The sequence below is a fragment of the Nicotiana sylvestris genome, chromosome 1 (genome assembly GCF_000393655.2).
Source record: "Nicotiana sylvestris chromosome 1, ASM39365v2, whole genome shotgun sequence".
NCBI lineage: Eukaryota > Viridiplantae > Streptophyta > Magnoliopsida > Solanales > Solanaceae > Nicotiana > Nicotiana sylvestris.
This window is the reverse complement of record NC_091057.1, coordinates 173,019,400-173,091,488: the sequence shown is the minus strand read 5'-3', so window position 1 is coordinate 173,091,488 and position 72,089 is coordinate 173,019,400. Positions and strand designations below refer to the sequence as shown.

General features: G+C 37.4%; 4 protein-coding genes across 4 annotated transcripts in view; 3 read left to right on the top strand and 1 right to left on the bottom strand.

Annotated features, from left to right (window-relative positions):
- The window catches only part of LOC104239300 (protein SHORT HYPOCOTYL IN WHITE LIGHT 1), a 5,519-nt gene extending 1,000 nt beyond the window's left edge, over positions 1-4,519 (top strand). Inside the window, exons 3-4 of the mRNA XM_009793904.2 lie at positions 3,068-3,133; positions 4,054-4,519. Of these exons, the coding sequence (XP_009792206.1) occupies positions 3,068-3,133; positions 4,054-4,203 (216 nt within the window). The 3' untranslated portion in view covers positions 4,204-4,519. The remainder of the gene's footprint in view (positions 1-3,067; positions 3,134-4,053) is intronic.
- A 33,797-nt stretch (positions 4,520-38,316) lies between these two features.
- On the top strand, positions 38,317-43,817 carry LOC104239298 (amino acid permease 6-like). Its single transcript, XM_009793902.2, has 7 exons — positions 38,317-38,458; positions 39,192-39,416; positions 41,705-41,798; positions 41,891-42,105; positions 42,323-42,468; positions 42,567-42,794; positions 43,135-43,817. Exons 1-7 carry the CDS (start codon positions 38,374-38,376, stop codon positions 43,558-43,560), a joined length of 1,419 nt encoding a protein of 472 aa, XP_009792204.1. The 5' UTR covers positions 38,317-38,373; the 3' UTR covers positions 43,561-43,817.
- Positions 43,818-44,310: 493 nt separating this feature from the next.
- LOC104239299 (uncharacterized) lies at positions 44,311-47,808 on the bottom strand. The gene is made up of 4 exons (XM_009793903.2): positions 47,441-47,808; positions 46,471-46,697; positions 45,957-46,064; positions 44,311-44,755 (listed from the first exon to the last, which is right to left on the bottom strand). Exons 1-4 carry the CDS (start codon positions 47,631-47,633, stop codon positions 44,636-44,638), a joined length of 648 nt encoding a protein of 215 aa, XP_009792205.1. The 5' UTR covers positions 47,634-47,808; the 3' UTR covers positions 44,311-44,635.
- Positions 47,809-49,493: 1,685 nt separating this feature from the next.
- LOC138877082 (uncharacterized) lies at positions 49,494-59,850 on the top strand. The gene is made up of 4 exons (XM_070156580.1): positions 49,494-50,435; positions 51,144-51,467; positions 53,704-53,861; positions 59,796-59,850. Exons 1-4 carry the CDS (start codon positions 49,494-49,496, stop codon positions 59,848-59,850), a joined length of 1,479 nt encoding a protein of 492 aa, XP_070012681.1.
- Positions 59,851-72,089: the final 12,239 nt, after the last annotated feature.

Here is a 72,089-nt window from a genome sequence, read left to right as displayed (position 1 = left end):
AGAAATGTGACATTGTGAGGGAAAAAACGAAGTAAAACAGAGATAGAGTAAGTAGCAAGATGATCACCGTCTTCAGTACAGATGTTAGGTGCTTAAAATTCCTGTGAGTCTTTTCTTTTTCCATCTCGAATGGTGATTTGATTTGAAAACATCGTCAGCGACATTATTAACTTTTTATCAGTCCACTAACACTCGGATAGTAGGAATTCATTGATTTTCTTTCTTGGATGTAATGCTTTTAATTGTCCTGTTACTTTGTCCCTTATTACGGATAGAGTTAGCTCCTCTTCTTTTTTCTGGTAACAGATTATTTTATTAGTACTAAGCATCACAAAACTAAGATAGTGCTGCAGATAGTACGATAGAAACAGAAAAGAGTCCCTGCTAGTCCTGAATGATGCCTACAAAAACCACAGTAGCTTCCCTTATCAGTTCTTTAGGGTGCCTACAAAATTTATGAGATCTTCAGCATCGCGTGATTCTTTCTTACACCAACAAAGAGCAGTGCCAGACACATTACTTTATCATACTGATTGATTTATTTTTAGTTTCAAAGTACCTTGAGTTTCTTTCTCTCCAACATGGCTAGAATTTTCTTATCTCTCGTTATAAAACCTTGATAACATAAGGATAAAACATCAGTCAATTTTACCAAATATTACCTAGTATCCTAGCAAGTTTAGCCTGCGAAGACTGATGCATCTTTAAAGGCATATTGGGAATGGCAGTGGATGAGTATTGCATGTTTATATGGATCTTAATGACTCAAAAGGTGCAAGATCTCGGGGGTTCTGCTGGATTTCACGTCACATAGAGGGCCACCGTGAATCCATTTGGATTTTTATGATCAACTGTACCTAAAATGAAACAGCCCCTTTTTACTATGATAGAGTTACAATGTTAACCCTTTCAGCTGCAATATGTGCAAATGTGAATGTCTCGCTCTCTAATGAAGTTTAGATAATATACTTTTAAGTAGAGATGATGTAAGGAAGTTTAGATAAGGAAGTTGACTTGATTATTGTTGTAGCAAATACGGTCATCCTGCACAAGCATGTTATTGGTGGAAGACTTAAGATTTTGTGTATATTCACGTTCTTTACGGATGACATGGCAAATGAAGTTACAGTGACACCATGTTCTTAGGCAGTGATGATCCTTAATTAATTTTTGTGGATAAATAGACTTCTACTTCATCCTTCCAATTTAGAATTAGCATCCCTCTTGATGTGTAACATAGCAGAAATGCTGATATGAGATTATGTTGATAATAAATTTTCCAGGAGAAATAATCTTAAAATCTGTTTGGTACGAATGTCTTCAGAAGAACCACTCTTAAATTCATCCTACATATGTCAATATCTAGTCCTCCCTTTTGTATTCATACACAGTTAATTGTATTAGGTTTCTTGTTTACATATAGAAAACATTGTTTTGCTTTAAATGTATAAGATCTCCATTAATTTACATTTTCTTAAGTTATCAAGAAGATTCTGTTTTAATGTTTTCTCAGATGTTTTTTTTTGTTCTCTTTGATTTGGAGACTCCCTGTTTCTGTATGTCATCTAAGTATCAACTCAATAGTAAATCGAACACCTGCTTTTGTAATGTATATCACATGGTTAGCTGCATTGCTCTCTCAATGGAAGACTAGCTGATCAGCTCTCAGTAGATTAGAATTGACTATCAAGAAAATAAGGGAATATTTCTCCATGAGGAATCGGAAGATTATAATAGAGAATTTTAAACTTCTCTTTCAGTGGAAATAGATGGAAGGGACTGAGCAATCCATATGTTAGCTAACATATCCTGCATTATTAATTTCCTCAGTCCCTGCGCAAGGAGTTATAAGCTCCTTATTCAATAATTCATTATGCTAGCCGAGTGTTATCAAAGGCACGCTTAGCGAGGCTCACAACATGTTGTGCGCTTCGCCTCGCTTAGCGGGCGCTTTAGTGTTGTCATCAAGGGTCTAAGACATACTTTTCCTTGCCAATGAACGTAATCCTGAAGAGGCGACACTAAATAATTGATATTTCACTATTTTCTTCGATTTCTTTGTGTATATATTTGGTATTCATGCTTATAGATATTAGTCTTGGACTACATATACATATTTGTAGTTTCTCTCCATTTGCACCTTTCTTCATTAAAGCCCACGCTTTATTTGCGCTTAAAGCCCCAACAGACCTTGGAGTTTTTTTGCGCTTTTCACCTTTGATAACACAGTTAGCTCACACTCCATGCTAGGGGTGGGTATCGGTCAGTTCGGTTCGGTTATGAATATTATCGGTTTAGCATATCGGTTATCGGTTTACAAATTTGATAAACCGATAACCGAACCGATAAGATATCGGTTATTGATCATTATCGGTTTGGTTATCGGTTTACCTGATAAGATAACTCAATCAAGAGCTAAGCAAAAAAGAAAAGACAATTCACCGGAGTTAAGCAAAAAAGAGAAGAATTCACATATAGCATACTAAAGACTTATGCTAGGAGTAACTAGTAAGGTATATGAAGAATGAAGATGAAGCAACTGAAGAGTGGGGTTGAGAAAGAATAGGAGAGAATGAACTGAAGCCCTAGCATTTGTATATACTTAAGGATAAAGTCGTAATTTTATTAATTCTTATTGGGTTATCGGTTAACCCATTAACAAAATTGGCAAACCAAGGCCCGAACCGATAACCCAATAGTAAAAAAATTCTAAATCGTTACCGAACCGTTAACTCAATAACCCGATACCGATAACCCAATAAAAAATTAACAGTTCGGATTATCGGTTTTACCCGATATATGCCCAGCCCTACTCCATGCAATTTTTAATTCTTTTTTTTAATTCCCAGCTTAAGAATTTATTAGCTTTTCATTTTAAACAGAGAATATATTAGCTTCTTATTCAATTTTCTTTTCATGGATTTTTGTTCTTATTCCAAAACTTTTTATTTTCTTGCAAACAAGTGGACCGACGTACAACGTGGGAAAATAGACCTTCTTACATAGAGCTTGATATTTTTCCACATTGGCTGGTTGTTTAGTTAGTAACATTGATTATTGGATGTAGGTGGCATTTTCTGTTAATGGAGTTATAATTTTGACATTTTTGTGGCTATCGAAGGCAGTTCTTGAGGTAATTCTTCCACTCTTTTTCTGTGCTTGTGTGCAATGTGGTACCTTACTTAGTAATGTACTTACTATTCTATAGTCTTCTAGTGAGAAACGTCCTATGGGCATGTAGGTCTTCAGTTAATACATTGAGCTCTTCTAATTTTCTTTAATTATTCAGCATTTTACTCTTTCAAGCTGAATGGATCTTCTGCTATATATATGTGTGTATGTCCGCGCGTGTCTCATTTTGGACATCTTCAGATCAAACAGATATGAGAAAAACTTAACTTATCTGTACTGTGCATAGCTGTAACACAGTCTAGAAGACTCAACTTGTTGTTTGCTTATTACAACACATAATCTTCTGCTAATTGTTGTGCCTACTGCCCGAGAGCGCTTAAACCAAATAAGAAGGATTCTTACTTCAAAATTGACATGGACTTTCATTTGATGATTCATTTGCTCACAATATTGATTTTTGGTGCATTCTCTAACAGACTACCCTAGACTACCCTCCCTGGACCCCACGGTATGGGATAATACTGGGTTTGTTGTTGTTGTTGTCTCTGACAGAGTTGAAACCATTTTGAAGCTTTAGTAGGATGTTACTTCATCTTAGGCTCTGCAGCATGAGAATATTTTCAATTATACTCTTGCTTAGACCTATGCACCATTACTAATCAAATTTTTACTTCAGCATTTTCCGCATTGTTAATTGGACTTTGTCTTTGTTAATTAATCAATTATTACAGTAAAGAAGCTAGAGCAAGGCCTAATTGAAAATGAAGCGAATTATTGACTCTCTGTGAATTGAGTTCCTTGTAATTAGAGTGAAATTAAGTGTGCCATCTTGTCTTTTTTCGCTCGTTAGTTCCCCTTGTCCCGTGGATGACTTCCTTTTTATAGTTAGTATTCTCTTACTTTGATCTTTATCATTTCCAGGTATTTTGCACCCTCGGGAGCGTAGTTTTTGCTAGTATCTTACTTATTCGAGGAGTATGGACAGGCATATCATACTTACAAAATAATCACAACCATAGGACAGACGATGATGATCGTCGTGCATGGAGCGGGGTGCAACCTGCGAGTTAAATGGCCGAATAGTAAAGCTTCAAATGAGATCCCATAGTGTTATTCCTGCTAGATGGGGATGACCCCTTGAAGATTACAGCTACTCTGATGCTATTCGGAAACAAATAGTATAGAAATTTTCCTAACCCAATAATTGGGTTAAGGCCCTTTTACATCTACTGAATTAAATCCCGCCAGGTCGAAGCTGGATCCTTTGTCTCCTAGACCTATGTGGTTGTAACTAGGATGTCAAATGTACTTCACACAAATGTAAACCGCCCAACTTATCCAACTTATGTTAGGAATACGTCTATATAATTGGTTAGATTTTGCATAAGTCAAATCTCTTTTACGGATCAATTTGGTCTACCTAAAAAAGAATTGGTAAACTATTATTGTGGAGGCAACTAGCACCAGAGAACAAATAGCAGTGTATGTTTATTGGAAAATTTATGCCACACAGGTAATATATACACTATATTTATCATTCGTAGTTATATTTTTCAAAAAATTACCATCTTTAGCAATATTTGAATTTTATAGCAAATTCACCTATAGTAATAAAACAAAAGATCAATTTTGTTTTGAACTGATAACTTAGTTGGTTAGAGCACCTGCTTACTTAGTAAGCATAGGCCTTGAGTTTGATTCTTAACAAAAGTAATTTATTTTTTGTATTTCTATATTTTGCCTTGGTTGTATTTGTTGTGCGAATGGATACAGTCGATATAGGTTGTATTATTGTATAGTCGATACAGGTTGTATTATTGTATATGCCCTTGTATTCGCCTCTCAACAACATTTTATTTTCTGTATTTTGCTTTGGTTGTATTCATTGTGCGAAGGAATATAGTTGATACATGCTGTATCATTTGTATACCGCCTTATATTTCTCCTTAGTTATATTCGTTGCACGAACGAATACAGTTAATACATGTTATATCCGTTGTGCGAACAAATACAATTGCGCGAATAAATACTGTTAATACATGCTATATTCGTTGTGCGTCTGTATACAAGTGATATAAGTTGGTAACAATTAAATGGTAATTAGGCAACTGCAGTGCTTTATGAAAGTTCCCTAAAAATTAAGTAGGACCAAAGAACTAAATCATTCTTTCTGAGTTTGGCGGTGAATGAGATTGTTAAATTTAATTATAATTGTAATAGTATTTTCCAATTAAGGGTTCGTTTGGGGTTCGGTGGATGAGGAGAATATGGTTTAGAGAAAGAAGATATTCTTTTAATAGAAATTATGTATATAATTTCTTACTTTTTAGTAACATTAATATGGACATAATAAATCAACCTAAAACAAACAAAAAAAGAGTCTTAGATACGATAATAAGCAAATTGCCTTCGAAATGAGGTTTAACTTTTAAAACTAAATTGCAGTTTCAAAAAACTCTAAAGTTTTAGCTTATGTCAAAAGTGTTCTCTGGATAAATTCTCTACAACTTGAATAAACTTGTTAACATTTACAAAACAAATAAAATAAGTATGACTTTTATGCCACATATTAAACACTAAACCCGGAACACAACGCAATCTTCTAAAGGGATGTCCATAATCTACTGAAAGTTGAATATGTATATGTATATATTAATCATATATGTATTATAATCAGAGGCGGATCTAGGATTTAAGGTGGCGGGTGCCAAAATTTCCTTCAATGTACACCTTATAATAACTACTAATATATAGTTCGTTCGGAACGCTTGTCCGGTTCATTTTTTTTTAGTTTATTTGGACAATTCAATAAGCACTTTATTTGCAAATATAAAAATTACAAAAAATTTCCAAACCTTACTTATGGAATTTCATTGGGTATATATGTTATTATTGGCGTATGAAAGTTACATCTCAGACGTTAAGAAGCAAATATAATTAACATTTTAAAAAAGGAATCACACTTTTATTATTAATAATACAAATAAAATCAATATTTTCACTAGGGAACTACATTTTTTTGTATGCTAAAAATAAATTTGCACAAGTAAAATAAAATCTTTAATAAGGGAACTCCACCGACCAGAATAAGGAAAAAAAAATATCTTCAATAGATAAAGTATACCCCATAAATAAATGCATAATTAGATAAACTGTATGATCTCAAAACTTAAAATCATAAATCTAATGCTTGCGAAATATTATAATTTATTACTAAAGAGATTTACATTGTATTTAACAATTATAAAATAACACAAATTTTCATGTTATAATAAAAAAACAAATTATAAATTAATTTTGATCTCAATCTAAATATCAAGACCCAAGTTTTTTGATTTTGAAAGAAGAAAACTAAAAGATTTGAGATTAAGAGAAATGCTTATATTATGAAATTTTAAATTTTGGAGGCTCTTTTTTGAGTGTTCTTGCTAAATATCACAAATAAAGTAATAGAATAGAGGGAAAAAATAAAAATAATAAACGACAAATACGAATCTGGGAGATAGCCAAAAAGGAAAATGACTAGGATAATAGAAATAAAAAGCACAACGAAAAAGGAAAGTCAGACAAGGTTAAAGATAAATTCGAACTTAAATTTTACACACAAGAAAAACTTTCAAAAAGGTCTACCAATCATGACACCTTTATCTAGTTTGCGAATGAGGGTGGCATGATCATATATTTAACCTAATTTAAATTTTTTTATATATAAATATATGATAATTTTACCAACCGAGCGGGTGCCATACCACCCCCACCCATAAAGGTGGATCTGCCCCTGATTATAATGTGTATAGTCAATGTATAATGTATATAAATTGCTAAAAAAAGTAAACAATGAATATGACCGGCTATTTGTGTAAAGATCCCTAGTACTAATAACAAACGAAAAGTTCATGTAGCTATAGGTATTGAGATTTCTGCTACGAAAAATTAAAAAAGAGAAACACAATCTTTAAAGTGCATGTCAGGATTTTGTGCTTCTTTTGCCCTTTTCTTTCATTTCAGATTACTTTTTAAATGGATTGTTATTACATATATAAGAATAATTCTCTTCTAATTGGAAAAATTTCCTAAACTCAATGCACATATCACGCACCATTAAGAACATAGAAACGATTAAAAAGGAAGGGGAAAAAAAAAAAAAAAGTCTTTGATCTTTAAATTCACCGACTTTTATGGTGCATTTCTAGCTGAGTTGGTGAAATAAAGCATAACCAGGACGTGCACACTTGTCGGCGGAGGATATCATTCTAATTAAAACATTGCTTGTGTTTTAAGGTATCCGCATTGACTTCCTTCTTTTGCACCATTTAAGGAGACAGTCCTAAAATAAAGGGGAATTAGGCTTTTTTTATATATATTTTATCTTCAGCAATAAAATATTGTTTCGTATGTTTTAATATAAACTATCACGTGGAGCCTTGGCGTAACTGGTAAAGTTGTTGCCGTGTGGTCACGGATTCAAGCCATGAAAATAGCCTCTTGCATAAATGCAGGGTAAGACTACGTACAATAGACCCTTGTGGTCCGACCCTTCCCCGGATCCTACGCATAGCGGGAGCTTAGTACACCGGGCTGCCCCTTTTTTTTATCATATATATAAGCAGTGTATTACTAAGCAGTTCCGTCATGTAAAAGAAGTATAAGAAATTCATAATATTAAACTAGCATATGAATATTATCCGTAACATTACTCCAAGGGGATAAATAATGTTTTTACTTATCATTCATGTGACTCCAACTTTCGGTCAATTGGTAATAAAGATATTCCACCACCCGAGAGCAGAGGCGGATTTAGAATTTTATAACATGGGTGCATCATTAAAAAGAGAAGGAAAAAAAAGTACGAAGTGGGATTTGATCCTTGCTTCTCTAAATAAATAATTCAACATTCAACCAAGTGCACCATTTAACCTCATTGGAGCATGGTGATCACGCCCAACTATGCCTTATAAAAAGGACTAAGCGGTCGTTGCAAATATAATCTGGTTTACAAGTTCGGAGTCGAATCTCACAGAGAACTAAGGCGTAACTATAGTTGTTCAATATCGCTAAGAAACACAAGTTCAAACAATTTCCTAATTATAAAGATTATAGTGTTTATTTTTATCTAATTAACTAACAAATACTAGAAAGCAGTAAAACTATCAATTAACAAGGATAAAGATTGGATACAAGATTAAAGATGTCTAGAGTTATGATTTCCCCTATTGTCGGAATCTTTTCCGCTACGTTTCCTATAAATTTGCCTAAGTTTTCTGTACCGATCATGAGTACTCTGACTGTCGTAACTCTCTCCCGAGTAATTACCACAATTTACTAAACATATTCTCTCGAACTACGCTAGCTGATAATAAGTACGGCTCACTCGGATCGCACCAAAGTTTCGTTATCCCTAATCTCACCTTTAAACCCTCCATGTTGATCCCTCATGTATGTTAGGAGTGATGTTGTTCAACAACTACCTAAATAAGCACTCTCTCCCGACTAATACACTCTAAATAGGCACAATCGATTGAGAGCTCTTCAACCAACCACAATATAAACGTAGTTGAACAATTAGAGAAAAAGCTACAACAAATCTATATTAACGTATCAAGAAAATCATCCTCCAATAGGTTCCATCAAAACCTAGATAACAAATTAGCTATTCATAATAGTATGCATAACTACAATACTAGAATTTGTAACCAATAATGAAAATAGGAAGAAGGAAATGAAAAACTCGTAGAAGAATTCTCCGCCTTGCTCCTAGTGTGTTCTTGCCTCCTTAGACCGAATCTCTCCTCTCCTTAGCCTCCTTAAGTCTAAATTATATCAAAAGTATGCCCCCCTCGTACTCAAAATAGCGTTTTTACATGTATTTATACCAAATAGGGTCAGGCCCAAACGAAACATCTTTTCCTGCGTGAAATAGGACTCTAGCTTTGTAAAATTTGCATAGGCGCGCCGCATGAGGCGACACGCCACGCGGTGTGCTTGTGGGGAAGTTCAGAGAGCTGATTCTAATAAATGGGTAAGGCTTGTAATGTGATTGCCAAAAAACCAAGATTACATGCTCAAAGGGGTTAACTACGATACATAACAATTAGGCAGGTAATATATATATATATATATGGCTCAACAAAGAAACGCCTATATCACTTCCAAGACTGAACAAAACTACTATTTCACTTTGCAAACACACGGGGTAAGTTCAAGACATCAAATGCAATGCACAAAATAACACAAAACCTTACACACACTTGGCACATAACTCACTCAAGATTGGACTCATCAAGTCACTCTAGTCAAAGCAGTTAAGCAAAGTTAAGGTCATACAATTTAGGGTACTTCTACAAGAGTCAAAAACTGAGCCTAATTGTCACAACCAAAGTACTCACTATTCTCAAGGCATAACAAAGTCAAGAGTTATTGCTTCAATTCAAAACACAATACAAGTTTTCCTATTTCTAATAAAAAATAAAAACTAGCTACACCCGGTTCAAACAAAATCCTTGGAAAGAACTACGGCACAAAGAAAAATCAAGGGGTAATTGTTACACTACCTAACAAAAGAAAATCTTTTTGTCTTTTTTCTTTCGACTTAAATCCCTCAAGAAAATTTTCTAATAGATCTATCGTCGAGAAAAGTCTATTTTTTTAAAAGCATTATTCAATTAAACTAACACAGCTAAAATAACATAGAAAGTCCAATCTTTTTTTAAAAGCATTATTCAATTAAACTAACACAGCTAAAGTAGTATAGTGGTAAGTATTCCCGCTTGTCACGCGGGTGACCCGGGTTCGATCCCCTGCAACGGCGTCAAAATTTGATCACGCCCAACTATGACTCATAAAAAGGACTAAGCGGTCATTGCAAATATAATCTGGTTTACAAGTTCGGAGTCGAATCCCACAGAGAACTAAGGCGTAGCTACAGTTGTTCAATATCACTAAGAAACACAAGTCCAAAAATTATAAAGATTATAATGTTTATTTTTATCTAATTAACTAACAACTACTAGAAAGCAGTAAAACTATCAATTAACAAGGATAAGGATTGGAGACAAGACTAAGGAGGTCTAGAGTTATGATTTTTCCTATTGTCGGAATCCTTTCCGCTACGTTTCCTATAAACTTGCCTAAGTTTTCTCTACTGATCATGAGCACTCTGACTGTCGTAACTCTCTTCCGAGTAATTACCACAATTTACTAGGCATATTCTCCCGAATTACGCTAGCTGGCATTAAGTACAGCTCACTTGGATTGCACCAAGGTTTCGTTATCCCTAATCCAACCTTTAAACCCTCCGTATTGATCTCTCATATATGTTAGGAGTGATGTTGTTCAAGAACTACCTAAATATGCGCTCTCTCCCGAGAAATACATACTAAATAGGCACAGTCGATTGAGAGCTCTTCAACCAACCACAATATAAACGTAGTTGAACAATTAGAGAAAAAGCTACAACAAATCTATATTAACGTAACAGGAAAATCATCCTCCAATAGGTTCCATCAAAACCCTACATAACAAATTAGCTATTCATAATAGTATGAATAACTACAATACTAGAATTTGTAACCAATAATGAAAATAGGAAGAAGGAAATGAAAAACTCGTAGAAGAATTCTCCAGCTTGCTCCTAGTGTGTTCTTGCCTCCTTAGGCCGAATCTCTCCTCTCCTTAGCCTCCTTAGGTCTAAATTATATCAAAAGTATGTCCCCCTCATACTCAAGATAGTGTTTTTATATGTATTTATACCAAATAGGGTCGGGCCCAAACGAAACATCTTTTCCTGCGTGAAATAGGACACTGAATTTGCATAGGCGTTGTCACACCTCCTTTTTACCTACACCTCCGGAAAGGTAGTATAAGAGAGTTTTTTTCAACTTAAAGTGACAATCGAAATGGGATCATTTATTAGATTCAGAGTCGCCACTTGGGATAATTTTATGGTGTCCCAAGTCACCGGTTTGAATCCCGAATCGAGGAAAAGATTGACTCTGTATTACAGTCCGCGAACACAGAAATTTGGGTAAGGAATTCTGTTAACCCGGGAGAAGGTGTTAGGCATTTTCGAGTTCCGTGGTTCTAGCACGGTCGCTCAACTGTTATAATTGGCCTATTATCTGATTTTTAATATATGTTTTAGTCTGTGGTTCAATTTTAACTTATTAGCCGCTTTTAATCATTCTTAAGGAAGATTGCAACGTCATTTAAAATACGACTTGTACCACGTCACATAAATGCACCCGCGGTCTCCGATATATTTTATCTAACATTGTTGAGATTTGGATTTGGGTCGCATAAATGCGCACCCGAGTTTAGGAAGGTAAATTATTAAAATAACGCGCCTAAAGCAACTCCGCGCTTTCAAGTTTGCGGGGGACATGGAAATTCAACTAAATGGCACGCCTCGAGTTCTAAGGATTAAAATATTAATTAAATGAGGGCCATGCATTTTAAGATTTTATTTGGCACGGAGCACCTCAATTCTAATTTTAAAAGGGAAATTCAGACTAAATTTTGGAGGGCCATGAGCTATGTCTTGCCTAATTCAAAACCATTCAACTAAATGAACTAAGGATATTCATGTTTAAAACTAGTTCGAAATTAAGTACCATGACTACGTCATGGGAACCGTATCCGTAGTTATAAAATTTTTAATTACGCGCCTAAAGCAAACTACAAATGTTCATGGTTTTTAAAACAAAAACTAAATTAGGATTATTGACGGTCACATAGTATGGTAAAGGAATTGCTGGAATCAAAATTTGATACGTTCATATGACCATAGCACTTAGTGCATCCAAACCAATTATATAATTTATGACAATTGAATAACATCGGATATTTAACTGGAGCCTACACATCTGGATTAAACCAAAACAAAGAGCGAGCAATTTGTATACAAATATTCTTCTCGGTAAAACTAGCCCCAAGTATCTAACAATGAACAAAGAATTGTCAAACATGAAAACTTTTATAACCTTAACCATACCTATCAAAAAGTAGAATGCTTATTTAAAAAAAAATCAACCACTGTAAAAATTCGTGGGTATAGTTCATTCCTCTAACTGTCAATTGTTTACTCAAAAATCTCAATCAAAGGAGAACACCCTTCACTCACACAACAAGAAATATTTCAGCTGCACAGTAGTAAGTGACCTTTAAATCAACTAATACCCCATCCACATGAAAGAAAACTCTACTTTTGATTCATGTTGAAACATACTCCACCTTAAAAAGTCTCCAACGAAGAATCACATGAGCTTGTTCATTATTTTGGAGTCATAACATCACAGTTATTGGTATAACATGATTTTAACAGATTATTTTGCTATTTGCAGAAGCAAAACTGTTCAGCTGGAGTTTTTTAAAAATCCCTGGACATATCAAGTTGGTTGTGGATATTCCAGAACTTATCATTTTATCACAGGCACACCTTATCTATTGCTCTTTTCTAACTGAAAAATAAGGAAGATCCAGTAGTAGAAAGGTACAACTAAAGCTATCAAGCCAAAGCACCAAATTCCATGTTTCAGCGACCATTTCGGGATCCTAATTCACAAAACTTAACCTACAAGCAACAAGAATCAGAGAGATCTAACATAGATCATGTTTAGACAGTGGGATTAAGCTTTAAATCAAAGAGCACAAGACATGGATAGAGCTAATATCATTTCAGATCATGAAGACCTCACTTAGTCTAACAATATATTACTACACAAACGCACTGGATAAAACAATCAAGCGTCATAGAATGAAAATAGAAACATTCAAGCTTTTTCATATAGCAAAGGCACTACGGATTTCGAGTTTTATGCTAGTGACATAGAATCATCAGGATGCCAAATCTAATACAAAAGATATGAGAACGAGATGAACCTGTCAAAGTTTCCAATTGATCTTTCAGACAATTACAGCAATCGAAATAAAATAAATTGGATGAATCCACAACCAAGAACTCAACCAGAACCTCTAAACAGAAACGGAAAACATCAACTTTCTAACTCGAACAGCAGCTTCAAAAGCAACGAGCTCGTTTAAATCAACTCCGCTTTGAGCAAGAACCAGAGAAGAAAAACGGAACCCCCTTTTTTTGAAATTTTCTAATTTCTGAAGAAAACTATGAACAAACAAAAAACTCGAAAATTTTTAGCATTTTTTTAATAGAGAAGAAGACGGAATAACAAATCCAAAAAATAAAAATCAAAACTCAATCCTCAATCTTTTCTCTCTGTTCTAATATAAGAAATCGATGAGCAATAAAAGAAGAAATCTTTCTCAAATCCTTTTCCCAAAAAAAAAAAATCCTCCCCTTTCAGAAGAGAAACCTCACCTTATATAGACTCCTCAGATTTTCTCGAACCTTCTCCACACACTCCTCCGAAATTCTTTTGCAATCTCTTTCTATGAACGATTTTTGGGACAGATGGAGGGCAAGGATTGATTTTCATTCATCCACGACCCCCATTTATCCAGCAAATCGATCGGGAGGCTAAACAACGCGCAAAAAATCTGAAAGGAATCTTCTATTGTCAGAAACCGTTACAAATATGGTGACGAGGAGAGAGGGGGAACGCATGGGGTGAATTTGAGCTCACTCGCTTGAAATTTGGCGAGTTGGACGCGGCTCTGACGTGAAGAAGATGATGAAAGGTCGCGTTGAGTTAGGGATTTTTATTTGGGTCTCTGTATGTATCTGTGTGTGTATTTGTGGAGAGTGGGTCGGGTTAAAGAGGGCAGACGGGTCGTGGGAGCTGGGTATTTAGAAGACTTGGGCTTGGGTAGAGGATTGGAGAGGAATTGGGCTTGATAATTAAAATGCAACAGCCCAAAATATGATTTCTCTACTTCTTTTCTTTTTAATTACAAATCTATTTTTTAATCCCTTTTTCTTTTAAAAACAAAAACAAAAATAAAGTAAAACCTAATTTAATTCCTAACCCAAGTTAATATTACCACATTGAATTTACTAACTTTAACCAATAATTACCACAATTAATCAAAAATCAATTTAAAGGAAAACTACCAAAATTCAAAATTGAAATTAAAAAGTGCAAAAAATAAACTATTTATTTTTTATTTTTTCCATCTTTATAGAATAACTAATTTGCGAATTAATCCTAAAATGTAGAATTAAATCCTAAATGCAAATGCAATATATTTTTATATTTTTCATTAATTAAACAAAGTTAACATGCGCAAACAAATGCAAACAATTAACAAAAAATGCTACAAAGATCTACAAAATTGCAAATAATGGAAAAAATTTATTTTTCTTGAATCTATGGGAGTAATTCATATAGGGAAAAAATCAGGTGCTCACAGCTGCCCCTCTTTACTCGGAAACACGAAGAGTTTTCGTGCAAAGACAAAGTGAGCATATATGAGCGATTTTTGCCCGTTTGAATACTCCGTGGGAAGCATTTTAAAAAGATTTGACCGCACCCTGCTTTTGAGGTTGCCTACATATCCTTGGCTATAAAGGAATCAGGTCAGTGTAGTTCGAGAAGTTTCGGTAGCTGGGACTACCATAAAGTTGTGATTTCACTGTTGTTGTTGCCGCTGCTACTGCGTACTGAACTCCTTATTACACCATGTCAAAATAAAAAGAAACTAGACTAAACTATGGTTTATGCATTACAAAAATTCTATCTGTATCTTCAAACTTGATCTTGTGGTTCTTGTTGCCTTGTTGACATGTATTCTCCTGGTGAAGTCCCTTTGTTGCCGACTTGAATTGTAATCTGAGATGCTTTGCCTTTTCTTCAGGTGGACGCCTGATTGCTGCACTCGAATTATAATCTGAGATGTTTTTCCTTTCTCCAGGTGGACGCCTGATTACCGACACTTAAATTGTTCCCCTTCCTTAAAACTGATGTTGTTCTCCCTTGCTCTCCAGGTGGGCGCCTGATTGCCAAAACTTGAACCGTATTCCCATGCTCTCCAGGTGGGCGCCTAATTTCCAAAACTTTAACTGTATTCCCGTGCTCTTTAGGTGGGCGCCTGATTGCGAAAACTTGAACTGTATTCCCGTGCTCTCCAGGTGGGCGCCTGATTGCTGAACTTGAACTGTATTCCCGTGCTCTTCAGGTGGGCGCTTGATTGCCAAAACTTTAACTGTATTCCCGTGCTCACCAGGTGGGCTCCTGATTGCCAAAACTTTAACTATATTCTCGTGTTCTCCAGGTGGGCGCCTGATTGCCAAAACTCGAACTGTATTCCATTGTTCTCCAGGTGGGCGCCTGATTGCCAAAACTTGAACTATATTCCCTTTTTCTCTAGGTGGGCGCCTGATTGCCAAAACTTGAACTATATTCCCTTTTTCTCTAGGTGGGCGCCTGATTACCAAAACTTGAACTATATTCCTTTGTTCTCAAGGTGGGCGCCTGATTACCAAAACTTTATCTGTATTCCCTTGCTCTCCAGGTGGGCGCCTGATTGCCAAAACTTCAATTGTATTCCCTTGCTCTCCATGTGGGTGCCTGATTGCCAGAACTTGAACTGCTCCTTTGAAACTGCTGCTTTGAACTTGATTACAACAAAACGAACAAAACAAAAGAAATTTTCCTGCCCCAGTTTGGTGCTGGGTGCATCTGTGAATGTTAATTGAATCATGTTACCAAATATCTCTATGAATTTGAAAGCTAAATCCCATTATCCAAGAGGATCCTGAAAACTCCTAGTTAAATAATGGTTTTAAAATCTAAATTATATATTCTAAAGGTGTGACTTCCGCTAAATCTTGTTATCTAAGAAGGTCTTAAAACTACATCTCATTATCCAGGAGGGTCCTGAAAATCAAAATCAAGTCTTATCTTAAGAGTGGCAATTTTTACGACTGAATTATACTACCCTACAACAGAACTTACGCTAAATCTTGTTATCTAATAGAAATCTTAAAGCTGGATCCCATTATTCATGAGGGTCCTGAAAACTCCTAATTGAATCCTATCTTAAACATGCAAACTTTGAAACCAACTTATATCCCTTGGGGTACACTTACGCTAGATCTTGTTACTTGCGATTGTTTTGAATTTTAAACTAGGTCCCATTTTCAGGAGCGTCCTGAGAATTTACTGTCAAATTTTCTGCCCCTGTTTCAATCAAAGAAAAATCTTGTCAGTTTAAAATGTGGTGGTTAGTTTGTGGCATTCTTGCTGAAGGTGGCCTCTCCACTGTCGTGCTTTGTTTTGACTAATTTCCCCGAACTGACCAAGCACCGCCTGACTTTCACCCACATGACCTTGGATGACCTGAGTATTCTATACCCAAACTGTTGTGTTGTATCTCTGACCCATTCAACTGCACCTCCGCATCTCTCACGAAATTACTAAACCATTTCACCGATGGAACTTTTGCCGACCCTTTATATCCCATTTCACATCATACTATCTCTAGCAATGCTTTGGTCGTGCTGTGCTTTTGTGCAATTTGGAAAGTTGGTAGAGAGCTTTGAAATCCTTTCTTATTCGCTTAAACAGAATTGACATTGGAAACATCTTAGAGAAATAAACCCAGAGGAAATGAAATGCAATGACCTTGAGAGTTAAGGATAAGAAAAATCTAAAACTGGAAGACTATCTGAAAGGGAAAAAGAAAAGAGATTTATCTGAGTGGAGCAGCTGGAACCAATGATCACGACATGCATTTTGGATTAATCGGCCCAGTATGTCTAACCAATCAACTTTCAATTGTCATACTTTACGCCCCGAGATCTTCAAAACCCAATTTCTTTACCAAAACCTTGTCCTTGTTCGGCTTGCGGTGCCCTGAAGGGTTTTTACCAACAAACCTCTCTCATTTGTTTATCTCTCAACTCACTGTCGCCTTAAGGTGCCCGTGAAGGTTTTCACCGATAAGACTCTCTCATTTTTTATTTCTCTTAGCTTTCGTCGCCTTATGGTGCCCGCGAGGGTTTTCACCAATAAGACTCTCTCATTTTTCATTTCCTTGTTTGGACCGGAGTGTTGCCCCTAATATGAATTACCTTTACTTGCTCGACTTGGTATCTCTCAAAGACTGATTGGAAGGTTTTTCTTTGGACCGTAATGTGGGTTTTTGGATAGGATTAGAAAGAAAAGGTATCAAAAGGCTCAAAACATTTCAAATGGGTTCAAGATTACAACTTTCAGAATCAAATTTCTTACAACAACCACAACTTATGCCCCAGTTCCTTTGCTTGGGGACTTTTGAATTTTTACTTTGATCGGACCGAACCGTGAGGCTGCCTACGTATCCTTAAAAGGAATTAGGTCGAACGTAGTTCATGTCATAAAAATTGCTTTGTTGTTGTGACTCTCTCATTCCTCTTTCTTTCTTTTTTTTTCTTCTTCCTTTTCTCTTTTTGTTGTTTTGTTGTTGTTCTTTTTTTATTCTTTTTCTCTTTTTTTCTACTTTTTCTTCTTCTTTTTTTCAATTCTCATTTTTCCTTTTCTCTCTTTTCCTTTACTTATCTTTCGCGCTTACGTTTCTACTCTTTGCTACTGATTCCAAAAGAGAGCTACGAAAGGAAATAAATAAGGCTCAAAGGGGGTAACAAAGGATAAAGTGTTTAAATAGTAGAACAAAATGTCTTCTTCATTCCAATCTTCAAAACATGCCAAGTACAAACAAACACAATTTAATCCCAAGAAATCATACATAGTATCTTTTGACTGCATTAGAATTGACAGTCATATCTACACATTTGCCTTCTATATCTGTTAAATACAAAGCACCATTGGACAACACTCTAGTTACGATGAACGACCCCTGCCAATTCGGGGCGAACTTGCCTTTGGCCTCAGCCTGATGTGGAAGGATACGTCTCAACACTTGCTGACCCACTTCAAACTTCCGTGGACGCACATTCTTATTATATTCTCTTGCCATTCTCTGTTGATACAACTGGCCATGACACACTACTGCCAATCTTTTCTCATCGATCAAACTCAATTTTTCCAGGCGGGTTTTGACTCACTCTTCATCATCAATTTTGGCTTCTACGATAATTAGAAGGGATGGGATTTCGACCTCTATGGGTATCACTGCTTCAGTACCATACACTAGCAAATAAGGAGTTGCCCCTACTGAAGTACGAACAGTAGTGCGATAACCCAGCAATGCAAAAGGCAGCTTTTCATGCCACTGTCTGGAACCCTCCACCATTTTCTGAAGTATCTTCTTTATGTTCTTGTTGGCCGACTCGACTGCCCCGTTTGCCTTAGGGTGGTAAGGGGTGGAATTGCGATGCATAATCTTGAACTGATGACATACCTCTTTCATCAAATGACTATTGAGATTAGCCCCATTGTATGTAATGATCACCTTTGGGACCCCGAATTGAAAAATGATATTCGAGTGCACAAAATCGACCACCGCCTTCTTGGTCACAGATTTAAAAGTTTTAGCCTCAACCGAGTTGGTGAAATAATCGATGGCCACCAGAATGAACCTGTGCCCGTTAGATGCTGTTGGCTCAATTGGTCCAATGACATCCATCCCCCACGCAACAAAAGGCCATGGTGCAGACATTGTGTGCAATTCAGATGGCGGAGAGTGAATTAAATCTCCGTGCACTTGACATTGATGACACTTGCGCACCAAACTAATACAATCTCGCTCCATAGTGAGCCAATAATAACCTGCTCGGAGAATCTTCTTTGCCAGCACGTACCACTAATATGGGGTCCACAGAATCCATAATGTACTTCAGTCATGATAGCCGTGGCCTGTCCAGCATCTATGCATCTCAACAACCCAAGATCTGGAGTCCTTTTGTACAAAACTCCTCCACTGAAGAAAAATCCACTTGCCAACCGCCGAATTATTCTCTTTTGATCACCTGTGGCTTGTACTGGATATACCCCCATCCTGATATACTCCTTGATATCGTGGAACCACGGCTCACCATAAAGTTCTTCTTCCACCACATTACAGTAAGCATGCTGATCATGGACCTGAATATGCAAAGGGTCAATATAAGCCTTATCTCGGTGATGTAGCATTGATGCCAGAGTAGCCAAAGCATCAGCAACCTCATTATGGATCCTTGGAATATGCTTGAACTCTACTAATCGAAACGGTTGACAGAGATCATGCAAATATTGCCGGTACGGTATGAGTTTTAAATCCAGTGTTTCCCATTCTCCTTGAATCTGGTGCACCAGAAGGTCCGAGTCCCCCAAGACCAAGACTTCTTGGATGCCCATGTCTACAGCTAACCTCAAACCCAAAATGCATGTCTCGTACTCAGCCATGTTGTTAGTACAGTAGAAACAAAGCTGAGCCGTAACAGGGTAATGGTGCCCTGTTTTAGAAATAAGTACGGCTCTTATTCCAATGCCCTTCATGTTAGCAGCTCCATCAAAGAAAAGTTTCCAACCTGACTCCTCAACTTGTTCTAACTCATCAATGTGCATCACCTCTTCATCAGCGAAGTAAGTCTTTAAAGGTTCATATTCTTTTTTTTCATCCACCGGATTCTCGGCTAAATGGTCGGCCAATGCTTGGGCTTTCATCGCAGTCTGAGTCACATAGACGATGTCAAATTCTGTGAGCAAGATCTGCAATATTTCGAGCCTCCCTGTAGGCATAGGCTTCTGAAAGATATACTTTAGCGGATCCAATCGAGAGATGAAGTAAGTAGTGTAAGATGACAAATAGTGCTTCAACTTCTGTGCTACCCAAGTTAGGGCGCAACATGTACTTTCCAGGTGAGTGTACCTAACCTCATAAGATGTGAACTTTTTGCTGAGATAATAGATGACCTGCTCCTTCCTGTTAGTGATGTCGTGTTGACCCAACACACAACCAAACGAATTATCCAAAACCGTCAAATACAGAATCAAAGGTCTCCCTAGCTCTGGTGGCACCAACACAGGTGGGATTGACAAGTACCCCTTTATCTTATCAAATGCTTCCTGACACTCATCTGTCTACTTGACCACAACATCCTTCTTCAACAGTCTGAAAATAGGCTCATAAGTTGTTGTAAGCTGAGCAATAAACCTGCTGATGTAATTCAGCCTCCCTAATAGACTCATCACCTCAGTCTTGTTCCTTGGGGTGGCAATTCTTGGATAGCTTTGATCTTTGACGGGTCTAATTCAATACCTCGATGGCTGACTATGAATCCCAACAATTTTTCAGATGGCACACCAAATGCGCATTTTGCTGGATTAAGCTTAAGATTGTACCTGCGAAGCCTTTGGAAGAACTTTCTCAAATCTCTGACATGATCAAACTGCTTTCTAGACTTTATGATTACATCATCCACATAAACCTCGATCTCCTTGTGTATCATGTCGTGGAATATGGTTGTCATTGCCCTCATGTAAGTTGCCCCCGCATTTTTCAAATCGAAAGGCATGACCCTGTAGTAGTATGTTCCCCATGGCGTGATGAATGCCGTCTTTTCTGCATCTTCCTCATCCATTAGGATCTGATGATAGCCTACATAGCAATCCACAAAAGACCCAATCTCATGTTTGGCGCAATTATCAATCAAAATGTGGATGTTTGGCAATGGGAAGTTATCCTTTGGGCTTGCCTTGTTGAGATCTCGATAATCAACACACACGGTCTTACCATCCTTCTTTGGTACATGCACGACATTGGCTAACCAAGTGGGATACCGCGTGACTCGAATGACCTTTGCCTCAAACTGCTTTGTGACCTCTTCTTTAATCTTTACACTCATATCTGTTTTAAACTTCCTTAACTTCTGCTTGACGTGAGGGAATGCCGGGTCAGTGGGTGATTTGTGAACCACCAAGTCAGTATTTAGACCCGACATGTCGTCATATGACCATGCAAAAATATCTTTGTACTCAAACAATGCTTTAATTATCTCCTCCATGAGTTGAGGTTCAAGATGGACACTTATCTTAGTTTCTCTGATATTATCTAGGTCCCCTAAATTGATTGCTTCTATATCACTCAGGTTAGGCTTGTGTTTTTCTTTAAAATGGTTTAATTCTTTACTAATCTCTTCAAAGGCCTCATCCTCATCATATTCCGATTCATCATCGCACTCTATTTCTTGAATTACTATTTCAGAATTAGATTGACATTTAAGATTGGGCCGAAGATTCCTCATGCATGTCATGTCATTGAAACCATCATAAAAAGAACTATACAAGGAAGAAAACAAAAATAAAACTATCAGGAATGAAGAAAAAGGGAAATTGCATTTCATTGAAATTGAAAGATAACAAGGTTTATACATCCAAATGAATGGAACATAGAATCTGAATTACAACCCTGGAATAATCCAGATAAACATGAAAGAAAATCAAAGCAAACTACCAAAACTCCTTCCTGGTAGGGAGAGGAGTAGCTTCCCAATTGTTAATTTTTGCAGTGGGCCCAACAAATTGCACATCCGCCTTGTTAGAACCCTCACCAGCTTCCACCATGTTCACACCATCGAATAACTTCTCAAACCTTTCAATCAACTCTTTATCGGGACCAACCACAGAACTAGGAACTATTGTTACTGGGCGTTTCTTGGTGCCAGGCCTGACAAATGATCTGGAGAGATGTGGGACAAGCTTTGGGAGGACCCATGCCCTATGTTTCAACTTTCTGGCTCTTTTCACGTCTGCAACTGTGGGCTTGAATCCCAAACCAAATGTATCCAAGTTTTTGGGGAGGGACACCGACTGTACGATACCTTGCAGAGATGTACCCAAACCCTTGCCAGGTACAAAACCATTTTTTAATATTTCAATGGCTACAATGACTGATGCGGTAGCTACCTTCAAAATTGGAACGCACTTCCCTTATGGAATTTTCTCTACCGACACCGTGTTAAAAACCTGATAAACCCAAGGCCCCTTGTCGTCTTCAAACTCAATGAGTGGTACAATGGCATCACTGTGAGCGCACAAGTTATCCTCACCGTGCATAACGATTTCCTGTCTGTCCCATTCAAACTTGACCATCTGATACAGTGTAGACGGGACTGCTTTGGCAGCATGAATCCAGGGTTGACCCAATAACAGATTGTAAGAAACAGCCACATCTAGCACCTGGAACTCCATGGTAAATTCAACTGGTCCTATTGTCAGCTCGAGCACTATGTCACCGACTGAATCTTTCCCTCCACCGTCGAAACCCCGAACACAAATACTGTTCTTGTGAATTCTTTTATCATCAACTTTCAATTTGTTCAGAGTAGAGAGAGGGCAAATGTTTACACTAGAGCCATTGTCGACCACTACCCGAGTAACCACGGAATCTTCGCATTTCACCGTAAGATAGAGGGCTCTATTGTGCTCAGTACCCTCCACGGGCAACTCATCATCAGAAAAAGTGACTTTGTTTACCTCAAATATCTTATTTGCTATCTTTTCCAAATGGTTTACTAATATTTTGTCAGGAACATGAGCCTCGTTTAGGATTTTCATCAAAGCTCGACGGTGCTCGTCTGAATGGATTAACAATGACAACAGTGAAATCTAAGCAGGTGTGTTCCTCAACTGCTCTAAATAGTCTTGCACTTTCATCTTTTTCAAAAACTCTTCTGCCTCTTCTTCGGTCACAACTTTCTTCACTAGCACTGGGTTATCTTTGGAGGTTTTAGCTTTTCTTAACTCCTCAAGGGCAAAACATCTCCCCGAGCGAGTCAATCCATGGGTTTCAAAGATTTCTTCTTTAACTTCTTTTCCCTTGTAAGTCACTGTCACCCATTCATAATTCCACAGGACAGCCTTGTTGTTGACTATCGGTAGCTGGGTTACAGGTTTGATAATGATAAGATCTGTGCGAGCACCCTCCACAATTATGACAGGCTTGTTCGCCACTCCTGGCACCACCATTTTTGCTTTTTCTTGTTTCATTGCAACATCACTTGAGGACCACTTCTTGAATACCACAGATGGTTCACTGTTTTCCCCTCTCAACCTGATCACTGACTTATCACTCGTTAACTTTTCAACCGGCCTGGCTTCACTGGACCGATTCATCATTACAGTCTACGAAGGCTTCTTAGGCTCCCCTCCCTTATGTACTATCTCGATCATATTTGTCTCATGATGGGCCGGCAATGGGTTCTGGTTGATATTGGGCGCCTCCGGAGCTTGGACTTCAATCTGATTGGTATTAATAAGTTCTTGAATAGCTATTTTCAGTTGCCAGCATTTCTCCGTGTCGTGCCCCGGGGCACCAGAACAATATTCGCAACTTACAGAATGATTAAGATTTCTCGGGGGAGGATTTGGCAGTTTTGGCTCGATCGGCCTCAGCATTTCCAATTGTCTTAGCATGTGGAACAAACTAGTATAGGACTCTCCCAATGGAGTGAAGGTTTCCTCTTCTGCAACCTCTCGTTCTTAAATGCGTGATTGGGCTGGAAACCTGATCCAGGAGGGTTTCGGTAGGCTCGTGGAGGTGGATAGGTATTTTGTGGAGCTGGGTATGTATTTTGTGGTACTAGCGCACGCCATTGTGCATGGTCAGGAGGTTGGCTATATGTTTGGGCATGATGGACAGAAAAATGGGGGTCTAGTGGTGGGTAGTAGTGTTGAGGTGGATTATATGGGGTATGGGGGTAGGTTTGGTGGTGGGGACGAGGCTGATGATAGTGGTGAGGTGAACCCCTGGGTCTAAACCAAGCTCCCGAATCAATCGTTGCTACATCCTCTTTCTTCTTCTTTCCAATTACTGCCCCAGTTCCGCTTTTAATGACCTGAGTGGTTGCCTTAATAGCCGAATAGCTCATGATTTTGTTTTTCTTGAGTCCTTCTTCTACCATACCGCCCATTTTCACCACTTCATTGAAGGACTTTCCTGTAGCTCATACCAGATGACCGTAGTAAGTAGGTTCTAAGGCCTGTAGAAAATAATCCACCATTTCACTTTCTTTCATTGGAGGGTCAACCCTTGCTGCCTGCTTTCTCCACCAAAAACCATACTCCCTGAAGCTTTCATTGTGCTTTTTCTCAATATTTGTCAAGGACAGATGATCCAGAATAATCTCGAGATTGTACTGGAAGTGACAAGCGAATACTTGGGCTAGATCATCCCATGTATACCATCTTCTGTGATCTTACCGGATGTACCACTCCAACGCCGAACCACTCAGACTTTGACTGAAATATGCCATTAGCAACTCGTCTTTCCCGCCAACTCCCCTCATTTTGCTACAAAAACCTCTCAAGTGCGCCACTGGATCACCGTGCCCATCATACAAATCAAACTTGGGCATCTTAAACCCTACCGGCAATTGCACATCTGGAAATAGACATAGATCTTTGTAAACCACACTTACCTGACCTCCTAACCCCCGCATGTCTCTGAATGACTGTTCGAGGCTTTTAATATTCCTGAACATCTCTTCCTGTTCGGGGTTTTTAGATGGCTTCTCGGTTTCCATAGGGAGATCAAAACGAGGAGCGTACGAATAGGGTTATAGAGCTTTGAAAGTGGGATTTAGGGGGTAATATTGGTTGTCATAGGCTTGGAATAAGGGTTCGCTGGAGGATCTGTGGAGTGTAGCGGGTGGGGGTGCCACGAAGATAGGAGTGGCTGGTGGAGGAGGGTATGGAACTAGTTTGGGTGGTGGAGCTTGTGGTGTTTGGGAGGTGGTGCTCTGGTACTGGTGGTAAATGGGAAAGCTCAGGGATGAATCGGTAGCAGGAGGTTCCTGAGACTGAGCCAATGGAGGGATAAAGGCAGTGTTGGCGGGATAAAATGGTGGTGGGTGCATTTTTACCCATGCTTTATACATCTCGACCATCTGTTGTTTCAACTTATACATCTCTTCTTTCAAATTGACATCCGACTCTTCCCTCTCCCTCGAAGGATCGATAACACTCGCATCAAGTTCCTGGTTAGCCATGATCGACTTGTTTTTGGACCGGGTGTTGTATGGGTGAGTTGCCAGAATGCCAAACAAACTAATCACCTGTTTGTACTGATATTGTAAACAACAAACTTGTTAGCGATCAGGGTTTAATAGATAGGCAACCGCACATTTGGGGAATGTAATGCACCTAAATAGTTAACCCTTTATATTATGTATTTGATCGACTACTTGTGTTATCCCGGCTTTCCATTTGACAACTTTTCTTTTTCCACTCTTGCCTTTCTTTGCTTGATTTCCCGTTTTTCATTATTCTCTCATTTCTCTTTCTTGTTTTGTCATTGTTTCCTTCTCACGGTTTCTTATTTTCTCTCTCTCTTTTTCTTTTTCTTTTTCTTTTCTCTCTTGTTTTTCCTCTCTCTTTCCCTTTTTTCTCTCTCTTTTCTTTTTGGTTATGATCGAATCCTATGGAGATTGCCTACGTATCATGACCCCGTATAAATCATATCTTTGCGTAGTTCTAGGGGATAAATGTAAAAATAAATAATAAAACATTTTGGGATTTTTCAAATTTTTCATAAAAATAAAATGCTTTGATTACAACGACTCAAAAACTAACAAACTAAAAAAGGAAACTAACAGACTCCAACATCAAGATGAAAATACATACTCGAAAACAAACTAACAGACTCCAACAGAAAGAAAATACAAACTCGAGTAAAAATCATGAATACATCAATGCCTCAAATGCTCCTAGGGCCCGCGGGACATCATTCGGTCTTGCCACGGGCCTACGCGCTAAATCCCCTTGGAGGTGGTAGAGATCTTTCATTATCTTCCAGACAAAGGTCATCGCAGTGGCAAAGAACATGGATCTAGTCATGTCCTCACAACCACTGCACTTTATCGCGATGTAATCGGCGATCCTTCTGACTCTCTCTCTTATGACACCCTTTTCCTGCAACAAACGCCCAATCTGCTAGGCCCTGGCTCCCAAAGTTTGTTCGGCTACATGATTCTGTTCTTGAAGTTGTTGCAAATCTATTTCAAACTGTGCCATCGCTGTATAACAGTGTTCTCTTTCAGCCTTAAAGTCTTTCGCCTGCTTGATCATTTGGTTCTCAATGGTGATGACCCTTTTCTTCAACCCTGCAACCTCATTGTCGTATTTCTCTTTTAACTATTTAACCAGGCGCGCTCGTTCTTCCACATTCTTAGCCAATTTTGTTCGAGCTCTGGCTAGTTCACCCTCTGCTTTTTTCAAATCAAAACCATACTCATCCACCTTCTGCCTAAGGTTCTTTATAAGCTTTTCATCCTTTGCACTTCTGGTGGGCTTTTCAGCTGCTGCTTTCACTTCTCGAATCTGGGCTCGAAGAGCGTCATTTTCTTTGGCTAACTTTCTCTTCTCGCCCTCATCTGCGGCGGCCTGCAAACCATTCTCAAACTGAAGATCCCTGACTTGCTTTTCAAGCTTTCCTATTGTGGCCCTGTACTCATTCTCCTTGGCCAACCAAGCCCACTATTCTCGCGTCACCTCAACGAATTCCTGAATGTGAGGCTTTTTGGCTGGACTTTCAGGTTCGGCCCTTACAGTGTTCTTCTTTCTATGCCAGGCAAGATAGGCGGGTGAGACCTCACCTCTAGATAGGTCACGTACTCGAGTGTGCGCTGTCAAATACTGGTACTCGTTCCAAATAGAACGAATTGTTTCTTCATGAAATTGGTCGTCGGGGCTAACCTCGACCACATAAACACTAAGATATTCATCTAGTTACGTCACCTGGAACCTTCCCAACTGTCTCATCACCCAGTATGGAGTGTAGGGTTGAATGCCTCGAAGACCCATTAGGAGGAAGTAAGGACCGGTGGCGGGCATATACACAATTTCTACAACAGGAAGCCAATCCAGTATCCACTCTATTTGCCCCGCAGTGGCGGAAAGGAGGCGGGATACCCAATATCCAAACCCTTCTGGTAACTTGAACCCTGAAATCCTTGTGTAAAACTCTTCAATGCAACTTTTCTCTGTGGACCCATAACTCATATACTGAGAGTGGTGACACAAGTGTTCAATCATCCACATTTGTAGTAGCAAATTGCATCCCTCGAAGAAATCTGCCCCAGCTTTACAAGCTGTGAGAGCTCGGTATATCTCAGACACTATCATAGGGGCAAGAGTGCTCTTGGCGTTGGTAATCAAGACTTTAACGACTCCAGCCACCCGCAGATCGATATTCCCATCTTTCCGGGGGAATATCACGAGGCCTAAGAAAGCTACCATGAAGGCAAAACGCCTATGCTCATCCCATTTTGCTCGGTTCACTTTGCTACAAACCCCACTTTCCGGGTTGTTAAATCCTCCTACATACCCGTACCTCTGGTATATAAAACGTAGAGTGGAAAAATCGTCCGCCAACTCAGAGTACGGGATTCCCTTGCTTATTTTTAGCAAATCCATGAATTTGTGAGAGTTAAAGGCTCTTGGAGCTATAAGATACTTATGCCTCAGACCTTCAGTACTTCCCATATAACCTGCTATCTATTCTAAGGTGGGTATGAGTTCAAAATCCGAGAACTGCAAGACGTTGTGAGCTGGATCCCAAAACGTAACCAACGCCTTTATGATGTCTCCTCTAGGCATGATCTTCAACAACCCGGTGAGACCTCCCAAGTGTAGATTGACCTTATCTTGCTCTGATTTACCCAGATCTTCCCACCACATATGCAACTCCAAAGGGATCTTGTTCATGACTGTTATTGGCAAACTTTCACTCGTGCTCATTCTGCACATTTATTAGGGTGATTAAGCAAAATCAAGACTCATTTGACTCAAAAACAAAGTTAACACTGTTTTTCTCCCTCTTTTTCCAAATTTTTATTTCAAAATAAAACTTGGCTTGGCAAATACGGCCTTTCAGCACTTCCTGGGAGAAGATTTTAAGGCTGTGCTTGCTAATCGGCCAAAATGCCAAAAAAGAAACCAAAGGTAAAACAGCTTTTCGGCGTCCTTTTGGGGACATTCGGCTTTTTCGACAAGAATGGCTTCACCTTATTTATTTCCAACAAAGTAATAAAAGTTTGGTGCCTTTTGAGCTATTTTTGCAAAAAGGAAGTTGGACCCGATGGGGGATGCCTACGTATCCCACATCCGGTGAGAATCAAACTGGCGTAGTTCGGGCAATTTTGACAAAACAAAAACCAACTTTTCTTTTTTTTCAAAACAAAACAAAAATTGCTCTCTTTTTTCAAAATTTCGGCAGAGTTTCAGTATATTTTGGGACATCGGTTTTTCAAAAACAAGCAATTATCTCTCTTACCCCTCACATTGACTTTCCTTCTCTCAACTTTTTCCCTATAAGCCGGTCAACATGCAAATCTGAAGCAAATGAATGCACAAGTAGCAAGTAAGATGCATCGGATGGTCTTTTTCATTTCGGGTACACGTGTCCCAGACAAACCCAACCCCTGTGTTGAGTCTCCAAAGTCAAATGCACATGATGCAGATAAGCGTTCCTACTAGAGATCCGGCATGAGGCTGAGTTATTTTAGGTTTAAAACCTGGGTATATTGTTCTAGACCTGGCTTACCCAAACAGACAACTCGAACCGAGGGGGGCCTGCGTACCGGTAACCAAAAGATCATCCGGCTTTGCAACTTGTCCGAACCTCGTTCTATTTGGGATATGACACTAACAGAAAGAAGTCATGCCAGCGTGCACTCCTCAGAAGAGAGAAAAGAGGAGTTTCGTAGCAGTTTATATACAGTTCAAATAATATCAAAGCGGTAAAAAGCAATATTTAGCACATTAGGCCCAAACATGTAATAAAATAAAATAATAAATATAGCCAAATATAACAATTATTTTAAGCTCGAATTCTTAAACCCTGAACTAGAGATTCTGGGTTCGATCCCCAGCAGAGTCGCCAGAGCTGTCACACCTCCTTTTTACCTACACCTCTGGAAAGGTAGTATAAGGGAGTTTTTTCCAACTTAAAGTGACAATCGAAATGGGATCATTTATTAGATTCAGAGTTGCCACTTGGGATAATTTTATGGTGTCCCAAGTCACCGGTTTGAATCCCGAATCGAGGAAAAGATTGACTCTATATTACCGTCCACGAACACAGAAATCCGGGTAAGGAATTTTGTTAACCCGGGAGAAGGTGTTAGGCATTCCCGAGTTCCGTGGTTCTAGCACGGTCTCTCAACTATTATAATTGGCCTATTATCTGATTTTTAATACATGTTTTAGCCTGTGGTTCAATTTTAACTTATTAGCCGTTTTTAATCATTCTTAAGGAAGATTGCAACGTCATTTAAAATACGCCTTGTACCACGTCACATAAATGCACCCGCGGTCTCCGATATATTTTATCTAATATTGTTGAGATTTGGATTTGGGTCGCATAAATGCGCACCCGAGTTTAGGAAGGTAAATTATTAAAATAACGCGCCTAAAGCAACTCCGCACTTTCAAGTTTGCGAGGGCCATGGAAATTCAACTAAATGGCACGCCTCGAGTTATAAGGATTAAAATATTAATTAAATGAGGGCCATGCATTTTAAGATTTTATTTGGCACGACGCACCTCAATTCCAATTTTAAAAGGGAAATTCAGACTAAATTTTGGAGGGCCATAAGCTATGTCTTGCCTAATATAGCACGCCTCAAAACCATTCAACTAAATGAACTAAAGATATTCATGTTTAAAACTAGTTCGAAATTAAGTACCACGACTACGTCATGGGAACAGTATCCGTAGCTATGAAAATTTTAATTACGCGCCTAAAGCAAACTACAAATGTTCATGGTTTTTCAAAAAAAAACTAAATTAGGATTATTGACGGTCACATAGTATGGTAAATGAATTGCTGGAATCAAAATTTGATACGTTCATATGACCATAGCACTTAGTGCATCCAAACCAATTATATAATTTATGACAATTGAATAACGTCAGAAATTTAACTGGAGCCTACACATCTGGATTAAACCAAAACAAAGAGCGAGCAATTTGTATACAAATATTCTTCTCGGTAAAACTAGCCCCAAGTATCTAACAATGAACAAAGAATTGTCAAACATGAAAACTTTTAAAACCTTAACCATACCTATCAAAAAGCAAAATGCTTATTTAAAAAAAATTCAACCACTGTAAAAATTCGTGGGTATAGTCCATTCCTCTAACTGTCAATTGTTTACTCAAAGATCTCAATCAAAGGAGAACACCCTTCACTCACACAACAAGAAATATTTCAGCTGCACAGTAGTAAGTGACCTTTAAATCAACTAATACCCCATCCTCATGAAAGAAAACTCTACTTTTGATTCATGTTGAAACATACTCCAACTTAAAAAGTCTCCAACGAAGAATCACATGAGCTTGTTCATTATTTTGGAGTCATAGCATCACAGCTATTGGTATAACATGATTTTAACAGATTATTTTGCTATTTGCAGAAGCAAAACTGTTCAGCTAGAGTTTTTTAAACATCCCTGGACATATCAAGTTGGTTGTGGATATTCCAGAACTTATCATTTTATCACAGACACACCTTATCTATTGCTCTTTGCTAACTGAAAAATAAGGAAGATCCAGTAGTAGAAAGGTACAACTGAAGCTATCAAGCCAAAACACCAAATTTCATGTTTCAACGACCATTTTGGGATCCTAATTCACAAAACATAACCTACAAGCAACAAGAATCATAGAGATGTAACATGAATCATGTTTAGACAGTGGGATTGAGCTTTAAATCAAAGAGCACAAGACATGGATAGAGCTAGTATCATTTCAGATCATGAAGACTTCACTTAATCTAACAATATATTACTACACAAACGCACTGGATAAAATAATCAAGCGTCATAGAATGAAAAATAGAAACATTCAAGCTTTTTCATATAGCAAAGACACTCCGGATTTTGAGTTTTACGGTAGTGACAGAGAATCATCAAGATGTCAATTCAAATAAAAAAAATATGAGAATGAGATGAACCTGTCAAAGTTTCCAATTGATCTTTCAGCAAATTACAGCAATCGAAATGAAATGAATTGGATGAATCCACAACCAAGAACTCAACCAGAACCTCTAAACAGAAACGGAAAACATCAACTTTCTAACTCGAACAGCAGCTTCAAAAGCAACGAGCTCGTTTAAATCAACTCCGCTTTGAGCAAGAACCAGAGAAGAAAAACGGAACCCCCTTTTTTTGAAATTTTCTAATTTCTGAAGAAAACTATGAACAAACAAAAAACTCGAAAATTTTTAGCATTTTTTTAATAGAGAAGAAGACGGAATAACAAATCCAAAAAATAAAAATCAAAACTCAATCCTCAATCTTTTCTCTCTGTTCTAATATAAGAAATCGATGAGCAATAAAAGAAGAAATCTTTCTCAAATCCTTTTCCCAAAAAAAAATCCTCCCCTTTCAGAAGAGAAACCTCACCTTATATAGACTCCTCAGATTTTCTCGAACCTTCTCCACACACTCCTCCGAAATTCTTTTGCAATCTCTTTCTATGAACGATTTTTGGGACAGATGGAGGGCAAGGATTGATTTTCATTCATCCACGACCCCCATTTATCCAGCAAATCGATCGGGAGGCTAAACAACGCGCAAAAAATCTGAAAGGAATCTTCTATTGTCAGAAACCGTTACAAATATGGTGACGAGGAGAGAGGGGGAACGCATGGGGTGAATTTGAGCTCACTCGCTTGAAATTTGGCGAGTTGGACGCGGCTCTGACGTGAAGAAGATGATGAAAGGTCGCGTTGAGTTAGGGATTTTTATTTGGGTCTCTGTATGTATCTGTGTGTGTATTTGTGGAGAGTGGGTCGGGTTAAAGGGGGCAGACGGGTCGTGGGAGACGGGTATTTAGAAAACTTGGGCTTGGGTAGAGGATTGGAGGAGAATTGGGCTTGAGAATTAAAATGTAACAGCCCAAAATCTGATTTCTCTACTTCTTTTCTTTTTAATTACAATTTTTTTTAATCCCTTTTTCTTTTAAAAACAAAAACAAAAATAAAGTAAAACCTAATTTAATTCCTAACCTAAGTTACTATTCACATATTGAATTTACTAACTTTAACTAATAATTATCACAATTAATCAAAAATCAATTTAAAGGAAAACTACCAAAATTCAAAATTGAAATTAAAAAGTGCAAAAAATAAACTATTTTTTGATTTTTTCCATCTTTATGGAATAACTAATTTGCTAATTAATCCTAAAATATAGAATTAAATCCTAAATGCAAATGCAACATATTTTTGTATTTTTCATTAATTAAACAAAGTTAACATGCCCAGACAAATGCAAACAATTAACAAAAAATACTACAAAGATTTACGAAATTGCAAATAATGGAGAAAATTTATTTTTCTTGAATCTATGGGTGTAATTCATATAGGGCAAAAATCACGTGTGCACAGGTGCGCCGCATGAGGCGATGCGCCACGCGGTGTGCTTGTGGGGAAGTTCAGAGAGCTGATTCTAACAGGCTGCAGGAATTTTCCACAAGCACGGCGCATCCTGCATCGCGTTAGTGGGAATTCGCAAAAATTCAAAAATTGAAAGTTGTAGCCCTTTCAAATAACTTTCGATGGAAATATATTGTTGAGCCCAAACGGAGTTCTGAGTGAAAAGTTATGTGTATTTTACTAGACAATGCGATGTATGCTCACTCGATTCTTCGTTTCATTCTTAATTATCATCCGTTGATCACCTAACAGGATCCCGACTTAATTTCTTGGGTTTTTACTCAGACTTCAAAGCTCCAAATCACTTGAATTCATTTCATAATATCTACATAGCTCAGAATCAATCCTACAAGGCATAAAATATACAATTAGTGCAAAACAATAGCGACTAAAGTTCAAAGTCAATTAAAGTGCAGTAATTTAGAGTGTAATAAGCGACTAAAACGTAATTATAGTCTATCATCAACACCCCACACTTAAACCACTGCTCGTCCTCGAGCAATCAAACTACACTTTATATAGACACGACCCTTTTAAACAATTCTCCTAACTCATCACACAAAGAATATTCAAAATACTAAGCACAAAAGCGTAACATCTTCACCTCAAGAATTGACTCACAAGTACCACGCATTGTTCACAACTTACTCACTTACTCTAACATAGAGGTCCACAATATTGCCTTTCCTTCATGAATCAAGTGCTCTCACACAACAAAAGAGAGTAGTTCCACACACCATAAAAGTTAAGAACAAATAGGAACTCAAGATAGAAAGAATTCATTCACTCTCAGAAATAACATTCATATGTCACAAAAGATGCACTATAGGCTTGCCCGTAGTATACTACTCTACTAATCGAGCTCATTCAGTCTAGGATCAAGCAGGACTTTATTTGGTTGTAATGTAGGTTGCGGGACGGGTAGGATACATTTAGATATAAGAGTAACTATACCTCCCTAAGCACTTTAATACATACATTTTAATATTAAAACCTCACACTTATGTCAAACCATGACTCCACCTTCTTATCAATATACATCAACTCCCAAATTATTTAACGCAATTACATCAAGAGTTACCACTTATCAATGAATATCTGCACACAATACAACTACTATTTTTTTTTCAATTCAAGTGGCCCTTGCTCTTTCAAATCAGTGCACCTTTCTCCTTATCTCATTAATTCTACTTAAAAGCCAAACCAACCACCCTACACTTTAACATTTACAAAGTTCATAATAATTCAAGTGCTCATGAGAGGTGAAAAGATTTAAATAGATGGTTAATTCAAACAAATGGGTAAGACTTGTAATGTGATTGCCAAAAAACCAAAATTACATGCTCAAAGGGATTAACTACGATACATAACAATTAGGCGGGTAATATATATATATATATATATATATATATATATATATATATATATATATATATATATGACCATAGCTAAGGATATTCATGTTTAAAACTAGTTCGAAATTAAGTACCACGACTACGTCACGGGAACCGTATCCGTAACTATGAAAATTTTAATTACGCGCCTAAAAAAACTACAAATGTTCATGGTTTTTCAAAAAAAAAACTAAATTAGAATTATTGACTGTCACATAGTATGGTAAAGGAATTGCTGGAATCAAAATTTGATACGTTCATATGACCATAACACTTAGTGCTTCCAAACCAATTCTATAATTTATGACAATGGAATAACGTCGGAAATTTAACTGGAGCCTACACATATGGATTAAACCAAAACAAAGAGCGAGCAATATGTATACAAATATTCTTCTCGGTAAAACTAGCCCCAAGTATCTAACAATGAACAAAGAATTGTCAAACATGAAAACTTTTATAACCTTAACCATACCTATCAAAAAGCAGAATGCTTATTTAAAAAAAATTCAACCACTGTAAAAATTCGTGGGTACAGTCCATTCCTCTAACTGTCAATTGTTTACTCAAAGATCTCAATCAAAGGAGAACACCCTTCACTCACACAACAAAAAATATTTCAACTGCACAGTAGTAAGTGACTTTTAAATCAACTAATACCCCATCCTCATGAAAGAAAACTCTACTTTTGATTCATGTTGAAACATACTCCAACTTAAAAAGTCTCCAACGAAGAATCACATGAGCTTGTTCATTATTTTGGAGTCATAGCATCACAGCTATTGGTATAACATGATTTTAACAGATTATTTTGCTATTTGCATAAGCAAAACTGTTCAGCTAGAGTTTTTTAAAAATCCCTGGACATATCAAGTTGGTTGTGGATATTCCAGTACTTATCATTTTATCACAGGCACACCTTATCTATTGCTCTTTGCTAACTGAAAAATAAGGAAGATCCAGTAGTAGAAAGGTACAACTAAAGCTATCAAGCCAAAGCACCAAATTTCATGTTTCAGCGACCATTTTGGGATCCTAATTCACAAAACTTAACCTACAGGCAACAAGAATCAGAGAGATGTAACATGTATCATGTTTAGACAGTGGGATTGAGCTTTAAATCAAAGAGCACAAGACATGGATAGAGCTAGTATCATTTCAGATCATGAAGACTTCACTTAATCTAACAATATATTACTACCCAAACGCACTGGATAAAATAATCAAGCGTCATAGAATGAAAAATAGAAACATTCAAGCTTTTTCATATAGCAAAGGCACTCCGGATTTCGAGTTTTACGCTAGTGACAGAGAATCATCAGGATGCCAACTCTAATAAAAAAGATATGAGAACGAGATGAACTTGTCAAAGTTTCCAATTGATCTTTCAGCAAATTACAGCAATCGAAATGAAATGAATTGGATGAATCCACAACCAAGAACTCAACCAAAACCTCTAAACAGAAACGGAAAACATCAACTTTCTAACTCGAACAGCAGCTTCAATAGAAACGATCTCGTTTAAATCAACTCCGCTTTGAGCAAGAACCAGAGAAGGAAAACGGAACCCCCTTTTTTTGAAATTTTCTGATTTTTGAAGCAAACTATGAACAAACGAAAAACTCGAAATTTTTTAGCATTTTTTTAATAGAGAAGAAGACGGAATAACAAATCCAAAAAAAAATCAGAACTCAATCCTCAATCTTTTCTCTCTGTTCTAATATAAGAAATCGATGAGCAATAAAAGAAGAAATCTTTCTCAAATCCTTAAGGAGGTCTAGAGTTATGATTTTCCCTATTGTCGGAATCCTTTCCGCTACGTTTCCTATAAACTTGCCTAAGTTTTCTCTACCGATCATAAGCACTCTGACTGTCGTAACTCTCTCCCGAGTAATTACCACAATTTACTAGGCATATTCTTCCGAATTATGCTAGCTGGCGTTAAGTACGGCTTGGATCGCACCAAGGTTCCGTTATCCCTAATCACACCTTTAAACCCTCCGTATTGATCCCTCATATATTTTAGGAGTGATGTTGTTCAAGAACTACCTAAATATACGCTCTCTCCCGGGTAATACACATTAAATAGGCACAGTCGATTGAGAGCTCTTCAACCAACCACAATATAAACGTAGTTGAACAATTAAAGAAAAAGCTACAACAAATCTATATTAACGTAACAGGAAAATCATCCTCCAATAGGTTCCATCAAAATCCTAGATAACAAATTAGCTATTCATAATAGTATGCAAACAATAGTAGAATTCATAACCAATAATGAAAATAGGAAGAAGGAAGTAAAAAACTCGTAGAAGAATTCTCCGGCTTGCCCCTAGTGTGTTCTTGCCTCCTTAGGTCGAATCTCTCCTCTCCTTAGCCTCATTAGGTCTAGATTATGTCAAAAGTATGCCCCCCCCCACGTCCTCAAAATAGCGTATTTACATGTATTTATACCAAATAGGGTCAGGCCCACACGAAACATCTTTTCCTGCGCATAATAGGAGTCTGGCTCTGTAAATTTGCACAGGCGCGCCGCATGGGGCGGCGTGCCACGCCATGTGCTTGTGGGGAAGTTCAGAGAGCTGATTCTGACAGGCTGTAGGAATTTTCCACAGGCGCGGCACGCCCCGCGCCACGTTATTGGGAATTCGCGAAAATGCAAAACATGAAGTTGTAGTAGCTTTCCAACGATATATTGCGGAGCCCAAACGGAGTTCTGAGCGAAAAGTTATGTGCATTTTACTAGACAATGCGTCGTACGCCCGCTCGATTCTTTGTTTCGTTCTTAATATCATCTATTGATCCCCGAACACGATCCTGGCTTAATTTCTTGGGCTTTTACGCAGACTTCAAAGCTCCAAATCACTGGAATTCATTCTATAATATCTACATAGCTCGGAATCACTCCTACAAGGCATAAAATACACAATTAGTGCAAAACACTAGCGATGAAAGTTCAAACTCAATTAAAGTGCAGTAATTTAGAGTGTAATAAGCGACTAAAATACGTAAGTTTAGCCTATCATCACATGAGTGCCAGCAGATAATATTAGACAAATTCTAAAACATATGTACATAAAATATTTAGTTTGCCGGAGATACCATGAGTTCACGTGCCCCATATATTTGCCCATAAATCCGCCCCTGGCCCATAGAGAGATAATTTATCAAGCAGTGATTTTCACTTAGCGTTCTAGCATGATTTGATCCCTAACTCGTAATATTAAGGTCAAGATGCTACCACTTAAACCAACCTCGCCTGTTAAATAAAATTGGGCTTTAATGTTGGCATAACATTGGGAAGCACTTGATCCTTAATTCCTTATTGCTTAATTTGGCAAAAGATTGACTTCGCTACAAGACTAATTAGGTCTTTAATGCCAAATTTAAGCAACAAAGCGACCTCGACTATATTTCACAAGGAAAAACATCTAATCCTTTAACATAAAATATATATCCTATGAGAAATGGAAAAAAGCAAAAAGCCGACTTCGATAAATGTGGTACATTTGTTGTTATATAGGGTATGCAAAAGAATTCAAGGTTTTGATATAATATATGGTCAAACATTTGAGTTTTACTAAACAGTGATATAATACTAGTTTATACCCTTAAGACCAAGAAATCTAGGTGAAAATAGTATGGGTTAGTCAGTTTTCGGACTTGTAATTGAAATATCGCCGGCATTTGTAAAGTCATTGAAAAATAGCTATTATTTTGCTGAAATACGAAAAGTTCCAGCAAAATATGCTGAATTATGGAGTTCCTGCGTATAAATTTCCAGCATATTATATTGGAACTCCAGCACACGGAAAGTTCCAGTATAATATGCTGGACATTGGAGGTCTTACGTTATGAATTTACAACATATTATGTTGGAACTACTATACACGAAAAGTTCCAGAATAATATACTGGACATTGGAGCTCTTACGTTATGAACTTACAACATATTATGTTGGAATTATTGCACATTATGCTGGAATCTCATATGTAAAAAAAAAAATCGAACTCTAGCATATTATGCTGGAATTTTTCTGGACTTTTAAGGGTGTTTTTGTTCAGATTTTATATTTACGTAAAAAATGGCTAAATTTCGATACTTTTGAAACTGTGACTATTTTTCAATTACCAATTGTAATTCTCGCTATTACTGATTTTTTTCCCTCTGAAATGTAGTGCTTAACCCGCATTTTGGATGGCCCTTAGGCCTTAATCATCATTACACTGTTTGCCATATGAAAGGAAGAAAAAAGAATTACTGAAATTGTAATACTGTACTTAATTAATAGATTGTGAATTCTACGCAACGTAAAAAATAGTAAAACATGTATTGAATTCAACCGGAGTTAGCGGTCACATTTACTGAAAACTTAATAAATAAACAAATAAAAGAAAACTTGAAAAACAAGCTCACGACACACAGTTCCATTTATTACTTCACTAAAAAATCCAAGCCCCTTTTAGAATCTTTGTGTGTTGGTTGTCCAGTGTATATAAATAAGACATATAGGACTCCCATTTTCTATTTATGTGACCATTTTTAGCATTCAAAGAGAGAGAGAGAGAGAGTAGAAATGGAGAGGAGTTTAAGTGTTTCAATGGGAGGAGGATTTGATGATACTTCCAAGTTTGATGATGATGGTCGCCCCAAACGAACTGGTTTGTATCCCTTCACTTTTTTTTCTTCTTCTTTTTTTGCCCTTTGCAAACACTTCTTACTAGATTCCTCTCCATATATATACATTTTTTTAATTCCTCCCGTTCCCCCGTCCCTTGATTTCTCCTTTGATCTCTTTTGTTGAAATTATTGCTCCTTTAATGACTCGAACCTACAACCCTGAAATTTTAGGTGGGATGCTGACCATATAAGCAATCCTTCTTGTCTCTTCATATACATGCATTCTTAGAAAATCTTGAAATTTCTATAAGTCAGATTTTATCATGCAAATCCATAAAAAAGAAACTTTTTCTTTTCTCAGATCATCTTTTTCACATGCATTTATGAAAAAATTTGCAAAATTTCACTCACGAGGCGTCAAGAAGAATCTTCAAACACATAAAAGAGAAAAAAGGACAAGGAGAAAGAAAAAGTAACTAAAAGGATGTAGCTGAAGATTGTTTCAAAAAAGAAACCCAAAAAAAAAAAAGAACCCAAAGAAATGGGAATTAACCAGGTGTATATAAAAAAAATAGGCGAATTCTATGCCTAGTTGAGCAGTGTTATTCGATCCCTGCTATGATGCCTAGATATGAAAGTTGGTTTTGGACAACACCATTATTTTAAAAAAAGAAAAAATCTAAACATTTTGGCTTATGATTTTCTGCAAAATCTAAGTGAGATTTCTTGCAAAAAGTAAAGTGATTATAATTAATTAATTTCGTGAAATTACAGGAACGGTGTTGACTACAAGTGCCCATATCATAACAGCGGTGATAGGATCAGGAGTTTTATCTTTGGCATGGGCAACAGCACAGTTGGGATGGATAGCAGGACCAGTTGCTCTCGTTGCTTTCTCGGTCATAACTTGGTTCACTTCTCTCCTTCTTGCTGACTGTTATCGCGCCCCTGATGGCTCTCGCAACTACACCTATATGGATGCTGTTCGTTCCCATCTCGGTAAGAGTTTAAAAAATATTTACATAATCGCGAAATTACGGATTGTGTTGTTTTCCTTTCCAATAACGCATCGTGTTATGTTGAATGTATTTATTTTAATTACGTGCTGAGATCAATGTGACATTTATCTTTCAGATGCATGTTTCTCGAGGTAAGAGTTTATACATGTTTTTGAGCTAATAATTAATGATTTCACTTGAGATACTTCTTAGGTTAGATTCGTAACGGCTTAAACAATCAAGTTTGGATTCTTTTTTAGTTGAAGTGATAATGGTCAACGGGAATATTTGACATTGTCTTTGAAATGCATCTTTGGTCAATGGTCATAGATGCGCAAAATCTAACAATTTTGAAGTGTTATTAAAAAACAAAAGAGAGAAAAATAACACTCATTTTTTTTATTTTAATTATGTGACGACGTTTAACCAATGACAAGACATGGGACTAAGAAACAAAATAAAACTTGAGCCGCAATGTGGATCCTAACAAGTTATTTCATTCAAGATAAAATGAAAATAACAAAATTAAATATTGTTAAAATATAAAAATATATTTTAGACCAACAACAACAACAACCCAGTAAAATCTCACTAATAGGGTCTGGGGATATTTTAGACCATAATAAAAAAAGAAAATGTGCCACATTAATCTTTTTAGACCAAAAATCAGGCACGTCAATTTCCCAGGAGAACAAAAAAGAGAAGGGTTGTTGGTTGTGGTCATTAATGACAATTGAGTATTCCTTGCATAAAGCCACTATTAGAGATAAGGATTTCATTAATGATTCACTTATGTATCTTCTTTCGTTATGTTTCTGCCTAGACTTTGCCGCCCCAGTCTCTGCTTCTGACTACAATTTTAACCATTTCTCAATATGAGTTATTGTCCTTTTCTATTTTTTTTAAAAGAATATTTGGATCGACAACGGACAAATCTTAACATGAAGGAGGACATAAAATGTTTTAAAGAGTACGAATAATTACACCGAGTTCATCTAAGTAAAATAAATGCACTCTAAACAGTTGCGTATTTCATGATGAAAAATGGCACGTAAACATACTAAAATACATGTATAACTAAGCAGAAGTGTCGATGATCATGAAAATACATTGTCAACGTCAAGGCGGATCCAGAATTTCAAGAAGATGTGTGCACTATTATAAAGAGGTGAATTTAAAATATATATATTGGGTTCAGCCTTTAAATATTCTTTCCATGAATCCATTAACATTAAGAAATTATAGGTTAAAATTAATTTTTTTTTTCTTATAAATTTCATGATTCATAACATACTCCCTTCGTTCCAATTTATGTGAACCTGTTTGACTGGGCACGGAGTTTAAGCAAAAATGAAGACTTTTGGAATTTGTGGTCCTAAACAATTCAAAAAGGGGCCAGAGTATTTGTGTGGTTATAAAAATTTCTCATTAAGGGTAGAATTATAAGTTTAAGCTAAATTGTTACCAAATTTAGAAAGGGTTCATTTTTTTTTGGAACGAACCAAAAAGGAAATAGGTTCACATAAACTGGAACAAAAGGAGTATGTAGTTATACTCCAAATCAAAAATACTAAGATCATTGAACCATGCTACATCATCTACTGCTATTAGTTTTAATTATATAAAATTTTGTGATGACAAAGGGAGATTAAGGATTTCAAGGTGTTAGATTTAAGAATGTGAAATGAACAAACCAATAAAAAAATTAAAAAGAAAGAAAAAAAATACTTAATTAAAACGCAAGAGGGGCCACTAGACATACCTAAAACTAATAATTGAACTTCTAATTTCACTTGTAAAGGTGTACCAATAATTATTGAACCATAGGGCTATTGAGCTTGAGTGCATACGTGTATATTTAAATAATGTTAATAATAACCTCATAACACATAGATATTGACCGGTCACTGCCAGGGGAGGATGTAATGTTGTGCCGACGAGTTAATTGAACCTATAATTTTTGACGCGGAGTAAAAATTTATATATAAATATTTATTAAAATTGCAAAAATAGTAGATATTAATCCATAACTTCAAAATTATAATGGATTCATGCTAAAACTCTTAAAAGTTGAACCCATAAAGTTTAAGTCATAGATCCGCCTCTGCCCACCGCTACTAATTGAGTGCTCTACCACTTAGCCGCACTTAGAGCAAGAAGCAATGAACGTTTTTTCTTTTTCTCAAAGAAGTAGTTCAAACACCCCCTTATTAGAGATTTTGCATTGTATAAACAAGAATCAGATTCATCTAAATATTTATTGTGCCGTATTATTTTTTACGGATGCAGGAGGAATGAAAGTCCAGCTATGTGGAATAGCTCAATATAGTAATCTTGTTGGCATAACCATTGGATATGCAATCACCACATCCATCAGCATGGTGTAAGAATATTTTCATAGTACAATTTTTAAAGGCTAATTTATTTAGTACACAATCATAATCATTCATGATTAATTCTATGTTTTTCTTTCAGGGCAATTAAAAGATCCAATTGCTTTCATAAGCATGGTCATGCTGCTGGTTGTCATGAGTCAAACAATCCCTTCATAATTATATTTGGGATTTTCCAAATTATTCTAAGCCAAATCCCAAATTTTCACAAGCTTTCATTTCTCTCCCTCATTGCTGCTGTTATGTCCTTTGCTTACTCTTTCATTGGACTTGGTCTCTCTATTGCCAAGATTGCAAGTTAGTATCATTCCCAACATGTTCTATTCTTATTTTATGCTTTATATTCTATTTACTGACGGTATAAAAAATTTTTACACAGTCAACCTACTGTAAAAGGTGATCTCATAGCGTAAAGAGTTTTTACGGTGTCAGTGTATAAAAACTAAAGCCTTTAATTTTTGACGTTTTTCTTTTTCTTGATGGTTTACAAATGTTTTGAAATTTGACATGGAAGATGATGGAGTAAGTGGAAACACAAGCTTAACAGGAACAAGAATTGGAAAGGAATTGTCAGGCACAGACAAGATGTGGAACACCTTCTCTGCTCTTGGAGATATTGCCTTTGCCTATGCTTTCTCTACTGTTCTTATTGAAATTCAGGCAAAGCATCTTTCTTTTAACAGTCACTAGCTAAGATCAGTTTTCTAATCTTTTTTTCTAGCTACTTAATTATGTTTTGTGATCAACTGACCCAACAGGACACTCTGAAATCCCATCCAAGAGAGAATCAGTACATGAAAAGAGCTAGCTGTATTGGTATCTCTGTGTCAACAATATTTTACATGCTCTGTGGACTAATTGGCTATGCTGCATTTGGAAACAAAGCTCCTGGAAACTTTTTAACAGGATTCGGTTTCTATGAACCTTTCTGGCTTGTTGATTTCGCTAATGTGTGCATTGTGGTTCATCTTGTTGGAGCTTACCAGGTAACATCAAACATAACAAACACGTCTTGTAGTTCTTTTTTTCCCATCTTTTCTTCTACCAGCACAAATACCGGATAAGTCTAGCCAGGTGACAAGGGAATGGATTTGCCTTCGTATTGAAGTGATGAGCTTGGAACAAGGGGCCCTTAGGTAGATGAAAACAATCACATTTTTTATTGTACTGAGATTTGAACCCTGGTCTCCCATGATTTCTGTTCCACTTCATTGACCACTAGGGTATGTAGGCCATACCCTTGGTGCAGACATGACACTTCTAGTTTTTCTCATAACAGATCAGTTTAAATCCTATGTCAAGCTCAGTTTGAAAATATGTTTGCAGGTGTTCTGTCAACCAATATTTGCATTTGTAGAAGGTTGGAGCAAACAGAAATGGCCAGAAAGTAAATTCATAACAAGAGAATACATGATTAACCTTTCACCCTTGGGGCTGTTCCCTTTCAGTTTTTACAGGCTGGTGTGGAGAACTGCATATGTGATATTCACAACCATATTAGCCATGCTATTCCCATTCTTCAACGATTTCGTCGGGCTTCTGGGAGCAGCCTCATTTTGGCCACTCACTGTCTATTTCCCAATTCAGATGTACATTGCACAAGCCAGGATTCCTAAATATTCATTTACCTGGATTTGGTTGAAGATTTTGAGTCTTGTGTGCTTGATTATCTCACTCCTCGCTGCTGCTGGATCTGTTCAAGGCCTTATCAAGTCTCTTCAGAAATTCCAGCTCTTCAAATCTGAGTCTTGAAGTTCCTGTGGCTAATGTTGTATAGAATAAGGAAGGAAGAAAAATTCTCCACCTTTTGAACCTTCCTTCTCTTTTATTTAGTGACATACAGGACAGTTTGCCTTTACTTATTAAAGGCATAAACATTTGTACTATGTTGTAAGACTTATGTCCTAGCTTGGGTTTACAGAATTGCAATAGTTTTCATACAGTTATTACTATGTTGCTATAGGTTTCATTTGGATCCAATGATATGAGATCATACTTTCTTGCAGACAGATAGTATGTTTATATGCATGGGTTTCAACTCCTGGTATTACCCCCTCTGCCCAATAACTACTAGGAGTATTATATTATTTTGAACTTAATTTGACCATTTACAAACAGATTATCTCCCTTTTAAACATTTTCCCTAAACACTTTATAATCTATTCAAACTTTTTACTGTTTTAGTATCCTGCAATTGGGATGAGAAAAGTAGTATTTTAGGACTCTGATGAATACCTTCAATTGATAAAATGATTTGAAACCTATTTCAGAATGAAGTTTTGACATTCAATACAATAACTATGGCATTACAATTTCAAGTGCCATCAAGTACATAGAATCACTCCTATCATTGAACCAAGTGATGTTTCACAAATTGTACGACGAACGCAGAATAACATCAATAAAATTCACCCTTTACTAGTATGTTGTCAGCTTGAAACTAGAAAACTTTATGTCATACTGGTGAGATATATTTCAAGGTCGAATTCTGAGAAGGGAAAATTAACAGCAACTGAGACTTTCATACTCGTCTAACTCGTGGGCTATCATATCAAGCTCCACTTCTAAAGAATTACTGGAGACTTCCCATCAAAGGGATCAAAATACAGAATATACAGTATGTGCTTCGGAATAGGAAATCTTATCTCGTTCTCATTTTTTACAAATTTTACAGTCATAGAAATAAGATTTCTCAGTCAACATGATTATCTTCTAGCTATCACGGTAATGTCCAACCAGAAAATGATAAGGTAAATATACCGGGGATAAGCAATGGAAACCTTTACTTAACACTTGAACGGTCTAACTTCATGAAACAAGCAGCTACTCAATTTAGAGGTGGAGCTGTCTGTGATATCCTCTCTTCTTCGAGTAGTACATAAGGATCAATATATGGTGGTGGACCAAGTCTGTTGCTTGCATCGTGGACAAACTGAGGTCCGAAATACTGCCGAAAGAGAAGGAAGCAGTCAATGGTAAATCAGGAACAAAAATAAAACTAGCAGCTGATCATAATACATCCAAAAGCATAAGAAATGTAAATTAATAGGGTCAAACACGCTTCAAATCTAACCTCCACAAAACCAAATAACACGTGAGGTATGTTCAACTCATGCACCTTTTTAGTTTCTTTTGTTGAATTCTTTTTAGGTATAATTGCTTTTTCCCGGGCTTTCTTGGAGGCCAAAATCATGCCATTTGTGATCCCCAACTTTTATAATATATGTGTAGCAATTCAGATTAGCAGAGACTCATAACATAGTTTGACATTGCAAACTATTAGATTTGTTTGGCCACATTTTGCTAGATATTTTTGCTATAGCTCGTCTTTCTTTTTTTTTTTTTTGCGCTTTAACTCATCATCTCTAATTTTTTCCTACTCAGAACAAGCATAATACCTCAAAGCAATCATGATATGTTTCACAACTATTAGATAAGTTTATTTATTTTCTGATGAGGTAAAGCCAATCCCCCAAAATTACCCCTAACTAAATAGCCCCTTCACGATATGTGCAAGACTGAAGTAGAGGATGTCAACCAGTTATTTCTTCACTGCACAGTTGTCAGGATGACACACCATCACTATTTTTGGTATTCATTGGGTGACATCATACTCCGTAAAGACAGCTTCTACCAATTGGGGGTTGTGGAAAGTGAAAAAAACAGTTAGGAGCATATGGAAAAAATGACCCCTGCTGGTGTTTTAGACACTATGGAAAGAAAGAAACTACAGATGCTTCTATGGAAAGGCTTTGCAGTTTGCACATTACCCGGCTGAAGTATAGATGTTAGACAAATCTTTTTTGTTGGACAAAACTGAATTATGTTAAAGATGTAATCAGCTAATAGATTCTGTTGGTTCTCTTTATTTTTGTTGAGAGCCTTACACTTTTGTAACTTTGTGCTTTTGCATCTTCTGGATCCCAAAAAAAGGGGCAGATGAACAACTAAACAAGTATCATATAAGAACAAAGATCTGATTTTCTTTTTCTTCGGTGAATTTTTAAAGTCATTCCAGAATATAAATAAGCCAGCCCAAAAGACTTGGTATAGCAGAAAGATAAATACACAAGTTAACTAAGTGCAGTAGCCTCTTTAAAATAAAGACATCAGAAATATGCACACCAAAGATCACCGAAATTAATTACCAGGTAAACAGCAGAGAAGGATGCAATAGTTGCGAGGATCAACGGCCAAAATGCCAAAAAGAATGTTCCCCCAAGAGTAAGCAAAAGTTTTGCCCGCGGAATCAAACCCTACACAACAAACAAATAAAGTTGTCTGATCATTAGTTATAACCCCATTTATAGTGAAATTCAATAATGTCAACTCATGAAAATGTATAAAACAATAAGGTTAATAACTCATCGCACATCTTTCATATGATTGTTTTCTGTAAAGTTGATTACTGCAACTCCTGTCCCAAAATAGTAAGGCTCTACTTTTCCTTTTTGGTAAGTCATACTTCTTAAATAATTTTTTCCTCTATTTTATTCTTTAAAACATATCAAGTCAACAATGCGACAAAAAATTCAAGGTGAAGGGAGAAACTCAATATTATCAGGCCAAGAACCAATGAGAATGCATACTAACAGTGCACGACAATATTGATCATGTGGAACTAAATTCATACAACGTATAAGGAGGAGGAATTATGCCGACCTCAAGGCCTTCACTATTCAGTGCCATAGACTGCTCCCTTTGATTAGTCAAATTTCTTCCAGAATCTGTTGAGAGTGCATTTCTTCGATAGAAGCCTCCATCTTCTTCCCTAGATATTGTCTCCTCGTCTTCTTTGGTGTTTGTGTTTGTCTCCTCAAGCAATGAAGTTGGAGTCATGCCACGTCTTCTCAACTCTTTCATGAACAATGACTCCGGAGGTTCTTCACCTGTGAAGAACCAACATTGGATTTGAGATTCTTCTTTAAAAAATCAAGAGTATATTCAAGTAAAAGCTACAACACTTTCAAGACGGTGTGAAAATGGAGGCTTCACGATAGTTGAGCGATTGGCTTATGTTCATTAGGCAAGTCAATCCATTCAACCACAACCAATAAAATTCAGAAATTTAAGCCAGAGCTGCTGCTTTTTTTGAAAGACTTGACCATTGTATTTGAATACATTTTCAAGGGATTCAACCTTAAGATATGTAGGGAATTCCCATCAAAAGCTGAAAAGTTCAATCACTACGGAATAGATCTACGGAGATAGCTCACCTAATAGCCCGTCCAATATTTAATTCTACGTTTAACACTTTCCCCTTTTGCCTGAAATATTTCAAATTTTCATTTTTCTCTTAATTACCACGGCCAGGACAATCAATCCATTGAACCTCATAAAGAGAGGCAAATCACCTTTTGCAATCAATTAACTGATACTTCACTTAAACTATCAGTACTTACTTTCTGATCTAGCCACAAGTTATTCAGCCTCTTTTAATTTTCACCAAATCCAATATCTCCAAGAATTGAAGAAAAAATAATGGACTGGAACAGCAAAACTATGCTACAACTGAAATCATGTTACACACACACACAAAATCATATCCAATACCACTAAAAACAAGGATTTTTCCTGATCAAAGGAAAAAAAACAAGGCTTTTTGAAATAAATTTCAAGTTAGAAAGATTACCACTACTACTCTGGTTTCCACTGTCTTGAACTCTACAACAAACCCTAAACTTTGTATCAACAAATGTATTCAAGATTCGATTTTTCCTCTGAAACCTCATACGCAGAAACCTCCTTCGGACCATGGTGCTAAAAACATCAGGATTAGACTGAGAAAATGAGAATGGGGACTTCAATAACTGGAAAGACGCCATTTTTAGATGATCAAATTTCCTCCAAATGAAATTAAAATATTACAATTCCATTACAGAAACTTTAGCTGTAGTAGAAGCTAGAATTCAAGAAGCTTCACTTCATTAGTGAAACGGCGGCAGAGGATTACTGTTTGTCACTCAACCTGTGAGGTGTACCATAGAATTTTTCAGCAATGTGTTGGCAATTTTGTAGCCATAATATAACTAGAGCTGAGCAATTATCATCTGTGTCGCCATCCTAGATAAATTACTTACGCTGCACCCAACCAACCAACCAGCTTTTAAGTCTCCAAAATTGTTGTCATGTATATTCCCTTCTTTATTTTTTTTTTATTTTTATTTTTTAGTATTTCAACTATTGTTGAAGATATTTATTCACTATTTATGGTAACAATTTCACGCCCTATATTTTTGAAAAAGAATGACAGATTTTGAAATATAAGAGGTGCAATCTTTACATAAAATTACTCTAAATGTAATTTTTTTTATTATCTAAGCTATTAATAAAGTGAGGTCAAAAAATCATAGTAAAGAGAGCTGTTTTGATTCTCTACATTAATTCGTAGACATTTCTGAAAATATTTAGTTCGAATTTCAAAACTATGAATTAATTTAGGTTGTTATTGTCTTAAGTCAGAAAATTGATTAGATTGACCAACAAACACCAACAATACAACCAGTGAAATCTCACAATTGAAGTCTGGGTAGGGTAGTGTGTATATAATTTTACTCTTATTTTTGTGAGGTGGAGAGCTTGTTTCCGATAGACCCTCAACTCAAGGAAAGCATAATCCCAACAATCATTAAAAGAATAAACAAAGCAGTAATAATAACAAAAAATACAAGATAACCGAAGCAAGAACTAATAGATAATAATAGAAAACTAAGAACTAAGAAAGTACGGGGTAATACTAAAACTACCCGTATGCCAAAGAGAAACGTGTGTTTGCCTGCCAACTTACTCTCGCCAACAAGCTAAAAATTTAGATAGCCAACTAACAACAACAACAACAAAAAATTTAATGTAATTCTACAAGTAAAATATGGGAAGGATAGAATATATGCGGACCTTACCCCTACCTTTAAGGAGACTATCAACTGAGCTAATAAGATTCCTCATTAGTATAATATTTACAATTTCCATCTAATAAGTTACTATTATATTTAGATGTGCTCAGAATAAGACCTCACTTTCAAGAAAGGAGAAACGGAGGGCCAGAGATGCAAATATGCACATGTTTCAGTTAATAAATCATGAAAACAAATGGATTAAAATCCAAGCCTTTCAATTTGTTCGACACCGAATAAACGAAATATAATTAAGAAATAAAAAGTTTAACAATTGGCTGTATTTGTTTAATTTAATTACCACACAACATAAATCAATTTTGATGATTCCTAATCCTCACCATTACCAATTGCAATTGTTTAGATCTGACTTGTTACGATAAATATCACATTATGGTGGATGTCTACTCTTCTTCCATGATTTTCATCTCAAATGCTTAATAACATATTCAATGACATATTTTGTATGTTTAATGACATATTCCATGACATATTTTCTTCACTTTTTATGCCTATATAAAGACCTTGTAATAGATAGGAAAATACACACAATTGAAGAAGAAATAAGAATCTCTCTTCCTCTCTTTCTATCTATATCTTAGTTTGTTTTGCTTGTTCTATATTGTTATTTTGGGTTATATTTTATAACACGTTATCAGCACGAGGCTCTACCATCTCAAGAAGATCTTTGAGAAAATTAAGGTATAATTTTTCTCAAATTTGTATTTTTTTTAAATGTCTGATATTATGAAAAGAAAGTTCGTTGCCCTTGAAATTTCGGGCAAGAACTATATGACATGGGTATTGGATGCTGAAATCCATTTAGATGCAATGGGTCTTGGAGACGCCATTAAAGATAAAGATAAAGCATCTACACAAGACTGTGCTAAGGCCTTGATTTTCTTGCGTCATCACCTTGATGAAGGGTTGAAAATTGAATATCTCACAGTGAAAGATCCATTTGTTTTGTGGAATGGTTTAAAGGAAAGATATGACAACTTAAAGTTGGTCACTCTTCCACAAGTACGATATGATTGGGCTCATCTTAGGCTCCAAGACTTTAAGTCTGTTTCTGAATATAATTCTGCTATGTTTAGAATTACTTCCAAATTGAAACTCTGTGGAAATAATATCAGTGACTATGATATGCTTGAAAAAACGTTTACAACGTTTCATGCTTCCAATATGGTCTTACAACAGCAGTACCAAGAGAAAGGCTTCACAAAGTACTCTCAGTTGATTTCTCTTCTACTTGTGGCTGAACGAAACAATGAATTGATTATGAGAAATCATGAAAATCGACCCACTGGGTCTACACCATTGCCTAAAGAGGATGAGGTGTATTCCCATTATACTAATCGCGGAAAAGGTCGTGGCCATATTCGTGGTCGTGGTCGCGGTCGTGGTCGTGGCCATGTCCAAGGAAAAAAATTTCCTGGTGTTAATCATCCTCCACCGAAAAATAACTTCCAAAAATGGAAAGGTAAAGATGAGAAGCGAAATGCAGAGGGTTCAGAAACTAAATGTTATCGTTGTGGTGGAAAAGGGCATTGGGCAAAAATTTGTCGCATACCAAAACATTTGGTTGAGCTTTATCAAGCATCTCTGAAGAATAAAGGCTCTGAAGCCAATCTTGTCTATGATAATGAATTTGACATCACACACTTGGATGTGGCAGATTTTTTTGAGCACCCTGATGAAAAAATAAACCACTTGATTGGTGATGGATCTGTGGTTAGAGATGATTGAGCAATTTAATTTTTATGCTTTTCTATTCGTAGTATGTAATGAATAAACATCTCGTAACTTTTGCTGCACTCTATAATTCTTCTTATGTAGTTCTTAAGAATATTTTTATTTCCGAAATTTTATAAATTTCACAAACAATGAGTAATATCCTATTAATTAGTATTCTAGTCTTAGTGATCTTTTAACAATTTTAACTTTCCTATACATTGCTTTAATTCTCTTTAAGAAAAGGTTTACAAGCACCCTGGAACAACTTTTGTTACTTCACCCTCAATTTTTTTTATGAATATGTTCTTTTCTTACACGGATCAATTATGTTTCATACAATGTGTAGGAAAATGCAAATAATTTATACTTGTAAATAAATTTGTTGTAGTTGTATTAGTCATATGTGTACTTGTATTATTTTTTGCGTAATTATTTGTATAATAATTAGAATTTGCCAGAAAATGCATTAAAGGCTACTATTGAATTATTGGTTTAACTTTATTTCTTTTCCATTTTTCTCTAAAAATACTAATATTTATTCATATACTTCTTTTGTATGTCAAACTATGGGAAGCAAATATGGATATCTTTCAAAGCAAACTTGGATCAAAGTTCAATTATAAAAATATTTGCTTAATTGATTCATGTACGACACATACAATATTCAAAGAGAAGAAATATTTCTCTCATTTAAGTATGTGTAAGGCAGATATTACTACAATTTCTGGTAGTAGTAATCTAATTGAAGGCTCTGGAAGAGCTACTATAACTCTGCCTATGGGAACAATAATTATCATTGAGAATGCAATGTTCTCCTCCAAGTCCAAGAGGAACTTGTTGAGTTTTAAAGATATCCGCAAAAATGGATTTCATATTGAGACAATAGATGAGAATAATATGGAATATCTCATCGTTACCAAGAATGTCTCTGGCCAGAAAAGAATTATTGAGAAGTTCCCATCTTTATCTTGTGGCCTGTATTGGACAAAAATTAGTGCAATTGAGGCACATTCTACCTTAAACCAAAAGGTTACTGCTTACAATACTTTTGAACTTTGGCATGATCGATTGGGCCATCCTGGATCAATTATGATGAGACGAATCATAGAAAACTCAAATGGGCATCCATTAAAGAATTTGAAAATTCTTTTAAATAATGAATTTTCTTGCACTTCTTGTTATCAAGGCCAAGTTAATTATAAGACCATCACCAACAAAGGTTGGGATTGAGTCCCCTGCGTTTTTAGAACGTATACAAGGGGACATTTGTGGACCTATTCACCCACCTAGTGGGTCGTTTAGATATTTTATGGTCTTAATAGATGCATCCTCTAGATGGTCTCATGTATGCCTATTGTCATCTCGCAACCTCGCGTTTGCAAAATTAATGGCACAAATAATCCGATTACGGGCACAATTTCCCGATAATCCAATTAAGTCTATTAGACTTGATAATGCTGCTGAGTTTTCATCCCAAGCATTTAATGATTATTGCTTATCAATTGGGATAAAAGTGGAACATCATGTAGCTCATGTTCACACTCAAAATGGCCTTGCAGAGTCTTTAATTAAACGTGTGCAATTGATAGCAAGACCGTTACTCATGAAAACGAAGTTGCCCACTTCTGTTTGGGGTCACGCCATTTTACATGCAGCAATGCTAATTCGTCTCAGACCGACAAATTATCACAAATATTCCCCGTTGCAATTAGTTTTGGGTCATGAACCTAATATATCTCATCTAAGAATTTTTGGATGCGCTGTATATGTGCCTGTAGCACCCCCATATCGCACCAAGATGGGTCCCTAAAGAAGGTTAGGAATATATGTTGGGTTTGAATCATCCTCCATTATTCATTACCTTGAAACATTAACGGGAGATTTGTTCACTGCTCGTTTTGCAGATTGTCAATTCGATGAGGCATTTTCCCCAAAATTAGGAGGAGAAATTAGTGAAACAAAACGTGAAATTTTATGGAAAAATACATCATTGTCTCATCTTGATCCACGTGCATCTATTTGTGACACAGGGGTGCAAAAGATTATCCATTTGCAGAAAATAGCAAATCAAATGCCAGATGCATTTACGGATTTGAAAAGGATAACAAAATCACATATCCCTGCAGAGAATGTTCCAATCCGTATTGATGTCCCTATTGGACAATCTTCTAGTGTCATAGCTAATGAGTCAAAAGCACGCCTAAAACGTGGCAGACCATTAGGTTCTAAGGATCGAAATCCTAGAAAAAGAAAAACAAATGATCAAGATGACACTACGAAAGAGTCTCATAAAGAAATTCACGATTTAACCAATCCTGAGATTCATGAGGAAATCAATGAGCCTGAGACTCAAGAAAATAAGGAACTATCAATAAATCCAATCGATATTGAGACAAATTTGAATCGAATGGATATAGTGGCAGATTACATCTTTGCATATAATGTTGCATCTAGCATTATGCAAGAAAGTGAGGATCTTGAACCTCAATCTGTTGGAGAATGTCGACAAAGACTTGATTGGCCAAAATGGCAAGAAGCAATCCAATTAGAGTTAAGTTCACTTGCAAAACGTGAAGTTTTTGGGCCTGTAGTCCAAACACCTAATTGTGTTAAGCCTGTTGGCTACAAATGGGTCTTTGTACGCAAAAGGAATGAGAAAAATGAGGTACAAAGATATAAGGCACGCCTTGTTGCACAAGGATTTTCACAAAGGCCTGGTGTCGATTATGAAGAGACATATTCTCCTGTTATAGATGCTATAACATTCCGTTATCTCATTAGTTTTGCTGTCCATAAAAAGCTTGACATGCATTTAATGGATGTAGTTACAGCCTATCTTTACGGCTCACTTGATAATGAGATATACATGAAAATTCCCAAGGGATTTAAAATGCTTAACGCACAAAATTCAAATTCCCGGGAAATATTTTCAATCAAATTGCAAAGATCTTTGTATGGTATAAAGCAATCAGGAAGAATGTGGTATAACCGTCTTAGTGAGTATTTATTAAAAGAGGGTTATATAAATGATGCCATTTATCCATGTGTTTTTATAAAGAAAACAACATCGGAATTTGTTGTACTTGCCGTATATGTTGATGACATAAACCTTATTGGAACTCCTACAGAACTCCAAAAGGCAACTGATTATTTAAAGAAGAAATTCGAGATGAAAGATCTCGGAAAGACAAAATTATATCTCGGTTTGCAAATTGAACATTTGACAAATGGGATTTTTGTTCATCAATCTGCATACATTAAAAAGGTATTGAAACGGTTTTACATGGATGAAGCACATCCATTAAGTACTCTGATGATTGTTCGTTCACTTGATATGAATAAGAACCCATTTCGACCTCAAGAAAAGAATGAAGAGCTTCTTGGTCCTGAAGTACCATATCTTAGTGCAATTGGTGCACTAATGTATCTTGCTAACACTACAAGGCCTGACATAACTTTTTCGGTTAATGTCTTAGCAAGATATAGCTCTGCTCCTACAAGGAGACACTGGAATGGGATCAAACACATATTGCGATATCTAAAAGGGACTACCGATATGGGCTTATTTTATGGCAATGATTGCAATCCCGATCTTGTTGGTTATGCCGATGCTGGGTATTTATCTGACCCGCATAAGGCTCGATCTCAAACAGGTTATGTGTTTACATGTGGCGGCACTGCCATATCTTGGCGATCGACTAAGCAATCAATCGTAGCTACTTCTTCTAATCATGCTGAGATAATTGCTATTCATGAAGCAAGTCGAGAATGTATTTGGTTGAGGTCTATAATACATTTTATCCGAGACAAATGTGGTTTGAAGTGTGAAAAACTACCCACAATTTTGTATGAAGACAATACAACATGCATAGCCCAATTGAAGGGAGGATTCATAAAAGGAGATAGGACAAAACCCATTTCCCCAAAGTTATTTTTTACACATGATCTTCAAAAGAATAGTGATATCAATGTGCAACAAATTCGTTCAAGTGATAATATGGCTGATTTGTTCACCAAATCTCTACCAACATCAACCTTCAAGAAACTGGTGTACAAAATTGGGATGCGAAGACTCAAGCATGTGAGTTGATGCTTTCATCAAGGGGAGTTAATACGCGTTGTACTCTTTTTCCCTTACAAGGTTTTGTCCTACTGGGTTTTCCTTGCAAGGTTTTTGACGAGGCAACCAAAAGGCGTATTTCTAAACATGTGTACTCTTTTTCCTTCACTAGGATTTTTTTTTCATAGAGTTGTTTTTTCCTAATAAGGTTTTAACGAGGCACATTATCTTTGGACATCCAAGGGGGAGTGTTATGATAAATATCACATTATGGTGGATGTCTACTCTTCTTCCATGATCTTTATCTCAAATGCTTAATGACATATTCAATGACATATTTTGTATGTTCAATGACATATTCCATGACATATTTTCTTCACTTTTTATGCCTATATAAAGGCCTTGTAATAGATAGGAAAATACACACAATTGAAGAAGAAATAAGAATCTCTCTTCCTCTCTTTCTATCTATATCTCTTAGTTTATTTTGCTTGTTCTATATTGTTATTTTGGGTTATATTTTATAACATGACTATTGTTATTGTTGTAATCACAATCATATATTTTTTTTCCTAAACGATTAGTTACAATTATTGTACGAGAAGAATATTCTAAAAGTGACTCTTGAGGGCGTCCAGAAGATATTATTGCATTTGATTGATTCTTGCAAGCTAAAATATATAATTGCTTTTTTGGACTCACCATCTGTCTATGACAAAACAGTAGTAATACTAGATTCGGATATATGTAGCAATTATAGAAAAAAAATGTTCTTTCTTTTCATAAGAAAACGATCTTTCAATTTTATATTTTATGTGAGAAATTTTACAACAGCCGTCATCCTCAACAACCAATCTTTATAGTATATCTTAATTTTATTTTTTTACCTCGATTTACATGTTTGCGCAATACATACTTGTTAAAAGTTTCTCATAAAACAGGTAAACAAATTCTGTTAGGAATAAGTTTATTTCTTGTCACAAGGTGTTAGACCCTTGACAAAGTTGATCGACAAGCGGTGCGGCAGTGACAAGGATTTGGCATGATGGCCTTGTCAATAGCCTATGTGCGGGAGGGAAATCAACATGCGGGACAATACGGGCATTATCAATGGCAACAAACTGTTGCAAGAGTAAGTGTGACGGACTACACTACTATTTGAGGGCTAAGGTATGACGGACTACAATAAAGCATGAGTGGACTGCGTGCAAGCAAAGGCCAAGGCCTTGACGGAACTAGACGGACTGGACGGAAGCTTGACAAGACAAAACGGGAAAGACCTAGGCGCTAAGATGAGGCAGCTTAGTGCCAAGGCAGTGGCAGTGGCAACTTGGTGTTGTCTTGGCTTAGGTGAGCGGGTTGGCACCTAAGAAATTTGTGGGTAAACAACTTAGCAAGGGAATGGCATAATGGCTTGGTGACTTGATGCTAAAATCAGCTTGGCATTGGCAAAGGGCAGATTTGATCAAGTAGAGGCGACTTGACATGAACAAGCGGCTGTGGCAGCGGGCGTGCATGTGGTTAAGTCATGGGCAATAAGTTGTGGCTATGGCATTGGGGAGGAGTAGTGTTAAAGAATAAGGCTGGGCGCAATGCCAGCCTTGGGCGTGCAACAGCTGGCCAAAACACGCACATGCAGCACACATGGAGCAACTAACAAGTGTGTTGTGCACATGCTGTGCAGTTGGGCGGTTACAACTACCATATTCAAAGAGTTGCTGATAATGGGAATATGTCTATACACGTTTTTAGGCATGTTTTAGCATGACATGCACGTTTTTTATCATGGGTGATCATGGCCTATCAGGTGGAGGTGTCAACTGAAATAGGAAAACTATTTTGGGCTGACTACACTATATATATATGTGTTAGCAGCCCCAAAAACGGGCTAAGTATCTAGAGAGGGAAAATGAGTAAGATGTAGGCATAGGGTTATCTATGTCAAGGCTTGAGCATGGCAAATTATGTGTCATTGCCTTGCCAAGAGTGAGCAGCACGAAATGCCTTAGGCAGGGGCTTTTATAGGGCAGTTTGTGCAAGAGTCGGCAATTTTGTGAGTTGGTGTCTGCCAAGGGTGGCAGCACCTTGCCAAACTCGAGAGTTTCCTTTGTAATTCATATATTATAAAAGGTTGGGAAAGGGTTCCCGTAAATCTGCTTGTGCATTTACTTATTTATATTGCCTTAAAAATATTCTAAGTGTTAAACCTCGAAAGCGAAAGAAAATCGGAGTAAGATTGAGCCAAGTTGAGACTTGACTGCCGCACAACAGGCTGTTTTTCGGCGGACAGAAAACACCCCTGTGACACAAGGTATAGTGAGATCCAATCACAAAATCCCGAGTTCAAAGGCTTGAAAATGGACAACTTTTGTATGAGCGGTTTACCCACTTTAATGCATTTTTACCATCCGTATTTGGATTAGTCAATAGAAAATATAAATATTATATAGTATCATTATATGGATTGCTATTCTTTAATGTGTCAAGGAAATGAATAATGGAGGAGGAAGAATCCCATTGATTTTTTATAAAAGATTGACACGTGGAGTATAGGAAGCAAATTTGGCCATTACTTGAGAGCTCACAAGTTGGAGAGTCGCTTTGTCTTGGATTTTGGACTCTTCCACAATTGGCAACTACTATTAAAATTCAATTGCTCAAGACTGGTAACCAACTTGACCAAACGCAATTTTGGCTCATTTTCAGATGGAATGTTTAATTATTGTTTGAAAAAGAATATCTATATATCTTTAAGTTAAAAACTCAAAAATGAAATAAAATAAAAGAGATCTTGTTGCAATCACACTGACTTAAAAATTGAAATAGAAGCGTTAAATTGGTGCAGAAACATGCACGACACACCACTACTGCTTTAACTTTTACAGAAATATATACGCAAGTGCTGTTGACCCTCTCTCCTTTAAACATTTGGACATTTTAACAACTTCTTACGTTATTGTCTATTCAATGATGTTACAATTAGCTCAGCTCATAAACATCAACATCTACTCGTTGCGTGCCACACAACTACTAAAAAATGTTAAAAATTTCGGAACAATTCAATTGTCAAACGACAAATATTTGAGACAGGAAATAATAACTATTTTCTCCTTTTATCAAGAGTTTCTCCAATTTGTTTAATTTATTTCAGCAGAATAAGGGAAAGAAAAGCTTATGGTCAGTTCTATCCCTATAAAAATTAAAGAAGCTGCTTGTATTTCTGAAATATAAACATTCATTCCATCAGTGTTGTCTAAGACTTATTTAAAGCGCACTTAAACCCTGAATTGAAGTTTAGAAAAACTCGAGGAGGGCACTTCGCCTTTCTTTTGCGGCGCTTCAGTGTAGGCAAGGCACTAAAGCATGTGCACTCATTGCTCATGAGTTCTATCTTGAGTTGAACGGTACTAAACAATAAATATAATCGGCAAATAAGCATATTAATTAGTTGCTAAGAAAAACATTACGAATAAATTTGTTAATTTTTTTCTTAAACGTGTGTGTGTGATACATATATGTTCCCTTTTTCGCGCCATCTTTTTTACCGAAACTCACACTTAAATTGCGCTTAAAGCCCAAACAATCTGGAACGTTTTTTAGAGCTTTTCGCCTTTGACAACACTGCATTCCATACAACAATTTTTATTTTTATTTTCCTGTTAGGACCGAAAAAAATCAGGTTTCATGCGGAAGCTAGTAACACAAACCTCGAACGACGATAAATCATACAACAAGGAGAAATCTACCAAAAGAGATACAAACATATAACGTGGTTCGGTCAGCTGACCTACATCCACAGCGGAGATGAGCAATCCACTATATAAAAAGAGAGTACAAAATATCGAGAGAACAACCTCACGAAGAAGCAAACACAAGTGACACACTAACATTTGTCCCGTAAAGTTCTCCCTCTAAACACAACTCTCAAACCCCATATGGCTACGTTGTGGATGCTACTGAGTGAGAAGGATAGATCTTCAATTTATAGAACTCCAAATCTTTTTCTACAAGAAAAGAACTAGCCGAATATGGGAGATTTGTAATTTCCTTTTACAAGAAGGAAAACTCAATTTAAGGTAAACATGTTGCCCTTTCTTTTAACAAATAGGAAAACCAAATATGGTAAGAAAATTATGGCAAACACCTAACAATTCTCCCCCTTGGCCTGAATTTTCTGATAAAATAAACTTGATCCACCTTCTTCATATAGCCTTCAACAGATCGCATCTCCAAATCTCCACCACAAAGTTTGTCTCAACGTGCGTAGCACACCCGTCAAATTTCTCAGATAAAAATCATGATTATTGTCAAATATGTTGCGGCTAGAACTGAAACCCGCCAAGATAAACATGTCTTGAACCTCGCTCTGATACCACTGTTATGTCGAGGAAGAGGCAAACCCGAAAATAAAGAAGATAAAGAACACCAAATTTTAACGTGGAAGACCCTTCAAATCGAAGGTAAAAATCACGGGATCACAAATATCCAAAAAGCTCCACTATAACAATAAGAGGGTTACAAAAGTTCTCCAAATTGGTTACACAACAAGTGTCAAACATGAAAAAACAATAGCAACAAGAGCAACAACTAATCAATTGAAGAAAGAGGAGAATCCACAAAAACGAAGCTATTGTTCGAGACTTGAAATCAGATGCTACGAGCCTCCAAATCCAATCTCCACCGTTCAAATCCAAGACAAGATGTTACAAATACTCAGTCAAAATTTCAGCCCAATCCAACGGTTAACGAATCGAAAAACGTGATTTGAAGTTGGCTGGTCGGAATAAAAATCTACAGCAACAAATACTTTTCTTCTCTTTTCTCTCTTGATGAAAGCTCTCTCAAAACTCACTCTTATGTGCTTAAGTCTTTCAAAGACTTGTATCAATGAGCATAGAATAATTCTCCAAAGTTGTCCTATTTATAGATCATGAGTGGTGCTTTCTCTTAAAGCCAAAACCCACTCAAAATAGGAATAAACTGAATCCAATTCCAAATAGGAATGGAAACCAAAAGAGAATAGGATTAGGCCATTAGGCCTTTGGCTGGACAACATGGGCATGTGCCCAACAAACTCCCCCTCCAGCCAAGGGGCCAAATGTGTCTTCAATTAGAGGAACTATTGACAGGCTTCATGCCTGCCAATTTTCTACAAAATTCATGTTTATCTGCAACCACCGCCTTTGTCAGCATATCCGAAGGATTTTTATCAGTGTGTATCTTCTCAACCTCAAATAATTTCTCTTCCACGGCCATTCTTATCCAATGATACTTTCTATTTATATGTTTGGTCTTAGAATGAAAAGTGGAGTACTTGGTGAGACAGATAACACTCTGATTATCACAAAATAAGATGTACCTTGGCTGCTCAAAGCCAAGATCATTAATAAACTCCTTCATCCATAATAGTTCTTTGGCACCTTCTGTGACAACAATATATTCGACTTTTGTGGTGGATAGAGCTATGCACTTATGTAGTCTAGATTGCGAAGAAACAGCTCCCCCTGTTGTCACACCTCCTTTTCGCGCGCCCGCCCCGAAGGGTTAAATGCGCGGGTGGAGTTTTTCCAATTTAAGTGACAATATTCGAAATGGGATTATTTATTTAATTCAGAGTCGCCACTTGGGAAAGGTTTGGTTTTTGGTGTCCCAAGTCACCGGTTTATCTTGAATCCCAAATCGAGGAAATTTTCGACTTTTCCAAATGAAGTCTGCGAACCAGAAATTCTAAGTAAGGAATTCTGTTGACCCGAGGGAAGGTGTTAGGCACCCTCGAATCCCGTGGTTCTAGCACGGTCGCTTAAATTGTTATAATGGCTAAATATCTGATTTAAATACATGTTGTGACTTATGTGCTTTTATTAAGTTTTAACCGCTTTTATTATTATCATTTATTTTTATAGAATTGCAACGTCGTGAAAATGTATCTCGAACCACGTCACAATCAATGCACCCGTAGTTGTTAACACATTTCGACTCCGTTGAGATTTGAAATTGGGTCACATAAATGCGCACCCGAATTTAAGAATGTGATTTGATTAAGTCGCGCCTAAAGAATCTAACGCGTTATTGTCTTCGGGGAGGGCAGTGGAGATTCACTAAATGGCCTAGCCCGAATTCTAAATATTATGATTAGTTGTTGAGGGCCCCGCAATTTGTATTTTTTTATTTGGCGAGGCTCGTCTCATTATTTTTAGAAGGGTATCCTACAGTGACTACATTTCTATTATTTTATTTCCAGAGATAGAAGAAAGAAAAATGTATGCTAATTGAATTATATATTTCGGCCTAAACCAAACTCCTATCAATTTCTGATTAATTACTTTTAAAGTAAAAAGACGTCATGCCTTACGAAAATGCTTTGGTCGAACAAAAAGATTACATATGAGATAGATGAAATGCAATACTTAATCCGAACATTTCTTAATTTGAACTTAACTGAACTTATTTGGACTAGATTAAAGGGTAACTGGCGAAGTAAAATGCTTTAATTTGACAAGGAATCATATACGAGCTAACGAAGTACAACGCTTAATCTGAGCATTTCTTGTGTTGAACTTAACTAAACTTATGTGAACTAGTCTTACTAAAAAAAAACCAAATGAAACAGAAAACAGTGTTGTGTAAAGTCGAAATACACATGCTTATACTAACAGACAAACTACCGAGCTCAAATACAAAAGGGGTAAACTCAGTCGACTATCAGTACATTCTTTCGAACTGTTGAACCATAAACTAATCAGTTTCCATAGGCCTGTTAATGTACTATGAATATCACAACAAATACTTGAACATCTTCTCCCTTTTTCATTTCATGCTTTCAAACTGTTTCAATTACATCAATATGGGACTTGAAATGTGTACCTGGAAATGCTGAAAATGCAAAGGAGAAGAAGAAGAAGATGTGGAAATCAGCAGCCAAAAGAAACAGGACTAGCAAATAGCAGCAGGACAGGGCAGCAGCAAACAAAGCGAACAGCAGAACAGGCTCAAATGCACAAATGCAACGATGGTCAATAGAAAGAAATAGCCAAATGACAGCAACACCCAGCGGAGTAGAATCAAAACTCCAAGCAGACCAAACCAGTAGTAAACCAATGAAAACACTTGACTAAATAGACACAACTGGAACTTCAAAGAATCAGAATTGATTTCAACAAGTTGAACAACTCAAAACCCAAATAACAAATAGGAAGAAGCAATTTCTGATTGTAGATTGTATACTTTCTATCTCTTAACCTCCCTCTATCTGTGTTTTCCTAAAATCAGTTCTATCCTTTTCAATCCTCTCAGTCTAAATATCCCTCTATGTCTGTATCTCTTTGTATGTCTTTCAAGCTCTCTCTTTCAAAACTCCTCACAGTGTGTTTTTCTTTTACAGCTCTCAAGGTCCAGTGTGTATCCCCTCTGTATATTTTCTGATCCCCCTTTATAAGCCTCAAAACTATCTCTTTTAACAGCCTGTTTTCAGAATATCACAGTACCCCTCCCATGTGCCTTTTACCTTTTCAGATCCCCATTAGTTATTTAAGTATATAACCTCCATCAACATTCCCTGGCAGACTTACTTTTAAAAGGTTTAATACATTTTAAACTTAAAGCAAGGTATGGGCAGTAGAATATATCTGACAGCATATGCTGTCAAATTGTTTAAAACTTAGCAAAAACCTTTATGCAGGCCACAGGCTGTGCACAAAGCACATGAGGTGCACCAATGCACATGCTGTGCACGAGTGCACATGCCTTCCAATTCAGAATTTAAACACAAACAATCCTTTTTACATTACTGATCAATTCAAACAGCCATAAGTAAACAAAAACTGGTTCTTAATTGACTCAACACATGCTTAGCAGAAGTGAGTCGATTTGTTATTGTTCGGATAGCTGAAACTAATTGACAACACATGTCGACTTGACTATATTAGCATTAACATACTCAATCGTAGCCAAAAATCAGACATTTAAACAGTATCGATACATGGTTCGAATAATACTGACTAAGCAGAAATGCACTCGATGAGTCAACTAGTCAGTACAAATTTGGAATACAACCAATACACATGTCTTATCAGAATAGGAGGGGTTCAAACAAACACAGTGGTTCAGGCAAAGTGGACAAACAGAAGTTGGTAAAATTAAAACAAATATGAACAGACTTTTAAAAACAAATTACACGGACTAAAACAAAAATAAAGAAAAGAAAACAAGACTCACCTCAACTCTTTGAAAAATCAAAACCTTGACTCGGATTTGGACAGACCTTTCTTAAGGCTGAATGGACTTTAAACGAAGTGTTTCTCAGATGAGAAACACTTTGATTAAAGTCCATTAGACCTTAATCTCTTCGGTTGAACCAGTGACGGAGGAACACAAAACTTTCAAAACTTAGATCTGGGATTCAGGCTTCCCTGATCAGATTCGGACCAAACCAAGTATGGTTTGGTCACGAGGAGGGTCTGGAGAGTGTCTGGTGTAAAGCTGGGGTTGGTTGGTGTAGATCGAGTTTTGACTCGAATCTTCAAATGAAGATTCGAGGACCTGGAGGGTGATTCGAACTAAACGGTTAACAGGTCTATGTTCAGGGTGGTGAGGGGGTTCTATGGTGTTCAGGGCAAGGTCACCGGCGTTCATGCCGCCGGTTTTTCATGGTGAGGAGTACAGGGGCGGCTCTAGGGTTTGTGGGTTTGGGTGAAGACGACGAGGCTGGGGTATTGGATAGGGGGGTAGGGTACGATTATGAACTTATATAGTTAGTGGGTGGACGGATCTCGACCGTTAGATCAATTTAGATCTACGGTCTGGATCTGGTGGTTAAATGGAACGGTGTCATTTCAAGTGTTGAGGGTTTGGGTTCGGTCCGGTTGTAAACGGGTCGGGTTCCTCAGTGGGTTGTGGGGAAGTGATCTTGGCCGTTGATCAATCTGAGATCAACGGCCCAGATCACACTGGACTAAAACGTCGTCGTTTGGACGTCCTGGGCATCAGGTGGCCTGGACCGGGCAGGCCTGGGTCTTGGGCTGTTTGTTTGGGCCAATTTTGTTAAAATTGGCCCAAGTCCGGAAGGGAAGGGGTCCTTTCTTTATTTTTTTTATTTATTTCCTTTTTCTTATTTATTTTAAAACAAAACTAAGCCAAAAAATCAAATTAAAATTAAATACACACTCAATACAATTATTTGCACACACACTAAAATATTTCAAAACAGGTAAAGTCAAACAAAATAAAATCACGGACGAAGATGCCTATTCATGATTTTCTATTTAACGACCGGATTACGGTTCGAATTATGCAGGACACATATATTTTTTGAATTTTGTTTTAATAAAGTAAATAAATAAAAATGGGCCGAAGTCACAAATAAATCAACAAGGTGCCGCACAGAAATCCAAAAATTGTACAGCAGGGCCAATTATTATTTTTTATTTCTTTTTGGAGCGATTGTCGTGCGAAACAAAAATCACGTGCTCACAGCTGCCCCTCTTTGTTCGGAAACACGAAGGGTTTTCGTGCAAAGATAAAGTGAGCGTGTATGAGCGATTTTTGCCTATAGACCACTCCGTATGAAGCATGTTTTTTTTTGAAAGATCTGACCGAATCTTGCTTCAAAGATTTCCTACATATCCTGGGCTAAACAAGAATCAGGTCAATGTAGTTCGAGAAGTTTTGGTAGCTGGGACTACCATGGGATTACAATGCTTGCTGCTACTGCTGTTGCTGTTGTCACTGCCGTGTCACTGACCGCCTTATTACAACCAAACGAAAATTAGAAACTGAACTAACTACTTATATGTATGTCAACTGCTAGTTACAAGATTCCTATCTATGATTCTTTTACGACTTGATCTTGGGTCTTAGCTGATTCTGCTTGTAGACTCCGATCTGAATCTTGATGCTTGCGAGTTGCGGCGACTTGTTTAACCTCTGGGATACTGAGTGAGACGCAATTGGCAGGGTTTAGGACCTTAGTCAAATGTTGGAGTCGATCTGCTCTCCATTCACTCTGATATCTCGGGATGTCTTCTTTTGTCTTTTTTCTTCTTTGATTCTGAGTCGAGACTCATCTCGTGGGTCATTTCGATCCGTGTGGCTCGAGGTTAGACCTGCGGGAAAAAACAAACAAACGAACGAAATTTTCTGCCCCAGTTTCACTAGGAAAATTTCGTTAATTATTCACCAGGAAGTTCATAAAATTGATGAAAGAGGATATGCATGCTCAGTTCAGGGTTGGAGTCCTAACACCGGCTAGCTGGGGAGAGGTTCGGTTTGGGGTTTAAAACCCTAATGCCGAACAAAGGAAGAATTCAGTTTAGGGTTTTAAAACCCTAATGCTGATTAAAGGAAAAAGTTCAGTTTAGGGTTTAAAACCCTAATGCTGACTAAAAGGAAAATTCAGTTTAGGGTTTAAAACCCTAATGCTGATTGCATGAAAAAGCTCAGTTTAGAGTTTAAAACTCTAATGCTGGCTGAAAGGAAAAAGTTCAGTTTAGGGTTTAAAACCCTAATGCTGACTAAAAGGAAAATTCAGTTTAGGGTTTAAAACCCTAATGTTGATTGCATGAAAAAGCTCAGTTTAGAGTTTAAAACTCTAATGCTGGCTGAAAGGAAAAAGTTCAGTTTAGGGTTTAAAACCCTAATGCTGACTAAAAGAAAAATTCAGTTTAGGGTTTAAAACCCTAATGCTGATTGCATGAAAAAGCTCAGTTTAGAGTTTAAAACTCTAATGCTGGCTGAAAGGAAAATTCAGTTTAGGGTTTAAAACCCTAATGCTGATTGCATGAAAAAGCTCAGTTTAGAGTTTAAAACTCTAATGCTGGCTGAAAGGAAAAAGTTCAGTTTAGGGTTTAAAACCCTAATGCTGACTAAAAGAAAAATTCAGTTTAGGGTTTAAAACCCTAATGCTGATTGCATGAAAAAGCTCAGTTTAGAGTTTAAAACTCTAATGCTGGCTGAAAGAAAAAAGTTCAGTTTAGGGTTTAAAACCCTAATGCTGATTGCATGAAAAAGCTCAGTTTAGAGTTTAAAACTCTAATGCTGGCTGAAAGGAAAAAGTTCAGTTTAGGGTTTAAAACTCTAATGCTGACTAAAAGGAAAATTCAGTTTAGGGTTTAAAACCCTAATGCTGATTGCATGAAAAAGCTCAGTTTAGAGTTTAAAACTCTAATGCTGGCTGAAAGGAAAAAGTTCAGTTTAGGGTTTAAAACCCTAATGCTGACTAAAAGGAAAATTCAGTTTAGGGTTTAAAACCCTAATGCTGATTGCATGAAAAAACTCAGTTTAGAGTTTAAAACTCTAATGCTGGCTGAAAGGAAAAAGTTCAGTTTAGGGTTTAAAACCCTAATGCTGACTAAAAGGAAAATTCAGTTTAGGGTTTAAAACCCTAATGCTGGCTGAAAGGAAAAAGTTCAGTTTAGGGTTTAAAACCCTAATGCTGACTAAAAGGAAAATTCAGTTTAGGGGTTTAAAACCCTAATGCTGATTGCATGAAAAAGCTCAGTTTAGAGTTTAAAACTCTAATGCTGGCTGAAAGAAAAAAGTTCAGTTTAGGGTTTAAAACCCTAATGCTGATTGCATGAAAAAGCTCAGTTTAGAGTTTAAAACTCTAATGCTGGCTGAAAGGAAAAAGTTCAGTTTAGGGTTTAAAACTCTAATGCTGACTAAAAGGAAAATTCAGTTTAGGGTTTAAAACCCTAATACTGATTGCATGAAAAAGCTCAGTTTAGAGTTTAAAACTCTAATGCTGGCTGAAAGGAAAAAGTTCAGTTTAGGGTTTAAAACCCTAATGCTGACTAAAAGGAAAATTCAGTTTAGGGTTTAAAACCCTAATGCTGATTGCATGAAAAAGCTCAGTTTAGAGTTTAAAACTCTAATGCTGGCTGAAAGAAAAAAGTTCAGTTTAGGGTTTAAAACCCTAATGCTGATTGCATGAAAAAGCTCAGTTTAGAGTTTAAAACTCTAATGCTGGCTGAAAGGAAAAAGTTCAGTTTAGGGTTTAAAACCCTAATGCTGATTGCATGAAAAAGCTCAGTTTAGAGTTTAAAACTCTAATGCTGGCTGAAAGGAAAAAGTTCAGTTTAGGGTTTAAAACCCTAATGCTGACTAAAAGGAAAATTCAATTTAGGGTTTAAAACCCTAATGCTGATTGCATGAAAAAGCTCAGTTTAGAGTTTAAAACTCTAATGCTGGCTGAAAGGAAAAAGTTCAGTTTAGGGTTTAAAACTCTAATGCTGACTAAAAGGAAAATTCAGTTTAGGGTTTAAAACCCTAATGCTGATTGCATGGAAAAGCTCAGTTTAGAGTTTAAAACTCTAATGCTGGCTGAAAGGAAAAAGTTCAGTTTTGCGGGAACTTACCTTTTGAGTGAATTCCTTATTGCCGAAGTACTTCATGTACCCGTGTACCTTCTTCTTTGGGCGACACCTGCTCCTTGCACGGTTGTCTTGGATTAGACCTGTTTCAACCTTCCAAACAAAGAATCATTTGTTAGTTCGGGAATGACGGCCGGTTTGGTGACCTTGATCGTTCCCAGTTGCTTTCTCGCGTCTTTGTTTCTGTTGTGAAATTCCGCCATTGATTTGATTCGAATGGCGAGACCCTTCTAGACTGTTCAGGCTTGTATTTCCAGATTCTGTGATGATTTGCCTCGTAGGGCCTCTTTTTTTTTTTTTGTCCCATTTTGATTGAAGGTTCTCAGCGGGGATTTTATTGGAGGTGTTCTGTGGGAATTTGTACAAAAGGAAGCTCTGTGGAGGAATATTTACAAAGTGGATTCTTTGTGCGGATTCTGTACAATGGGGTACGCTGGGTTTTTTGTTTCAAAACGAGTTTCCCAGGGTTTGTTGGGGTAAGCTTGTTGGGGAATATTTACAACAGGACTCGCTGGGGGGTGTGCTGAGAGAATTCCAACGGTTTTTTTTTTTTTATATATATATTGGGGGGACTCTACGGGAGATTTTTTTTTTAAAAAAAGGAGAGATTCTGTGGGGATTTGTACAGAGGGAGACTCTGTGGGGATTTGTCCGAAGGTGGACTTGCTGGGGAAGATTTCGAGATTTCTCCCTTTCCTCTCTACTCTGAAACACCATCAAACGTCATGATTCATCATGCTTGGGTAATCATACCAACGAGATGAGGCGCTTTCCTTCATGAGACGGGATTCCGTGCAAACAAAACTGCCACCTGCCATTTCTGGTGTGTCCTGGACTTGGGATTAAAACACAAAAGGGATTGAAGGAAACAAAGAAAGGAGAAAACAAATCAGAAAACAGAGTGTCCTTTTCAGGACGAGAAAGACTCATCTGAGGAAGATAATGCTGGCTTTAAATGACATGACATGCTCTGTGGACTGGACATCTGACCTTCTAAGAGCTTGCGTTTTCCTGAACCAGAACGGATCTTTGTGATTCCAAACCGATGGCACTCTGCCGAAACTTTCTTGGGGTGGCGTCATTCTTTTCGGCCAGCAGCGCCCTTTGCGGATTTTCGCTGGCTGACCTCTCTCATTTCTCTTCCTGTCATCGCTTGATAGCACTCTTTGCGAGTTTTTACTAAACAATCTCTCTCATTTTGGTTTCTCTACTCCCGTCGCCTCGTGGTGCCCGAAGGTTTTCACCGCCGAGACTCTCTTATTTTATCTCTCTCAGTTCAGAGTGTGATGGTCTTCATTTGTGACGTTGATTAATTCCCCACCATATTTGGTAATTGATTTGAAGGCTTGTGCTTGGTAAAGAGATGTAGTGACGCTAACTTCTCAACTGCTCGACGTGCCCCGGTTTTCAATTTTAGGGTGAATGGGATTTTATTGTTGGTGTGACTGAACCTCAGGGAGAGGCTGCCTACGTATCCTTTCGGAATCAAGTCAAACGTAGTTCAGGCCTCAATCAATTTTTTTTTTGTTTTTTTTTTTTTTTGTTTTTTTTTTTTGTTTTGTAAGCGGCTCAAAAGTTGGTAGAGAGAATTGGGTAGTGTTTGGGGAGTAGTGGGGAATAAACACCTTCGCCATTTTCAACGTGTCAGGACCACTGGAGTATGATTTAGACGTAATACCTCTTGACTGCATCTGCATTTACTGCTGTGTCGGGGTCATTTCCTTCGATATCACCTAAATACAATGCTCCTCTTGGCAATATTTTCCTTACGATGTATGGGCCTTTCCAATTTGGGGCAAACTTTCCTTTTGCTTCTTCATGATGCGGCAGAATACGCCTCAGTACCAATTGTCCTACTTCGAAATTCCGAGGTCGGACTTTCTTGTTGTAAGCACGGGCCATCCTTCGTTGGTATAACTGTCCGTGACAAACTGCAGCCATCCGCTTTTCATCAATCAACGTCAATTGCTCTAACCGAGTCTTAACCCACTCGCTGTCCTCGATTTCTGCTTCGACAATGATTCGAAGTGAAGGAATCTCTACCTCTGCCGGTATTACGGCCTCGGTCCCATAAACCAAAAGATAAGGAGTCGCTCCCACCGATGTGCGTACCGTAGTGCGGTACCCCAATAATGCAAAAGGTAACTGCTCATGCCACTGTCGGGAACTTTGGATCGTTTTCCTCAGAATCTTCTTGATGTTTTTGTTTGCCGCTTCCACGGCACCATTGGCTTTTGGCCGATAAGGAGTGGAATTCCTGTGTGTTATCTTGAATTGCTCGCACACATCTCCCATCAAGTGACTGTTCAAGTTTGCTGCGTTATCTGTAATGATAGTCGCAGGAATACCGAAGCGACAGATAAGATTTGAGTGTACAAAATTCACCACAGCTTTCTTGGTGACCGACTTGAGAGTGACAGCTTCTACCCATTTTGTGAAGTAATCGATGGCTACCAGTATAAACCTGTGTCCATTCGAAGCCTTTGGTTCAATTGGTCCAATGATGTCCATGCCCCAAGCGACAAATGGCCAAGGTGCGGACATGGGATGCAACTCCGTGGGAGGTGCATGAATCAAATCACCGTGCACCTGACACTGATGACACTTCCGGACAAAGCTAAAGCAATCTTTTTCCATGGTCATCCAGTAATAACCTGCTCGGAGGATTTTCTTCGCTAAGACATACCCGTTCATGTGAGGTCCGCACACACCTGCGTGTACTTCGTGCATGATCTTTCTCGATTCCTCGATATCGACACATCTTAGGAGATTGAGGTCCGGGGTCCTCTTATATAACAATTCACCGCTTAGAAAGAAACCACTTGCATGTCGCCTAATGGTCCTCTTCTGATCTCCAGTAGCATGCTCTGGGTATTCTTGCGTCTTCAGGAATTTCCTGATGTCATGGTACCAAGGCTGCGTACTTGATCCTGCCTCGATTACACTGCAGTAACCGTGTCTTTCCTTGATTTGGATTTCCAAAGGATCGACGTGGGCGTTGCCCGGGTAGGGCAGCATTGAAGCCAAAGTAGCAAGTGCATCTGCCAGTTCATTGTGACACCTCGGAATGTACCTGAATTCTATTGATGTAAAGCGCTTGCTGAGGTCCTCCACATGTTGTCGGTACGGGATAAGTTTGACATCCCGAGTTTCCCATTCGCCTTGAGCCTGCCGGATGATCAGGTCAGAGTCTCCCATAATCAGTAAGTCTTCGACATCCTGATCGATTGCCATATGCATGCCCATAATGCAGGCTTCATACTCAGCTGTATTATTTGTGCAAAAGAAACGAAGTCTAGCTGTGGCGGGATAATGCTGACCGGAAGGCGAGATCAAAATTGCCCCAATCCCTACACCCTTGGCGTTCACGGCTCCGTCAAAGAACATCTTCCAAACATGAACTTCTTCCGAGATTACTTCTACGGTGTTTACCTCTTCATCTGGAAAGTAAGTATCCAATGGCTGGTATTCCTCATCAACCGGATTTTCGGCCAAATGATCTGCTAACGCCTGGACTTTCATGGCCGTGCGAGTGACATAAACTATGTCGAATTCCGTAAGCAAGATTTGCCATTTAGCCAGTCTCCCAGTAGGCATTGGTTTCTGAAATATATACTTCAAAGGATCCAACCTGCTTATGAGGAATGTAGTGTGGGCTTGGAGATAATGTCTCAGCTTTTGAGCAACCCATGTGAGAGCGCAGCATGTCCTTTCCAGCAGAGTGTATTTGGCCTCGTAGCCGGTGAATTTCTTGCTCAAGTAGTAGATTGCTTGCTCCTTCTTTCCGGTTACGTCGTGTTGCCCGAGGACGCAGCCGAAAGAGTTCTCCAAGACTGTCAGATACAAGAAAAGTGGCCTTCCTAGTTCCGGAGGGACCAAGACTGGGGGATTCGAATGGTATTCTTTGACTTTATCAAAGGCTTCTTGACACTCAGTTGTCCATTTGATCGCTGCGTCTTTCCTTAACAGCTTGAATATGGGCTCACACGTGCTTGTCAGCTGGGCAATGAACCGACTGATGTAATTCAACCTGCCCAACAAACTCATCACGTCCTTCTTTGTTCTTGGGGGAGGTAAATCTCTGATGGATTTTATCTTAGTTGGATCTAGCTCGATTCCTCTCCTGCTTACGATGAAGCCCAAAAGTTTGCCTGACGGAACTCCGAAAGCGCATTTGACTGGGTTTAGCTTCAAGTCATACTTCCTTAATCTCTCGAAGAACTTCCTCAAGTCTTGGATGTGATTATCCTGCGTCCTGGACTTGACTATCACGTCATCCACGTACACCTCTATTTCCTGGTGCATCATGTCATGGAAAATGGCAGTCATGGCCCTCATGTAAGTAGCCCCAGCATTCTTCAGACCAAATGGCATGACCCGGTAACAGTAGGTGCCCCAAGGCGTGGTGAAGGCAGTTTTCTCGGCGTCCTCTTCATCCATCAGTACCTGATGATACCCAGCATAACAATCTACAAAAGACTGTATCTCGTGTTTGGCACAATTATCAACGAGGATGTGGATGTTGGGCAGCGGGAAATTATCTTTAGGACTTGCTCTGTTCAGATCTCGGTAATCTACACATACCCGAGTTTTCCCGTCCTTTTTCGGTACTGGAACCACATTCGCCAACCATGTTGTATATTGGACTACCCGGATCACTCCCGTTTTCAGCTGCTTGGTGATCTCCTCTTTAATCTTGTCACTGACCTCCGTTTTGAACTTTCGTTGCTTCTGTTGAACTGGAGGACAATCAGGATGAATCGGCAATTTATGAACCACTATATCAACACCTAGTCCCGGCATGTCATCATATGACCAAGCAAACACGTCTTTGAATTCAACAAGAAGTTGAATTATCGCCTCTCGCGTTTTCTTGTCCGTGTGGATGCTTATCTTGGTCTCCCGGGTTTCTTACGGGGTTCCTAAATTTACCGGTTCAGTGTCATTCAGATTTGGCTTAGGTTTATTCTCGAAATATTCCAACTCTCGGTTTATCTCCCTAAAAACCTCTTCCGCATCATATTCTGGTTCTGGGTTCATTAATTCGCAGTTAAATAACTCATTGTGATCTGGGCGTGAAGTCCGCAAGCATGTCATATTTAAAGCCGCGTTATTAGGACTGAAAAGAAAGATAAAAGGCAAAAATAATAAAAATCAGAACAAAAGAAAGAATGGGAAAGCAATGATGATTTTTTTTATATTTTCTTTGGAAAATTGGAAGACAAC

Coding starts and splice junctions, on each gene's coding strand:
- LOC104239298 (XM_009793902.2), top strand. CDS start 38,374: ATGGAGAGGAGTTTAAGTGTTTCAATGGGAGGAGGATTTGATGATACT. Junction 42,469..42,566: donor CTGTTCTTATTGAAATTCAG/GCAAAGCATCTT, acceptor CTGACCCAACAG/GACACTCTGAAATCCCATCC. Junction 42,795..43,134: donor ATCTTGTTGGAGCTTACCAG/GTAACATCAAAC, acceptor ATATGTTTGCAG/GTGTTCTGTCAACCAATATT.
- LOC104239299 (XM_009793903.2), bottom strand. CDS start 47,633: ATGGCGTCTTTCCAGTTATTGAAGTCCCCATTCTCATTTTCTCAGTCT. Junction 46,698..47,440: donor TGGAAACCAGAGTAGTAGTG/GTAATCTTTCTA, acceptor GGTTCTTCACAG/GTGAAGAACCTCCGGAGTCA. Junction 46,065..46,470: donor TGAATAGTGAAGGCCTTGAG/GTCGGCATAATT, acceptor TTTGTTGTGTAG/GGTTTGATTCCGCGGGCAAA.
- LOC138877082 (XM_070156580.1), top strand. CDS start 49,494: ATGACATGGGTATTGGATGCTGAAATCCATTTAGATGCAATGGGTCTT. Junction 50,436..51,143: donor TGATTGGTGATGGATCTGTG/GTTAGAGATGAT, acceptor AGTATGTGTAAG/GCAGATATTACTACAATTTC. Junction 51,468..53,703: donor ATTCTACCTTAAACCAAAAG/GTTACTGCTTAC, acceptor TACATTAAAAAG/GTATTGAAACGGTTTTACAT.